The sequence below is a fragment of the Diadema antillarum genome, unplaced genomic scaffold, assembly GCF_040938485.1.
Source record: "Diadema antillarum isolate AM-2024a unplaced genomic scaffold, OU_Dant_1.0 seq00001441_RagTag, whole genome shotgun sequence".
Classification (NCBI taxonomy): Eukaryota; Metazoa; Echinodermata; class Echinoidea; order Diadematoida; family Diadematidae; genus Diadema; species Diadema antillarum.
Window position 1 is genome coordinate 237531 of NW_027272190.1, and position 72089 is coordinate 309619.

General features: G+C 36.6%; 1 protein-coding gene across 1 annotated transcript; it reads right to left on the reverse strand.

Annotated features, from left to right (window-relative positions):
- Positions 1 to 576: 576 nt before the first annotated feature.
- Positions 577 to 43830, reverse strand: LOC139709514 (uncharacterized). The gene is made up of 8 exons (XM_071621473.1): positions 43477 to 43830; positions 42649 to 42949; positions 6768 to 6940; positions 5152 to 5257; positions 4487 to 4696; positions 2429 to 2529; positions 1515 to 1685; positions 577 to 630 (listed from the first exon to the last, which is right to left on the reverse strand). Exons 1-8 carry the CDS (start codon positions 43828 to 43830, stop codon positions 577 to 579), a joined length of 1470 nt encoding a protein of 489 aa, XP_071477574.1.
- Positions 43831 to 72089: the final 28259 nt, after the last annotated feature.

Genomic DNA, 72089 nt, shown 5'->3' on the forward strand with positions numbered 1-72089 from the left:
TTTCAATAGAGAATTGTGGGGATTTAAAAAATATATCCCGAAAATTCACTTCATTTAGTGCAAAACACGGTAATTTTTTCGTTAGGGTACTTTCATGGCAGAAAAAAAATATACAGGTGGGAGAGTTATTTTTGGCATATTCGAGTGCAATTTTAGACTCTTTAATAAGAGTAATATATCATTTTAAGAATTTCTTGTACTTTTGCTTTGTGAATTATGACATTCTAAAATTTTGTGAACTTAGCCGCAGTTATATACCTGTCGCACAGGAGAAATAAAACTATATCTTTATCAGACATAAAATATAGAGAGAACGAAACAATAATGTTTTCATATTTTTCATGAGAAAAAAAAAAGATAAGACAAGTTTACCACATTGCGACATAAATGGATGGGCACTTTTCAAAACAAAACATCTGGCGAGTGGGAAAGGAACTGCACCTTGCTGTACATTGTAATATCTGCTTTTGCGCAACGGTTGAGTGAAGTTGACATTCTGTTACCAAGAATCCAGATAATGCTCCCATTCTTCGCGTTTTTACAAGTACAGCACACGAGATGTCTCATTCCTTCTCTTCATTCATTGACTCGGCGGATGATTGTCACACCGTCCCTTATAGGTAGCAGAACCTGTTCAAACGACCAGGAAATATTATTAATTAGTTTCTTCATTTTTTCACAAAAAAAGCCACAGATCTGCTTTGAAAATATAAGAGTGTTTTAGCTGCTGTGATTCAGTGCGATGCATTTCTGCCTGGTCATGATGGCGATGGAGGAGATCCTATATTTACTAATTTTTTATTCATTCATTTTAAAAAAGAAGAAATACTGAAATAATATCAAGTTTGAATAATTCAGGGGGAAATGTTTGCCTTCCAGTTCAACCGTCTTTTAAACTATACTCACCGGTGAAGAGACGTTTTAATCAATGGGGTATTTTTTGTGTAAAGAGTTTTCACTATGAACAGCGTTTCATGCTCTGTATACCACTGTATACTTTTTGTTTCAGCGTTATTTATGTTTAATTCTGGCACATCTACTTCTGTCATCCAGCCTCTTTAATTTTCCTCCAGATACTATATCTATATCCCCTGACTTCTTTCCATTGACTTCCCCAGACATTCTTGCCTGCTACATTTCCACCATTTACATTTTGTTTTTCCACTGACAATTCCCCCTCCCCCCCCCCCTCCCCCCCCCCCCTCCCCCGACAGTCAGCGCAGATATTTTAGCCTCTGGCTATTTTACCAGATATGTTTGTACTTGATATTTTCTCAACAAATTTTTCCTCCGGACGTTATAGTTACCCCAAGACATACTTCAACACTGACATATACCACCCTATACATTTTACCGTTCATATTTTATACCTTTGCATTTTTACCTTTTATATATCATGAACTCCTGACATTTTTTACCCGTTATATTTCAACTCTTGACATTTTACCGTTACATCTTCTTCCCCGGTGACATTTTTACTTGACACCGGAAGAGAAACCACAATGAAGACTTACTTGATCAATGCGGGAATCGTCCATAACGGCTTGATTGAACGCGTGGACCACTGGCCCTCCCCGGGCGAAGAGTTCGTTCGGGAATTTCTTCATGTATGCCGTGCCCTTGTAGATGGTGTTGTCGAAAACCAAGGTACCCTTTGGCGCCAGAATATTGTTGTCGAGAATAAGCTGAGAAAGACAGCAATAATTTAGTTAAGTTTTAGTTTAGTTTATTTTCCTAGTTCGCAAGGATTTAAGCCATTGTGGGACCAAAATATATGACATGCACAAGGTGGCAACAAATACATTCAGATCTCTCAAGATAAATACGCAATGAATGCTACACAAGGGTAATTTCTGCAGATACTGTAGATACCTGCGAAAATCTAGATTTCGAAGGACTTGTAGGTTGATCAACTCATATAGCTACGTGTACTTCATCCGGGACTACTAACAGAGTAAAAAAAACACAACACAAAACAAATACAGACACACACACACATAAAACAAACAACCATATGTGTATACATACGCCAAGGCTCGATACTATTACATTTTTCTTTTCGGTGGCCCGTTTTGTTGTTTATTTTTCCCCGGTGCCCACAGATAAAGGCCTACTTTGAAGAGACTCTGGTATCTGTAAAAGTGGATATTTTCCAGCAAGTATTTCGCGCTCGGCCGGGTAAGATGAATTTTTAGTGTTTTCAATTCCGCGGAAGCAGGACGTTTACTGGGACTAGGGCATGCAAAAAATATTCAGGTGCTTTCATTTTCGTGCTAGCTTCTCTGGTTGCGCGAAATGCGTGAAAATTTCCACACCGCAAAAAAATTCCACTTTTACTGTAATCGTTGATCTTGCGTGAGTACAAACGCCTATTTGTAATAATTGTTATCGGAGATTTCTTTGTCATTATTATTGTCATTCCACTTACCGCAAGGTAGTCTTTGTACTGCGTCTTGATGGCATCGACGAAAATGAAGTCGAACTGTTCCCCTTTCTGAGCACAAGCGTTCAATTCGTCGATGGCGCAGCCTGTTGGTAATTTCAGAGAACAAAATAATTATGTCACATTTTTGAGACACATAGGCCCATCACAATTATTGAGGTATCGTCAATGTTCTGAAACATCACACAGTACTAGATAACTTCAACAGCGAGAGTAAAATCTATCGAAAAGGAAGGTGGCGTTGTGACATATAAGGAAACATGAAATGAGGATCTAAGAGAATTCTAAAGAAGTTTCCCTCCTTAAAAGTGACATCACAATCACTGTAATCACATGTTATACGGGGTGAGAGCGGCATCATGGCACACCCTTTCCTAAACCTTGCCACAAAGCTTCACTAAACTTTCATGTTTCAAATCAGAGCATAATTAAGAAGAGAAAAGTACATCCGTTTTATCCTTCCAATAGGATATCATTTTACGGTACTGTAAGTACGCAAACCAATAGAAGAGTTTTTAGCTGATGACGTCATTGCCCTATGTTACGTCACACAGGCATATGGTTAGCACTGAAGATAAAAAATTCTATAGCTTGTTCTTCATGTCCGTTGTAATTTTTCTTCCCGAACACGAGAGTTTCATCGAGTACACCAAATAATCCATGTTCTTCATCTTTGCACACACACCAAAACCATTAACAAAACTTCCCCAACACAGGTTGTCATATTGCTCATGGCAATCTGAAAGACTTTGTGTGAAAGGTCGTAAATCCGAAACTAAAGCAAGGTTCGCTACAAACGGACTGAGCTCCTATACAATATGTATGGTGTCTACTTTAGACATGATTATATTGATAAGAAATCATTTATGCAATGACACACTTTTATAATTAACGATTTATTTTCTGTTTGCATATTGTTCTTATCTACATTCAAACCGACAGTTTATCAAAACTATATTTTCTATCATAAATTTAAGAGAATGTATACGGCTAATTTATTTGATTTGATCTGATTTGAGATATTTATTTTCTGTATGGCGTCATTTGCAATTCTTTTTTATTGATAAAATCAAGCATATAATGTTATACATATATGATACCCACTGTAACTATTTCAACAATTTTCATTCCACATACGTGCATCTGTGACATAATTACAGCACATGTGTTATGAATGACCATACAGAACGGTCGCCAATAATAAGCTATAAGCTTGACCCTTTGGGCAATCGATGATACGAAACTTTAATGAAATGGGAAGGGGGGGGGGGTGGAGACAAAGAAACAGTAAGAAAGACATGAATAGATAATGAATATAAAACAATTTTTGATATACAAACGCCAACACCTCATCTGTGAGATAGCTAACAGAAGTGACAAATTAAGTTTTTTTTTCTCTTAACTTACCTACCGAATAGAAATTCAAAGTATCTATCTACCTATCAAAGTGATATCTACTCATTTTAGTTAAATTGATGCTGTTTGAACAAATTGGCATAAAGTAGTCAAATCATTAAATTGGGTGAGAAAATCTCCCTATATGTTTATTTCATTACATCAAATTAATAAAGTAATTATGCCACAAGGAAAACAAAAAAGAACCATATTATTTTCATTTTAAAATTATGAATGAAATTTAGTTTTGAGGTGTATAGCTCGTTTCAAAGTGTCTTTAATTTGTGATAGCAAGTTTTGTAAGACACTATATGTATATGACACTCTGAACATGGTTTTCCCCTGAATCCTTTCGAGATCGTATATTACCAAGCCTTGCTCAATTCAGAAACATGAAAAAGATAGATATCATAAGAAAAGAAATACAAACAAACAAAAAAATGACAAAATAGTATTAGAAGAAATAACATCGGATGGAGCAACACAATTGAATATGTTCCAAGTTAAGTAATCATTTGAAGTGTATTACCTGTGTATATTAATTGGAAATGAAAAAAAAAAACATGCATGTGAACATGCATGTGTGACATGTAAATGAATGGGTCAAAACGTATACGAATTCAAGGAAAGGCTACGTAGTGCACTCACTATGCCGGACCTCAATTTTGTCCTTTACGGCCGTGGTATCCAAAAATTCGCGCGAGTATCTGGCGAAGAATCCCATCTTTTCCACTGTCACAACAATTCCGTCTCTTGGCAACGCCTCCGCAATGTTGAGTGCGGCAAATCCAGTGAATGTACCGATCTCCAGTACTCGCTTGGCACCGCACATTCTGACAAGCATCTTGAGGTTACACGCTGAAACATGCACAAAACAGAAACTTTGAGTTTCGCCATCCCATTATAGCCAGTTACAAATGAGTAGAAATGAAAAATATGGACGTAGGCCTAATCAACTACAAACACTCTTTGTACGAGAACCGTAATTTGTAAGAAATATTTGTTTTCATATCGGTTTGATGGAAATCTACATTGCGTCTACACTTCATTCAAATTAATGAATGAATATTAATGAATGAATACATGTTTGGTATGCATATTCATAATTCTACAAAGTCGTATACAAGTCGTATGCAAGTACTGGACATTTCAAACTTCGTGCAGGCTCTACCAGTGCAAGAAAGTAAGTCTTTGAGTACATAATCCTCTATGTACAGTAACGACTATGCAAAATCAGAATAAGAACTGATTGAAAGAGGATAGCAAATGCAAGAAGTGTATGGTGATGATTATCATAATGAGGCCGAACTCACCTTGTAAGACATCTGAGGACATTTCCTTGAAGAATTTGAAATTGCCAGTCAACCCTTTCTCGTAAAGACCTGCATAATCGATTTCTTCCGTCTTCTTTGCTAAAAGCTGTCATGATGTACAAAAAGAAGAGAGGAAGAAGATAATCTTTTGCACACATATTCACTTTACGCCTACACTTAAAGGGGAAGGCTAGTAACTGATCAGTGGGAATCAGTGGAAATGCTGGGAGATGATTGTTCCAATCCTTATGGGATTCATTCAAGAGTTAATTGTATATCTATTGTTGTGTGAAAATGATTTGCTTCAGAATGGTCTCATATTCAAGTAATGTGCAGTTTAATGCTTCCAGGTTAGTGTCCCTGGTCAGTGACGGAGCATTAATCTGCACATTACTTGAATATGAGACCGTTCTGAAGCAAATCATTTTCACTCAACAATAGATATACAATGAACTGTTGAATGAATCCCATAAGGATTGGAACAATCATCTCCCAGCATTTCCACTGATTCCCACTGATCAGTGTTACTAGCTTTCCCCTTTAAAGAAGTCCACAAAAGCCGTCATTCATGACTGTAATTCGTAGCAATCAAACAATTGAAATACATTGCCCTTCGGTTATAATTAACATGGTTAACGACATTTGGATACAACGAAATACAAAATTAATTCACGACCCAAAATTTCATATACAGGCCTACTTGACTTGGTTCTGATACAGCAAAATTTCGAATACGAAAGAAAACTGCTGGTTCCGAAGTCTTCGTTATAACGCGCATGAGTCGCCTGGATCAAAATCAGTTTCAGACAGAATTGAGATTCATCATTTGCAATTTCTGAACCCCCTATCCTGAACATGAGTCCTTTCCCGCATTGTACACATGCTAGCGTATAAGTGTAAGTCAAAGCTGAAATGCTTTTTCAGCTAACTTTGTATGCTAAAGAAACAGAGAGATAAAAACATTTTGAATCTCAGTGTGCCTTCGTTTGTTACATGATATGGACGTCGAGTAGGACACCATGTTAGTTATCAAAAGTACCAAAAGCACAGATGTCTTGTGTGCCCAGTATATCAAAATGATAAAGACCTACTCTTTCACAATATCTATCAGCATATAACCATGTTGGCCTTTACAATATGATTGATAATGGGATGTGTGTATATCATTTGTAATATGTTATAGTATGTGTAATACTGATGTGTTTTTGGATTGCCATGAGGTTACTTATGTAAGCTTTACAGGCTTTAAAATAATACATTAAAAACCGATTTTGTTTTTAAAGGGGGGGGGGGGAGGGAAAAATTCATAAACTTTCTCGTCAACTTCAATATGATAATCATGAGACCATAAAGCCCTCATCTCTCACTATTCAATTCAATTCAATTCCATTCCATTCGATTCAATTCAATTCAAATAAATTCATTTCATTTCATTTCATTTCAATTCAATTCAATTCAATTCAATTCAGTTCAATTCAATTCAATTCAATTCAATTCAATTCAGTTCAATTCAATAGTTTATTTACTAAACAAGAGATGGAATCCCCAGCAAGCTTATATGCAACATGCGCATAACACCCGCTGGGCTACTGGGGCAAGTTTAAGATGTAACGTACCTTGGCGGCGGGGCTAATGTGGGTACTCATCTGGGAGGGATAATAGTGGAGGCCGCATGTCAGCTCCCGCGACTGGTCAATTAACGTGCGCATGGAGTCGGGCAAATTGTCGAGCATGGCAGCCTCCTTGCTCAGCTGCTTCAAGAATTCCATCAAGAATTCAATTGGTGTTTCTACATAACATAAATAAAAAGCCATGATAAACCACATTACAAGCTGATTCGTTCTTAAACAAAAATTCTTCATCATTTGTTTTCTAAGATTTTAAAGACAAACTGAAACTTGAATAGGAAAGCAATGTTACTATCCAGTATCATTGAAACTGTGCAGAGATTCTTGTTTGGACCCGTGACCATGGAATCAAATGTAAGGAATACATTTCAAAAAGACTACTTAAGGGAAGGTTTTCCAGAGCAGTTATATGTAACCTGATAAGAAAGAGTGAAAGCTTATTAGAAGGCAGTGAAAATTTGATAAAAATCGGACAAGAATTAGGGAAGTTATGAAGCTTTGCTAGTATAGTTGATGTGAATGAGTGAGCTAATGCTCTTATCACCTCACACGTTTTAATCAAAATTATCGGAAATTACATTTTTGCCTGTATTGAAGTTCAAAAAACAAAGTAATTCTTGAATGGCCTACTACCTTCAAAATAATGATCAGTCAGATATATTGGGGTTTGTGACTTGGGTATGCCTGCATGCATTTCAGAGAATAAGCTGAAAGTTTCAAGTGTTTGTGTACAAACCATATGCCAAGTTGTGACGTGATGACATCAACTCACTAATTGGCATATTCGCATTGACAGTTCAAGAACTGTCTCTAGGAAATAAGCGGAACTTCCCATTTCATAACTACCTGAATTTTTATCCGATATTGATCAAATTTTTACTCTTGAGCATGTTGAGCCTAGCTGTAAAACTTATTGTACTTCTTCTTTTGAAACTGTTTCGGAATTCTCTTTTAAAAACTGGAAAAAATATTTGCTTTCCTGTTTGATTCCTTTTGACGGGTTGGAAAAAAGGTAAGCGACCAAAAAAGAAAAAAAATCAAATAACAACAATTACCTTGGACATCTTGGCCTTTAGTTGACATCTTTCTTCTCTTTTCCTTTCCTAACAGCTTAAGCAATTTGGATCACGCCTTATGACATCCACTGAATCGCCTCTGTTGTGCGTTTCTTGTCCCTGACGAACTTTCAATCTCCAGAATTTTACGACGATGATCTGCTCTCCGCGGATGACTTAAATTGGGAAAATTAGTAGAAGGTTGGATATTACGACACATTTGTGTTTTGAGAAATGCGCTCATATTTGGGGAAACGTAGGTCTTTTTTGCAGCATTTTTTTCTATTGGATTAAAAAACGTGAAATATAATTCTTAGTTTACACTTTATCTTTTTTTCTTTTCAACATTTATTATCGTTATTGTGTTATTTTCTTTTCAAAGTATTATAGGGAACCTTTAAAAGCCACCAATTTTACAGCGTAATAAAAGTTATTTGAAGAACTTTCGGTATTAACCTTTCAAATTGTTTTGTCCTTTCAAAAAGATATGTTTGTGAAGGAGGTGGGTATTATGAGTGAGCCAATAAAACAAAGCAAACCAAAACTTTGATTTGAAAATGGGTTGAAGGACCCTCCTGTATACGTCAGAAAATTGAAACGCACTAATTCAAGATTCAGAAGATGGCAGCAACCTTTTCTTTAATATCTGAAATACCAATACCAGCAGCCTTCGGCAATTCTTTGCCATCATACCTTGTATCATGTTTCATATCATATCATATTTCATTATACGATATCATAATGTTTAAATCACGAAAAGCAGTAGTAATGAAATATAATCTGCCATGCATAACAGTAACAAAAAAAAAATAGAACGCACTTAACATTAACTACAAACCAATCTGTAGTTTTGCCATTTCTACAATAATGCCAGTAGGCACCCGTTTTTTCCCCTCTCTCTCTGATCTCGTGCAGTTCATCTACGGTGACTTTGGGAAGTCTTTAAAGACCAAACGGTTCAGGCCATTTCGCAAGGCATAACTGATATTTGACTTTCACTGCAAGACAGAAACGCCACAAACATATCATGTACACGAAGACATAAAAACTTGTGCCATTATAGTCTTTAAATTGTTAATGGAAAAAGAATTATTGTACATGATGAATCCGACTTCCGTATCATGAATCGTCAGGTACCATGTTTGATATATTAAGCCTCAATGAAAATTTCGCTGGTATATACCCGATGGCAGGACGGCATGTTGTAACTTCTGGCAAGAGGTAATACTCTTTAAAGTCGCAGTGTTAAAAGGCTTTAAGACAAGAGGAGGCATGCTCCCCATCAGTTTGCTTATCAAAAATGAATAAGGAGTCAGCTGATTCAGGTTCAAATTAGAGAAAATGGATATCTTTAGCATTTGTTATTTCATAAAATACCATTTTCGTTTCCAACGAAGAATCCAAAATGAAAGTTATTTATCAAGACATCAAAAGAAATTATCAAGACTTGAAAACTTAAATATGCGAGGTTTTTAGAAAGAAAGAAAAACCTGAAGCGAAATTTGTGTGGTTTGGTGCTGAATATTGTATCATAATTGCTGCTATATGTTTTCAGTGTTTCACAAAGGAGAGTAAAGCACTTTTCTCTTTGAGCGCTTTATTTATTAGCAATTTTTATTTACAAAATATGTTATAATTTGTGATTTATCCTTTATGATTTTTAAACTGCCAATGCAAAGTATACCAAATTGAATTCTTGTTTCTTCATTCTATCAAAATGGGAACATTTGGTAAAATTGTACCCTATTCGCATTATTTTGTGTGTGTTAGATTTTATTATCATTGTACAAGATTAATGATGGAAAACAAAATCTGAATTCAAGCAACTACAGAATCTACACACCCCGTTTGCCATAGGCTAAAAAATGGAAATGTCATGAAATGATACATTTGAATAACAAAATTATTAAGGCCTTTGTACATTGTAGGCTATGAAAGCAATGTCGTATCAACCGACATGCATGGGATGTGTAATAAAGGACACCAAGTCAAAATTACGTTATTTGTTTATAAAGCCAGCACAAAAGTTCAGGAATAAAACGATTCTAATACTGTACATTTCATGGTCCAAATTTCCAAATTCTACATGGAAAGAGCAACAATGTAGCTATTAGTTTGTATTTCGGTTGTCAAATTTGCGAAAACCTGGCATCAATCAAACATCAACGCGTCATTCCGTATGCCTGGCCTTCCATTTGAAATCATCAAATCTGTTCGAGTGTTAATACGTTACCAGAACAATACATTTTGACAGGAATTTGATAGTCACGCATTGTAACAACTACATCTTTAAATTGGAAACAGTTCCAGGTTGAACAAAAAAATAAGAATAGCTAGCGTATTTTCAGACAAGCATGTTGTGTGATAAGTTTTTGCTTCCATCGATGCTTTAGTATCAACTCTTGATGTATTGCAATGTGTGATGTACATTAAAATCATGGATGTTCAGTCCTAATTAAGTAAATCAAATGCAGTTGTTCCATGTTAGACCTCTATAAAAATTGTATTTTATATCATGTCTTATATTTGTACACTGTGGTAGAAGTTTTGATTCCTTCTTAGGCAAAGTAATTGAAATATGGCAAAGTCTTAGGCAAATAAACACCACTATAAGACTATTATGATTTGGCAAAATACGCAATCGTAATAACGCATCGAAACAAGAGAGAAATAAAAAAAAATTAAGAGACCATAGGTGATCGAGTTGAGGTAGATGAAACTGAAATGTGAAAGTGATATGAAAGACAGTGCTGAATGTTATGGGTGGGTGGGGGGGGGGGGGGAGGATGGAGGAACGGGAAGGCGAAAGGATTCCTAAGTAGGCGTGTCCATGTGCAAGGAAAAGGAGACAGGAAATAGTAAACCTTGATCGATTATCAAATCTGCATTTACTTTGTCTAGTATACAGAAAAATTATGCATTTACCGTCTAGAAATAAAAAAAATTAACTTTACCAACAGCAAATGTCACTGCAGTTTCATTCACAAAGTCATGCATTTTTATGGTGACAAGATAAGCAGGACTTTATAAGTATGAAAGCCGATGCGGGAAACTCGCAAGGAAAACATGTCTTTCCCTTCTCCCATTTACACGGTGGCGCAATTCTCTTTGGTGGCTCAACTCTCATCATGAGTATGCTTAACTCTCCTTAGTCTCGTGCCGTGCCATTTGGCTTTTTTTATTGGACTTAGTAACATACTTCATATACTTGAAAATGCAATGACCCTGAATATCATAACCTACACACTTTTATAGCATTGTGATTTAGCTTAAGAAAGGTCTCCATTTCTCCAATCAATGATGTAGATTTTAGGAAATATGGCACATTATGTAAAAAGCGGCTTAACTCTCTTGAATATCCCCTAATGAGGCACTGCATATAGTAATAATCTTTTATTTTTATGCCTTGAAAATGCGTGCGAGTGCGTATCCTAAATTTCAGGTCTCGCGGTACGTTGGGAAAGCCTGAAAGTGTTTTCTAACCTTTGTAATGTTTTCGATTGGGTTAATGTCCTTCAAATAGATTAATACAGAGATTGCGGCACTGAAAACATCGACAACAAAAACAAAATCAGCACGACATTAAATAGTTATCCCTCAGTGTCGCGTTGAAACGAAACACGGCTAAAATGCAATAACATGTCTCCAAAAAGCTTCCGCAACAGACAAGTTTTAATAAGAACTTAAAAAGTATTTATTCAACCTTTACTTATCCATATCTTACTTGTCGCTCTGTAATTACTGTTAATTGCTTCTAACTGCTCCTGTATATCATATGTGTTCTTATGCTGCGTTTACACCATGTTCCCGTTTCAGGCCACCGTAGGAAAAAAAAAAAGGATGGACGTGAGACAACGCGGTGTGACGGGAAAGGCAAACGCGTTAGGCCGTGATTGTTGTAGAAGCCGTGTCAGATTCTTAAACTGTCAAAAAAAAAAAAAAATTCCACGGCAGTTCCGGTGCTAATGAGAAACTTTGTATGCCGTGATAAAACGAGGTGAACGCAACAAACACGACGACACGATATAGGCAGTAACAAATCTTGGAGGCGGTCGGTAGCGGGCCACGACGGAAAATCTTGATAATCTAGGAACGAACAAGGCAAGAAGACGAGGAGGGGAAAAACAGGAGAATGTCTCATCTACACACTGCCCGATACGTTTCGGGCAATCGGGGCTGCTGTGGCCGCCCGCCGGGAAACATTGTGTAAACGCGGCACTACTTGTCTGTGCCAAAGCGCCATGGGCGTCGATAGATAAATGATATCAATACTCCACGAAACAATGTCACATGCCGTTTTTCAATAATTTGATGAAGTTATAAAAAGGTAAACTTCACGCAAGAAAAATTGGCACCTCAAATGGCACTTTAGCAGGCACCTTTGTCTCTACTATAATTCGCTAGATTTCAAATAGATAACCAGGCCTTTGTGAAATCTGCTCGTATATTCGTTTCAAGAAGAATCCTAAGTGAAGCAATTAAAAGTGTTTGTATACTTATAAGATGTGTAAGCTAAGAAATGACATCGAATTTTCTTACCTGAATATGACGTTATGGCAGACGATGATGCTGTTTGGAAAGAAACTTCGAAGACAACAAGGTACATCAATGACAGAGGCTACTGTTTTATACCCTTTCTTTTAGCTTGGGCTATACCATTTTCCATCAAAGGGGGCTCAGGCTAGTGTTGTAAAAGGGTCTTTAAATTAACTGCGTTACGACACAAGAAAACATGTTGCACTGTAGGCCGTGAAAAGTTTTATTGCAACTTTGATTGCGACCTGCAAAAAAGCTGCAATACTCTAAACCGCGCTTATATGGGATGTACATTAATACGCCCTGTGTGATGAAGGAGAAACCTTGGCTTAAAGACGGGCCAAGGACACTAATTATGTCCATAGAAATTATACATATATATAGGGCCTATATATTTATTATTATTATTATTTTAATGTGTATACAGGACTGCTCACAGGGGTAGTAGAAGAAAGTATTTCCAAACAAGTACCTTGTTTATTTTGCAACACATCCATGCCCATCGTGTTTTTCTCTTTATCATCTTGCTGTTATATGATCATACATTAGCGAGCACTGTACCTCTCTGGATTTTGGTGATGATAAGAAGGTTGCGGTATAATTTTGATATGTTCAGATAAATTTGACATTGGATACATATTATATTGCTGAAATATCAAAAAGATATAACAGAAAATTGTATATGTTCCAAATGGTGGAACAGTATAATGTTCCAATGGTTGATCTTGTACAAATTTATGTTGGCTGTATTCACCCAATTCTAAAATATTGTCTACAAACTTTTAATGGTAGACTTACTTTAATTCTTGGTACAAACTATGTATAGATTATAGTGAAAACGCTCTCATACAATGTGACATAGAACGGTTAGAAATTACAGAAAAAAAAATGAATACAGCTATCCAAGTTTTTATCATATTGCTCACAATGCACAGATTGATTAACCTAAAAAAGAAGGGAGAAAATATTTATATTATTCTCCAATGCGTGTGCTAAATTCTAATCATTTTCAAATTCAAAACGGGTCGATTCAGAAAGACTGCACTTACCATATTTTATCGATGTACTCCATTCTCAGTGATTTTTATCCAAATTTGAATAATTATTGATTTAGTCTCCATCAGAGTCTATTTCTTATAATCTAAAAGTAACTATGTTTTGTATTTATTTGTGTATATACATAATGTAGATTCTCATTGTAATTTCATAATATATTGTATTATGAAAATGAAGAATTTTTATGTATATTTACCTTGTAAACATGATAATTTCAACCCTTAGGCTGCTGATCATGTATTGCTATTCTTAGAGCAAATATAAACATTACTTGAACTTGAAAATCAGGTCTTCACGTCAGTGAGTTGTGGATGATTGGGTTTATGAACTATGGATGTTCATGAGACTGGAGAGGATTTTTGGGTTTTGCTGTGTGTTACCGCCATAAAGCAACTCTTGGAAGCCACCATCACATCTTAAAGGGAAATTGCGCCATTGGTAAGACGAGAATTGATTCTACATATCTGTTACCTATAAAGCCCAAGCTTATTTTGACCCCTTCCAGGCCCAACTGCCCCCCGCTATAACTTCTTTATTATGTGATGTATCACCGTCATATTTGGCACATGGGTAGAACAACTCATATTCTATATGGCCAATTATTTGAAATTTCTCAAGGTCATCCATTGAGGGCTCTATTTATCAAAATATAAAGAAATACATATGGAATATGCCAAAATCATGGTGTTTGTTGTATTTCTTTATGACCCCAGTATATATGTTTTTATTTCACACCAATCATTTGGTTTGGCTTAGTTTGGTGTGGTTTTATTTCTGCTTTTTTTTTCCAAATCACACATAACAAAAGAATACATTCATTGGAAAATAACATTACACGACGCATAAACTTAGCATACTGTCTTACAAATTAATTCAAAGTACATACATGACAGTATTCGATGTATAACATTGCAAAAAAAAAAAAAGGTTCAGAAGGAAATCGTGAAAATAACAGTTTTAAATCATCTAAATGATGATTGATTGTTCATTCAGAATATGTCATGTCGTTACGATAAACGAAATGTAGAGAAATAAAAAGGATTTAAATGAATTGATTTTAGAATTGTTCATTTCTAGACATTGTAATATAAACAGGAAAGCAGGAGACCAAGATCATAAGCAGCAGCTTGACATGGATCGAGGCTTCGAGGTGAAATTCAAAACTTAAATTCGACTTACATAACTGTATAACGCGCATGACTACAAAATAGAATCAATAATCAACTCTAAAATATCGTAGTAATTTGTGAGGTAAGAAAGATAGGTGGGGAAAACTAAAAAATGTTATCATTTTATTTGTTTCAAATATGCATTTTTTAACTATAATACTGTGCTGAGGTGAGTGCTGTGCTGTGCTGTGCTGTGCATGGGGTGAAATACAATTTCATTAATTTAACGTTTGGGCATATAATGTATGATTGAGTTTGTTTTTAGTGTTGTGTGTCATGTACATATCTATGACATATTTTTGTTTACAGTATTACTTTTAATGTGATCATGTGTATGATTTTAAAAAGGCCCATCCAACAAATTATAGGACTCCTAATACAGTGTATACCTACATAATCTGTTTATGAGCGAACATAAAAAGATAATAATTTCTTTAAGGTTTCACTTATACATTATTATATCTCGATAAAAGATATATGTTTTTTTTTATTAAGTGCCTTAAAAGAATACAATATAGTGGTTCCTTTATTTGCTCAAAGAGATTATTCCAAACATCTGTACTGGTCCATTGTGTCTAATTGGCTTATGAGCTATCATTAACTTTGGATTGTGGAGTTGATAATCTTTGGAATGTCGAGTTGGGCAAGCGTGGACGCTGGAGTTCACAGTGAACAGGTTATGGAATGAGGATGGGAGAGTGTTGGATGTGTATTTGTAGGGTTTTCAATTTAGAGAATAACGGTTCAGAGTTTGATGTGAGTAGGTGCAAATGCGGAGTCCTCTTTTCTGAAGAAGGTGGACTGATTGAATTTTTGTCTTGTTAGAATATGCCCGTACCATATTACAGTATGTGATGTATATAGTGAAATCAGTGCATTACATGAATAGAAAGAGACTTTTCTTTCAAAATTTTTTTACCTTTAAACAATGCGAAGGAGAGGAAAAGCAAGTCAAGCATCACTATTTGTTCTGGTTGAAATTTCTCAAGGTCAACACATGGGGATGCTATTCATTACAATATAAAAAAATATATGCGACCTATCAAAATTTATTGTTTGGGATAGGTATATATATGCCAATTGGCATCACATTTCATATTTTCATACTATTGGAATTTTGAGTTTGCAGATTGATGATATGATAAACAAATGATAATACAGGCGAAACATGTGTGAAAAGGACACAAAACAAAATTGTAGTCATTTGCAATATACTGTATTTTCAGTTATTTCTATCATATCTTTTGTTTGATGCCTGTCATATAGAAATAAAGGAAATAATATGAAGACCATTTCAGGGTAATTCACAACCACATTTATTTCACATTTATGGCTTTCAGCAAATTACAGCCAAGAAAACCCCCATTTCATCTGTTATTATACTGTTAATTGAGACTGGAACAGAAAAAACATGCAAAATCTGACGAACGGGTGGTCAGTTTATGGTTGCCATGGCAATCAGCAATATCGGACATAGCTAGATTATATATCAAAATAACATTTTAGGAAAAGTCACCAAATTTGGTTGACGATGTGCCCCCTTGGACTTTATAGGGTTAAACGAGAACAGGGTGCGTCATGTGAAACTAAAAATTATATAAATACATATGCATATATGTATATATATATGTATATACATTATATAGTGTATATATAATTATATATATCATATATACACACAAACACACTCAGCAAAAAGAAAAAAAAAGGAAAGAAACCAAACATTTTTTCGAGTTCATATTCTTCATAGAAGATTTTGATGAAAATATATGTATTGTATAACATATAATCAAGGTAATTTAATTGGCTATCAACCTAGCAGATTACATCAATGGAACATAATGAGAGACCATGATTGAAATGGCAAAAATTGATTTTCAATTTCGTTACGTCTTTAGAACCTCAAACAAAATAAAATTTGGAAACTAACGGGGAAAATATGAATTTTCTGTCAATTCAAACTTCAAATGATATAGGAAGTAAAGGCACAGAGATGATGAAATGAAGAGAATTTGTTTTAGATTAGTTCATTCTATATTTCGTAATCTATGAGAAAAATTGAAGAGCCAAATAAACTTCACAATTTGTCTAATTTGAAAAAAAAATCTTCCATTTTTGCTAATATTGCTTCTCTTATTTCATTTGAATTCGGATTTGACAGAAGATTCTTCATTTTCCTCCATTATTTTTTTAGCCTCTATTGATCATTTGGGTTCAACTATACGATTAAGATCATAACTTGTTCATTTTTTTTGAAAGTTATATTTTGTGCCTTGGGAAAAGAGAACAAAAGTGTACACTCATGCGTGAAGTTTACCTTTTTATTAACCTACCAGGTTTGATTTGAGTTGATTTGATTTATTTATTCTCTGTATGCCATTTTTTTCCAAATACATCAACTTTCTGCAATTTCATTAACAAAGTACAAAATATCGGTAGTATACTTTATACAATTTTCATCATTTTCATCAATTATGCAATACATCTGTAGTATAATTACATGAGTAACATGTTAATAATTTGCATACAGAACGATTGCCCAATAATAAGCACAACGCTTGACTGTTTGGCAACCGATATCAAATAACATTATAGTGAAGAAAAAACAAGAGGGTCCAACATGATGCTCGTGGAATAAGGGTTAGGGAGAGAGAGAGAGAGAGAGAGAGAGAGAGAGAGAAGAAAGGTCTCGGGGAGGAGATGATAAAAACCTCCGGATACTAGTCTCGCCAGATCAACTCGACATACCTCTATACCTAGACACATACATACATGCACATACTGTATTTATACTAATAAATTACAGTGATGTATTCACATAATAAGTGTTGCTTTTGTCATGTAAAAGTTACATTGAATGAGAAAGAGAGAAAAAGGAGAAGACGAAGACAAAAAGCAATCATCTGTATACACGGCATAAATTTCTATGTGCCCTTTCAGGGCATGACGTTATAGTGAACGATGATTCGCCCGACATAACATGAATAATGAACAACGGAGAAGGAATGAATCCCAGTGGATCAGAGGAGCACAGTGTACTGCAGGTGCATCCGCACGTGCAGAGACTCGGAGAGAAAGAAGCATGATAGATACAACCAATGAACAAAGAATGAGTCATCATGTGTTTCTACAGAAAGTATCACCGGTACTGTGAAATCAACACTTTCTTTACTTGCTTTTTTAAATGAATGAATAGACTTAATGTTACGTAATTCAAGTGGAAGTCTATTCCAAATATCTGGGCCAGTATGTCTTACGGATTTGTGTGCTAGGAGTGTTTTGGGGTTACTCAAGTGTACATCCATTGCTTGCCTTGTTGGATAAGAATGGATTTCTGACTTCAGCTGGATCATATCAATAAATGAAGAGGGTAATAAGTCAGTATTAAAGCGGAACATCAAAAGTGCATTTAGTAAAGTGTGGATGTCGTTCACCTTTAGGATCTTAAAGCAGAAGAAAAGGGGATCTGTGTGATCATTATAACCAGCATTTTGCACATATACGAATATCTTTCTTTTGCAATTTTAATATAGTATTGTTAGCAGACACCGAGTTTGCCCATATCATATTACAATAAGAAATGTATGGTAGGATGAGTGCATTATGAAGCATAATCAAAATATCAAAAGATAAGCAATGTCTGAGTTTACATAATATTCCAACATTACGAGCAATAGAAGATGAAATATATTTCACATGATCATTCCAAGTAAGAGTTTCATTAATTACAATTCCAAGAAATTTAGTGAATGTTGTCCTCTCAAGAGGAATGCCATCTATTTTTAGAATACATTCAGTGTCACTACAAATCAGTTTCCTTGGATGTTTGAAGTGCATATAATTTGTTTTCTGTAGATTCAAAGATAAGATATTACTTTTGAACCACTGAGACAATTTTGGTAATTCATTGAAAGATCTAATAAGACATTGAAAATCTGAATTTGAGAGAAATACATTGGTATCATCAGCAAAAATAACGAACTGTAATAAACTTTATGCATTAGGTAAATCATTAACATATAACAAAAACAATAATGGCCCAAGAATGGACCCTTGTGGTACACCGCATTTGATCAACAATGTATCCGACTTGCAGAAATCAAAACATGTGAATTGCTTTCGATCATTTGAATAACTTGCGATCAGTTTCAGAGCAGTTCCTCTTATACCATAAGAATGTAGCTTTGATAGCAAAATAGAATGGTCAAGAGTATCAAATGCCTTGCTTAAGTCCATGAAGACACCAATAACATGCTTTCGGTCAGCTAAGGCATTTGATACTCGAGTGAATATAACCGTATATATATATATATATATATATATATATATATATAACAGCAATAATTATATTCTGCTCGGAGTCCTAAGAAAGTATAGATTCACAACAGTAGGTCAATATAAACTCCGTTAGAGACATCGAATTTACGTCGAATTTTGTCGAATTTACGTCTGTAACGGAGTTTATATTGACCTACTGTTGTGATATACATACATACAGTGAGCAAGAGGGCAATCGACTGACATTCATCTGACTTTCAAGAGAGAGAGAGAGAGAGAGAGAGAGAGAGAGAGAGAGAGAGAAAGCTGTGTGTATGAGACGCTGAGCCGTCTTAACCCATTGAATACTAATTCTGAGCATGCTTGGTGCAGGTGTCCATGCGGGAAGTACATGTTCATACGACATTGTGCTCATTCTAAATCATATCAACATGTTCATATTCGTCGTAGGGAGATGACACCACCAAAGAAAAAACAACAACATTAAAACGAACCCTTTTTGAATACAGGTGACTGTCGTCATCAAATAACATTACCTTGGAAATATTTCCGAGCTCGAACAGAACGACTTATGTTTCGATAACAAATCTACTCGCAGAGGTAATTCATTGCAGACATGATGGCGGCAGTAACTTTTTATTACCTCGATTCGATTTCATTGCCAGGTTCAAATATTCCTGTTGCTAGTTGTATCAAGTGGTTTTGCTCGGCATTATAAAGGTCGAGATGGAGGTCGTCAGAGCTGGTCGGTTGAAATCTTTACGTTATCATCTCTATCGATACCGTATTATTCGAGAAGCTAAGTAAGAATCCTGGTAATCATCTCTTTTCATTGACTACAATTTCGTATTCCATTTCCCGTGCTTTGTACGGAAACAATTCTTTAAATTAACAATTATTCTTACTTGCACTGACTTGATAGAAATAATACCCCTAAAAGAAAACAACTGCAATATAAATGAGGCAGGAATACAGTGATAAGATTATTTTGAATTGTACATATACACATATTTATGTATGCATATAATGCATACAGGTACACATGACGGAGACCAAACTGATCAAGGTTTGTCTTCAGTGATTTCTAGCAATTGACGTTATTTAACTTCATTTTTTTTTTTTTGGGGGGGGGGGGGGGGTCGGCAGTCGACCTATTGCCAAACAATTGCTGACTGATTATTAGTCAGCAATAAAATGTTTGGAAATTGATCGGCCTGATTTTTCAAGGGAAAATCAAGTCCAAATATACGTAACTATGATAAAAAAGAATAAATCTCACCGGTACAACGGTAAAAATACGACTGAAATCGAATTAAAAAATGAGAAAGTTATGACATTTTGAAGTTTGGCTAATTTCTGCAAAACAGTTCTTGTGAAATCTAAATGAATATGCAAGTGAGTGAGCTAACCATGCCGTACCCTCAAAATTTTCCATTGATTGTGTAAAAAAAAAAAAGAATGACAAAAATTCAGTGTCTCTGTCATTGAATTCTGAAACATGGTGTTATTCCTGGTTAAATAACTTTAGAATAGTGATAAGATATACCGGGCATTTGAGTCTCGGGCATAATTGCGTTTGAATGAAAAACTGGAAATTTCAAAATTTTATGCACAAACTATATGGCAAGTTGTGAGGGGATGACATGCTCACTTTGCCATTTGCATATTCATATTGACCGTTCAAGAACTGTTTCCTAAAAAATTAGCGAAACTTTAAATTGTCATAATTTACTAATTTTCACCCGATTTTTAAATTTTACCGATGAACTCGGAAAATTCTACTCTTTCTTATCAGACTAACTTATATTTGGACTGGAATTTCCCCTATAAAGACTAATAGGCTACCATTTGCAAAATGGTCTCCGGCCAGAGTATAGTTTTTACTAATGTTTTCGTAGAGTCTCAACGTCGACGTGCCTGGACCATGTGGACAGTGTGCTCCATGTAACCTTAAAAGTCGATTCAATTTAATTTACTCATGAAAAAGAAAGAAAAAAAAATCACTGAGATTCCAACTCTCCAACTGGTTAAAAGCACCAGTTGATGCCAGCCATTTCGATTCGAGTCAATTTAAAGTTTATTTTCATTTTTTCAACAGAATGTGAAAAGTAATTCAGCAATATCATTGCTGCAAACACGCAAAATCATACACTTGAATACACACACACTAAATGCACACACACATACCCGCATACATACACATTATACACACACATGTTCAAAGACACATCCCTCAAGCACCTCAAGAGATGTTCGAAATGCACCAAGAGGCATTTTCTTTGTAGCAAAGTATCGGAATTCTATATATATTTGCATGCATTTTACTCTGTATGTACAAAGAATTTTATGATTGCATTTGCAGTACAAGTATTATACAGTGTTGTTTTATTAATATGTATGCATTATGTCTTTTATGTACAATAGTGATCAATTCAGCAATCTTATTGCTGCAAGTCACGATTTTAATAAACCATGAATAATGATGATGACGATGATGATGATGATAACAATGATAATAATAATAATAATAATAATAATAATAATAATAATAATAATAATAATGATAATAATGTGTAAAATTAGACATGCATTTGACCGAATGATACACAGGAAGCAAAGAATAACATTTCTATGTTCATGATCAGTACATGAAGAGGCATAACATACATATTCACATATTCTGCGATAAAAATGGAGATACGCACTCTAAAGAGTTACCTATTTATTCGCTCCACGAGCCTCCAACGTCCATCCACGTGAGCCTGTGCCAACACTATAACCATCGAAATGATGGAAAAGAACCCGTTGTATATAGTTTTGATTGACAGTTTCTGGAATCTTATAGGGCACTTCATGGCGACACATCTATACAGGCACCCATGGCGTGATGAAAATTCCATCTGCTTTCATTTCTTTCTTATTTCTTTTTTTCACTCACTTGCCACCAGTCATCTACTTGGTTAGATAGGATACAATTCGCTTCGATAATTGAATTAAGGTACACATTTATTTTTTTCTCTCCTTTGAATAATGTACATTGTCATTTTTATTATATTGATGTCTTCTAAAATACAACTGAAAATAATTTTGATTCGTGTATGAAATTACGTTGAAGAAAAATCAATCAATCAAACAAACAAAATTATACTCTTCAATCAATTGCTTCGAGACCTTCTCTGACAGACAACAATATAGTATTATGGGGCAATCTGAGTGCAAAGGCTATAGTTTAAAGGGATGGTATAATATTGGTTGCAATGAGGATTGGATTTTGGACTTTTTGCGAGATACCAAGAAACCCCTTATGAAATAGTACAAAGTACACCATTGTAAGAGGATTTCAAAGTTTATTTGATGAAAATCAGTTTTTGGAATGGCTGAGACATCTAAAAACAAAGTAAAACAGAGAGACCGTAATAAAAGGAGGGTCCCACCTTTTATTAGGAGGGCTCTCTTATAGATATCTGAGTTTCCCGAGTATCTGATAGGTTTCCTACGTTTTTGATGATGATTTTTTTTAGATTATTAAAATCCTCTTACGAAATATGGAAGAGCAAATAATTATAAGAGGAATTCAAGGTTTATTTGATGAAAACTTGTTTTGAAATGGCTGAGATATCCAAAACAAGCGATCCTAATAAAAGATGAAATAAACTGGTGTTGTACTTTGAAGTACTTCTAGAATTGTATGCTCTGTAACATTTTATAAGTGGTTTCTTAGTATCTTGCAAAAAGTTAAAACCTCACTCCTCATTCTCAACCAATACTATACCATCCCTTGAAATCACACCGGAAAGAAAACGCATGTGACACATGGTATCATCTTAACATTAAGATACTGATATTAAGATTGATGTACGACGAAGTTATAAATCTTTGATTTTTCACTTTCAGCTGACTTTGCAACATTACCTCTCTATGGCGTCACTTTTCCCCCTACATTTTCTTCTTTTTCAAGTATGAAATGTGTGTGGTGTTTTTTTTTTTTTAAAGAGGAGAATGCAACTCGAACATAAATGTAGATTGCATGAATACAGGAATGTTAGCAGAGCACATTTATGAAAGTTCGAGAAAGATCAGACAATTCACGGACATGTAAATATTATTAATTTTCAAAGTTGTGGTGTCGCCATCGCTTGATGGAAAGATTGCTATACTGATCGTGGCGTTACATACTTGGAAAATGATATAAAGAAGTATAAAGAAAATTCCACGAAATTTCAGTTTTCATTAAAAAAGCACATATCGTCCCTCGAAATGTGTTGTTGGTGACATAATGTTATGGGTAATATCACTCCTGCTTTCTGAAAGCAGTAAGTCAAGTGATCTGACATTATGCTAGAAAAGTGAAAATCTGTTGGATTTTCTTACTTTCTTTACAACGTTTTCCACATATGTCACGAACTGTATAGTAGTCTTTTCATCCAGTCATGGCGGTACCAAAACTTAAAAAAAAAATAATCATAACTTTTGAATGAATTGTCTGGTTCATCTCAAGCTTTCACTGATGTGTTCTACAAAAACATTGCTGTCTTCAGGCCATCCACACGACTGTATATCTGGGTTTCAGTCTCCTTTAATGGCACATGTGGTATAGTAGCAGATGAGCACAATAATATGCCATAGGCATCGACTGTTGTTCATCATGATACTTACTCTGCCAACTTTATGTAGGATATTGTATTTTGTGTTTATGGTCTGGGCTGTAGAGAATTGCACATTTCCCGTATGTATATATACAGAAGGCAATCGCATTATTTCTCAATCGACGAACATGCACAATGCTCTCTTCAATTGAATATGATTCATCGAAGCTTAATCGGTTCAAATCGTGTATCACATTTCACGTGACGCTGGTGTACATGACGTATGAAATATGTAGTAAAAAACGAATGAAATCTAACCTCTGCAGCAGCACATAAGAACAAGGTTTCTCCATTCTGTGACAAACAACAAACATGACGAAATCTCTCCGTATTTCCCTTTATTTCCAGCTTTGCCGTGAGATTCTTATACTACATAAAAACACTATGCTCCTTGAGATTCATGATGGTCTCCTCCACCTCCTCCTCTTCTTCTTCCTCTACTTCCTCCTCCTCTTCTTCTTCCTCTACCTCCTCCTCCTCGTTAAAGGAAGTTTGAGTACTATCCCTTGCTTACTCTTCTATCGATCACACACTTAATACATGATCTGGACATATTATCAGGGTAGAACCATGCCCATCCTGACTCCTCATTGACAGCTTATGGAATACTTATACCTATATGAAGAGTCCTAAATTTTCAATGCTGTATAGCAATCCGTCAGTAGTTGTTTAAAAATCTCTCTTTTTCTAAGGGTCAGTGACCACTGGAAACCTTTCTTTAAAAGGTCAGCGAGTTGACGGCGACCTTTCATTCCATTTCGTTTTCATTTTATTTCAACATAAAAAAGGAACTTACTCAGCCATTGGCTGTTATCCTGCAAATCCGTGCATAAATACAATATAACAGAAAAAAAACCCATAGATTCAGGATAGATTCAGTGTACCAGTGGACAAGTCGACAACCTTTTTTTATGACCAGTAAACGATCGCAAGGATCTCTTGCCTACAATTTGATCGGCAAAAGATTTCCGAAGCGGCGTCAAAAACCCTCTACTTCACTAAAACGGGTCACCAAAACCAAACGCTGATGAATATCGACCAATGGCTTTAGAAGGTTGTTAAAGTTAAATGATACCTAAAATACATACGGATTGAGTGAATGTAGCAAAATTAGTAGAACACATCACTGAAGTTAAGGAAAATCTGATATTCCGTTCGAAAGTTATGCATTTCTTTAAACTTGATGCCGCCACCGCTGGATGAGAAGAGTACAAAGATAGCTGTTCGTAACGGCGGGAAAATGATATAGGAAAATATAAAGAGAATTCAACGTACTATTCTTTTTCTATATCTTTACATTTTCTGAAAATTGTCCTCCTGTCACGTTACGAACTGTTGTGGTATGCTGTAATATCTAGCAATTATCTACATTCGCCTGGTATCAATTCAAAGCCACGACCGTTATCATATTTCAACGATACAAAATAGACATTAAATTTACCACCGCACCAAACAGGAAATGGTAGGCCAATAAAATTTCGTGTAAGCGCGTGATTGCAGGTATATGTTGTGTGGCAAATACTGACCAATCAGGAAGTTCAAGTCGGGCTTAAGAGTAACATGAGTTGGCAGGGATGAAAACACGCAGCTGAGAGAATGTCTGCCAGCAGTGGCTACCTATGTTGCACTACAGACATAGCACATGCACACACACACACACACACACACACACACATGCATGCAAATGTACTATACATGTACATAACTGTGAGTCAAAAAAAAATCGACTCTCGCGAAAGTCGCAGTTATTTTTTCTTTTTCAGTCCCGAGAGCTTCGACTCGTGCGAGGTTTGCTGTATATGCAACATTTGCCATAGCCTGTAGCTTGTCACATATTTTCATACTCATTGTTGCCTCTCTGTACAACTCCCTTTGAGGAATATTTCATTTCAATGTTGTCATGGGAACTATTATCATGTTTTCGTTGCTTTTTTGTGTTTGTGTTTGTGATGTAATGTATTTTGTAAGGCAGCTCACCACAAGCTTTGCTTTTTTGAGGTTCTGCTTTCCTGTACAATAATTTCATGCATGTGATTTCCTACATGAAAAAAGATGGAAAATAAATGATATACAAACTTGAACTTGAACTTGAAATGAGTGTAATGTGTCTTTTTCGTTGTTCCTTTTCGGAAATTATGGTTTCAAATGAATATCCAAAATGTATACACTGTGGGAGCATATATTTATTAAAATGTATCCTTGAGCAAAAAAGAAAAAAAAAAGAGTGCTTGCAATAAAACAGATACAATACTATAACTCATAAATGATATCATTAATAATTATTTATATTATTATATTTCATCATTTGATACTAACAAATTCTTAGCGACTTCACTCAAAAGTACAATATTTAAATTTGGGAAAAATTCCGAAAGGGGCTTTTTTTTGCACGCACACCACAAAAATTACTGATCATTTTAACTCTGCACAAACAAGAAACACTTCTGATTGGCAATTCAGTTGTAATCAGCTGTTGTAAGCCTGCAAAAGGCGATAGAAATATTTGATAAGCAATTTTATGTCTCCACGAGCTAAGAAAAACCTTTGATACGGGGTGTCTGTCAATGCACGTGCAATATAAGTGACATTCACACCAACGCGGAAAGACACGATTTTTTTTTCTTTTTTTCTCCCCATTCCAACTTTTCGTCAGGAGTTGTGCGGGTATGTGGGCCTCAAACCGGAATCAAAAATTACTTTTTATTTTCAATTCGGCAGTTTTTATTATTTTTTGTTGTGCCTGTTGTTGTTTGTTATCAAGGTCAAGACTGTCAAGATCATTGTTATCATTAGTACAATATAAACTACGTAATAGAGTACATAATTATATAATTATATATATTTACTGTTTTTACTGTTTGCGCAAAATAAAGTGTACATCGAAAAAACAAGGTTTTTCAAATTCCAGATTCTTCCACCAAAAATGCCCCTACAGTTTTTTTCATACAATCCTACACTACAACAACAACAACAAAACAAACTAGACTTGGAATTTGTCAACACTGACAAATTAGGTGATCCGATATATTCGGAAATAAAATTAATGTTATGACCTTTAACCCTTATTTACCTACAAAAGACAGTGTCTGATGAAGTGGTTGTTATTTGATGAAAAGATGTACTTGACATGGACTTAACATGTGCAAAACGTGGGGCTGAAAGGGCGTGTTTTTCTTGAGCTATTGCAAAAAGAGTCACCGAAAGATTAGAAAGACAAATCTCCCGACATTAAAGTTGAGCGTCAATTTCAACCAGTTCTTTGGACGTAGTACTGGCTTCCAAGAAGAATATGGATCAGACGAACGATAGCCCAAAGTTTTACCTACAACATATTAAAATCTGGGTGAAATTCATTAAGGATGAATTAGCTAGTGCTCAATAAAGACAGTCATATTATTTTTCATTTCCAGATAAAATGTACTCCCATAGAGATAATAAGTCATGTGCAAAGCCAAAATGGCGTCCAACCAAAGCGTCGTTATTTTACAAAATGATCCATCTATTGAGGTCCATGTGGGTGCAAAATATGACGGAGATACCATATACACTAGTGAGATTACAGAATAAAGTATGTTTGACCTTTGACCCCACTTTACACAGCCAAGATCGCAAGATGGCATCTCAGCAAAATGTTGTTATTTTGTGAAATGATTCTTGCAACATGCTCCTTACGTGTGCAAAATGTGGGAAAGATAAGACGTGTATTTTCCAAGATACAGGATTAAACACTTTTGACCTTTGACCCTAATTTACCTACCCAAGATGGAGTCGGAGGAAGTAGTTGTTATTCTATGAAATGAACTAAACATGTGCTAAACATGTGCAAAATATGGGGTTGATAGCCATTGTTGTTGCTGATCTATTGCACTGAAAGTGGAAGAAAGAAAGAAAAATGAAGAAAAAAATAAGGTATTGTATAGAATTTGAAGGAGAAGCATAAAACAAAATAAGAAAAAGATGAAGTTAGGAAGAGCGAATAAGACTAACTGAAGAGAAAGAAGAAAAAAGTGTTTTAAAAAGCAAAAAAAAAAAAAAAATATTGGCAGGGGGTGAGCCTCGAAGCGGAGACCTTAGGATTACAAGTCGGATGCGCTATGCACTGACCTATTTCATCCTCCATAGGCCCTTTGTATTAAGCAAAATGACACTGCGTCGAAGCCAGGTGCCAATTTTAACCAAGTTTTCCGACGTAATCCCGACGTCGTATGAAAAAAAGGAGGACATGCAATTACGATAGCGCAAAGTCTCAGCTACAACATATTAAAATCTGGGAGAAATTCATCGAAGGATAAGTGAGCTAGTGCTCGAAAAAGAGGGTCATGTCAATTTTCATTTCCCGAAAAACTGCACTCCCCTAGAGATAACACGTAAACTGGTCAAATTTGACAAGGTTACTTTCAATCCATTTTTACGAGGTGATGCCGTCATCTAATCAAAATTTTGATGGCCTAATTGTAAAAGAGCATACAGTAAGCTACAATATACTGAAATCTGGGTGATAATCGGCAAAGAGTAGGTGAGATACGCTCGAGTAAATTTGAAACTCGATGACGTCATTTTGTTTTATTAAGAAATTTGATATCTTTTAATCATTTTTCCAGCATCACCAACCAATGAAATGACATGTACAACTCATCAGCTCTCAGAATAATTATGTAAAGAAAATGGGGGGGGGGGGGGGGGGGGGGGGGGGTCATCGTCCATCCTGACGAGTAAAATCGGATTTGAAACTAGCGGTTTTTTGGCATAGTTGTACTGTATATCGCCATTGACGCGCGCGCGGAATTTCAACTTTGACGGGCCCGTATGACGTCATATTGAGTCGGATTGACTTGAAACTTGGTAAAAATATTCCTTGACATTTCAGAGATCCAATCCGTGTGAAAAAACGGGAAATTTCTTGTACATAATATTATGAGTTCTGCGTGCGTATATGCGCGCGCGTACGCGTCTTTCAATTTTTTCAATTTTTCAAAAAATAGTCCAAATGGTCTGAAACGTGTGTAAAAAAATTGAGCTCGATTAGAGTATGTAAATATTTCAACGCGCGCGTACGCGCACTTTTAAGGCTAGAGATGAAATGTGAGAATATGAGTAGAAAGAACTTGACTTGAACTATATGAGACGTAAATTTCATTGAGAAATTCAATTCCATTAATGAGATATGAACAGGGATGCCAAGTTCAAAAAAAATTCTATGAGTGAGATTTTCATGATTCGGCATCTAAGCGCGTGAATGTGCGCGCAAGCGAGGGTGGGAGGGTTTTTTACCCCTCCCACGGTATTGAGCTTTTTCAATTTTTAGCTCTTATGGTGCGATCAGGTGCATACTTAAATGACTTTTTTTTTTTTACTTATTTTGAAAGACAAAAGGGAAATATACCTTCAATTGCAACTATCACTTTAATCCTTTGGGCTATGTTCATTACAATAGGCTCAAGTTGCAGACTTTGCCCAATGCGTGAGAAAAATGGATGTCATGCGTGAGATCGTGAGATGGCCCCTAAATGCTTGAGTCTCACTCAGAATGCGTGAGACTTGGTAGCTCTGTATGAATGAAAATGTGATTTCATATAATGACGTCATAGTGACGTCACGGTCGACTGTTTACAATGATTTTATCAGATTTGTCGTCTTTAGGACATGGTACACATGTGGTCTAAGATTGAAATTGATAGGCAGAGGACTTTCTGAGCTAACCTCTGCAAAACTTTTGAGGAGAAAGAAGAAGAAAGAATCCGTACAGATACAGAAGGTGATCCGAGAGGATACTCGGATCACCTAATAACAGAGAAATATAAAACAGCTGCCTAAGCTTAGTGATACTTACAAACAGCTACGTTGTCCTCTATTATGTTGACGCATAGTTTTCGGGCGTAGAATATTTTGCTGCATATCGCATTACATGTAGGCCCTATCACATGTCTTTTGCCCGTCTGTGATTCCGCAGTCAGGTTATATATAGATCAACACGTGATACAATTAACGTAACAGACTCTGCATGGTTAAAAATGTTTCTCTTCTTGAAATATTCCAGCGCTTTTAAAAATAAGGGTGCTGACGGATGTGTTAATGCCTACTGCAAACTGACATACCACTTTTTTTTATGTGTGACTGCATTAGCTCAAAGTGACTGCATCATTTCAACGTATGATGCAAAGCTCTTATTTACTGTATATGAGGAGTTTATTTGCAAAAGGGGATAGATCCACCTTTAGTACTTTAGAGAAAAACTGTTTTGTTTGTGAGAATTCGTACACAAGTGTATGGAAAATCAAAATCTAATTTTGCTATAATCTATATTCAAATGTTTGTCTGGATTTGTAATTTTCACTGTAACTAACTCAAATGGAATTCTGTGCAGTGATGCTAATAAACTCAATTTTCATCAAAAATGGATCTAACCCCTTTTGCAAATGAGCTCTTCATATATTTTTGTAAACATTAACACTCTGTGTCGAGATAGAAAAAAGAAGAGAGAGACGGACGGAAATATCCGGACCAAGTAAGACCTATAACGTGTACGGCCTAGAACACACATGCAGAGAAAAGAAATGAAGTGAAGAGTAACTCCTGGAAAAGATACTTGATTTACCTATTTTGATCCCTTGTGAGCCCGCGTAATCTTGCGTTACTCTTGCAGTCAGCATGGATAATAACAAATCTCAATTTTCCTTGAGTATAAACTTTCCTTATTTTCAGGAAAGTTAGTTTTTGAACTCTTTGGACATTGAAAGAAAAAATTTCCAGAGCTGTCGCTGTACCGTTAATTGGATATGATTATCTGAATGGCGCATATCTAATGTAACTGTGACGCTATCAGTTTATGTTTGGAGTTTAAAGCGGCATTAGTTGATGTACTCTGGGTATCAAAGCACTTCGTTTAAAAGTTTCTGTTGTTAATTCAATGATAAAGGGCTCCTTTTACTCGTGCTGATCATGTTTATTGCGACATGAAAGTTTATGACCGGATATATTACCTTCGAACACTCTATGTAGGGTTATGTTTTGTGTGATGATATTGCAGGTATCTTGTTTGTGTTTGGAATGTAAAAGCGGATTGAACGTTTTGCAGGTATATATCGTAGTATATATATAAGAGAACATTATTAGGTCACGTTTATAAGTTGGTGTAACTTGTAAGCCTAATACAATTGAAAAGAAATAATGAGGATCATAGGATGACTAGTCACGCAAGAGACTAATCTTATTTGGGGAGCTTATATCTCGAGGCTCACGTGCCCTGGTCTTGGCTCATCATCTTCCTCTTTCTTCTCCATTTTCTCTGTCCACTCTGAAGGTATACTCTTTTCCTGTCATTCATTCCTGTCATTCATTTACTCACCTTTCCTCATTTCTTCATTACAAGAGAGTTGTCTATTGTTTGTCAATGTGTCTGTATGTGTGTACTTCGTCTCTGTCTTACTTTACCTTCCTTGCCTCGTTTTCAGTTTTGTGACTACAGTTTCTCTATGAGGGGAGTGTAGACTACAAGCCATGCTTTCTGGCAGTCCCCTCCTTTTCCAACTTTTTTTTTGTACTTGCCTTGAAATTATGAAATATATGAAATAATATGATTGTAGTTCATAGTTTATCTTTCATGGTCTTTTTATATCATTAGTATATTATGTGTATTCAAATATTGAAATCATATGGGTTGGAAATGAAATGAAACGAAATGAAAAGGAACGAAACGAGATTGTTTGACATTATAGATGACATTAGTGTTGACAATTGGCCAGAACTTTGTGAAAATTCCAAATACCAGAATATAAATGCAGTCATACGATAAGAAATACGCACGTTTATGATATATCATTCTCATGCTTACAAATTTCATTGGAATTCATACCAAGTCACCTGCTATATTCATATTTGTTCCATAGCATTGCATAATAACAATTTTAACATGGATCACACATGGATCATTCTAAAGATGTCTATCAATGGGAAAAAAACATAACTTTACTAAATAGGACACGGCAAGGCAACAAATCTTTTATTTGATTGAAAAATATGCGACAGTGATAGGCAAAGTTTGGGAGTCTTTGATTTTATGCGATAATCAAGGATCTATATGTAATTCCTTTCTGCATTTTAACCTAGTGGTATATACGCAACATTCTATTTGAGATTTAGGTAATCTTCAGTTTACTACTAATAATCCCTGGAAACTGAGCGTCAGATTCTTCTGAAGATTGTGCACTCAAGTTTGATAACTGGAGGACCTTCACAAAAGCTTGAGATTGGCAACAAAGATAAAGAGAAAAGTGATCCAAAGGTGAGAAGATTGCATGATATTTGAGAGGATGTCTGAAGACCACGGTCGTGATTTGGCAAAAAGGTGTATGTCTGCCGTTTTACAGCGACTACAAAGCCGAGAAAATCGACTTTAAAGTTTTGGCAGTTTCCTTGACCGTAGAAGCCACCTAAACTGTGCAACGCTCAGGGATTCAATTCCATGATTTAGTATACACTTCAAATTTCATTTCCTGATAATTTTCTTGCATCTAACTTTAAAGAATACTTCAGAATTAGTACTTTTAGCATGTTTAGAGACATACACCTTTTTGCCAAATCACGTTTACAGGGACTGCGACCCACGCTATTTTGGCAAAAAGGTGTATCTTCACATACACCGTAAGGCATCATGCATTTAACTTGGCAAAAAGGTGTATGTATAGAGATACACCTTTTTGCCAAATCACGTTTACAGGGACTGCGACCCACGCTATTTTGGCAAAAAGGTGTATCTTCACATACACCGTAAGAAATCATGCATTTAACTTGGCAAAAAGGTGTATGCATAGATATACACCTTTTTGCCAAATCACGTTTACAGGGACTGCAACCCACGCTATTTTGGCAAAAAGGTGTATCTTCTCATTGCATGCACCGTGAGAAATCGTGCATTTAAGTTGGCAAAAAGGTGTATGTATAGAGATACACCTTTTTGCCAAATTAAACGATAACAAAATATACCAGAGATTTTGTAGGGAGAAGGGTGTATGTGAGACCATTTCTAATCAAATGTTAACTCTTGACAATCTTTACTTCATTATTACAAAAAGATTTAAAAAATAACAATAAAGAAAAATATCAGGATGCACAACTTGTTCATCAAACATAGAAAAATGTGCGCAAATTACAACTCACCCTAGAGTCTGAATATTAACAAAGCATGGTCTCATGGAGATGCATGGTTGAGGATTACAGCTGAAGAATTTTTCTTCTTCCTTCTCCTCCCTTTTTTCAAAAACTTCTACTTCCAATGAGATGATTCATTATATTTTTAGCTTTGTGCCCCTTTTTTCGACAAAAGGTTCGTTTGTTTTCTCTACTGAATGCTTTAGCAAACAAAAAGGCAGTTGTTTGCACATCATGTATCTGTTCTTAAAAACGCATATGCTGCTCCCAATTTTTGCAATAAATTCAATAAATGTGAAAATTCAGGTAGGATCATTTAACTGTTTGCATCCACTGAGCACTTTGAGCAGTACATCCAAGTATCATTTCCAAAGACAGGGACACATCTTTCTCTAGACCTTTGTGTGTAACTGCCACTAAATGTCTGTTAGGTAACAGCCCCATACGCATAGCGTAATGGGTAGCCGATCTTACAGTCACACAGCACACCATTACACTATGTACAGGCTTCTGCATGCACTGCACAGCACGGACAGTGCAGGGATCACTGTCATTTTGAAGCGTAGAGAACTCTCATCCCACAGCCACACTTGCCGGAAAAGCTGTCATTTCAACAGAAATGCTAGATTTTACGAATCTGCGCATCTAATGGCATAGAAGTGGCCATAGAAGTCTAGGACAAACGTTAGATCTGAACTTCTAGATATTAGGTTCTATCTACTCACCGACTAGCAACAAGGAGAAACTTCTGCAGTGCAACGGGCTGCCAGTTTGAGTCAGGAGCATGGCCCGCCACCGCACCGACCGGTGAAACGGTACACATACATGCCAGCAGCACGTATAACAGAGTATATGATATACACAGAGTATAAAAGATACACCTTTCTGCCTTATCATACTTCGCAACTATAATTCATGATTCATTCGGCAGATGGATGTATCTAAAGATACACCTATCTGCCAAATCTTTAAGCTCTCCCCAGCGTGCACGGTTAGAGGTGTATCTAGAGATACACCCTTTTGCCAAATCATGTAGTTCTCTATCCTGGTACGTCCTTGTACGTCAAGTGTGTATGTAAAGATACACCCTTTTGCCTAATCAAAAGCAGGAAAATTGATAAAATAATACAGAGATAGCCCCAAATATCTCGGAAACAAAGGATCGATGACTTACGAAAGTTGGTCACATGAAAATTTCGGCATCGAAAACCCCCCAAATGGTAAAAACCAAAAACATGATATTTTTCAGACATACACCTTTTTGCCAAATCACGACCGACCACTCCCGCACAACTAAACTGTTTGCACGGATTCCTACTGCTCGGGTATCATAGCCGGTACACAGTTTCTACGGTTCCTCCGACAGACTCTGAAGAATTTTCGGAAATGAAACCCTTTAATAATAAGAATTTTTCATTTGCTCCTGCAGAGAGAAAAAAACAACCAATTAATCAGAAATTTTCCTTTGTTCATGCAAATAAAACGGCTGATCAGAGGCTTCACACGCTGAGCGTGCAGATATCACTACTAATGAGAAGTTTGTAGTTGTTCATACAAAGTTAAAACTACTGATAACTTAGTTTTCTGCCGTACGTGCAAAAATGTAACTACTACAATAACATATTGCTCGGAAAGCAAGACCCCTAATCACTTGTTTTCATTTGGGTGCCCAGAGTGAAAATCTAGGATCAGTAGTTGAGTTCAAATCCCCTGATTAGAGGTTTTCCCCACTTAATCTTCGCAAGAAATGATGTCCCAGAGTTGACGTGCCGTAATGATGTATCTATGGATGCAAGGTTTCACAACATTAATTCCTTAGACAATTGCTCCCATGAAATATAAGCATGCAACCATAAGCTAACATAAATTATACCTACAAATACACCCCTAAAAGTATAATTCTAACATCAAAACCTAAAATCCTATCACAGCACTAACCCTAACCCAAAGTCCAGACCAGACCAGTCCAAGACCGGAGCAATAATCGTCCCAGGAGCCGTGTCAAATGCCGTGTCACCCGACGCAAACAGCATGCAACGTAGATCGACATGATTGCTGTCCCCTGTATGGACGTGTGTAATGCGTGATAATATCTCCTCTAGGTGCGCGTTTGCCCCAAGAGTTTAATCACTATACTATTATCTGTAACTGTTGTGCTGCTCAAAATTGCCATGTCTTGCTGAAAGGACGTGACTTCGTTTATACAAATTTATAGATTTCAAGCAGGAAACCAAAACTCAAGCAAAATGCGGATTGAGTGAAGGTAGCAATAAAAAGAAAACTACCAGTATATTTTTACTACTAGAATTCATGCCGTCATTCTAGACAACAATATAAAGAAAATATAAGTGAAATTCCATAAAATGTTATTTTTCATGAAAAGCACATATTCATCGACTTGTTACTGATATTTATACTATGGCAAGGGTAATATTAGTACCTTCATTCCGGAAGAGTTAAGAAAAGTCCTCTTTTATTGTCCTAAAATTGGGAAAATACGTTTTATCTATAATTATTTTCTTCACATTGTTGTCCGGAATGTAGTCACGAACGGTACAAGTCTTATTTCCCAGCGATGACAGCACCGACAATTTAAAATTTCATAACTTTTGAATTTATATTGTCCATCCTCAAGCTTTCATTGATGTGTTTTACATAATTATATTGCTGCGTTCTCTCAATCCACATTCATCTCTTCTCTTTATGTGTGTGAGTGTGTGTGCACGCACGCTTGGCAGGGTGCACTTGCGTGCGTGCAGAGTGTGTGTGCGAGTGTAACTGCCTGTTCTTTTTTTTTTGGGGGGGGGGGGGACCTACTCTCACAAGCATCTGCTTCTATGTAGCTTCCCACCGCACACAATTTTATTCATCCATCATGAATGTGATGAATGTTATGCACTTGAGATTGATTTCAATTGATTTTGTGTCTTGTACATGTTATTATATAGTCTTTACATACTGAACTTATGATTTATGAGTTAATTAACATTGTCATGGATGGATGTTGCAAATACAACACTGTATAATTTGCGTGAAAACTTGACAAATGAAATTAAAAAGAAGCTAAATAATCGGGCTTTTGCTTCCTTTAATTCATCATTTTGACTTTGAACGTTGCTCATCATGGTCCTGTCAAATCATTCCTCAAAATTGTCGCAGATCTGGTGCACACTATTTAGTAAATGTTGTTAATTCTTGCACAGACAAACAGACAAACAGACAAACAGACAGACAGACAAACACACATACACACGCTCGCACACACTCACACTCACATACACACACACACACACAGGCACACACACAAATAAAGATCATGAAGATTTGGGGGAGGGGGGTAATACGCGAGGGGGGTAATTCACGCGTAATACTCTAGCACCCGTTACAGTGAAGAACCCCCCCCTCCCGTCACATATCTCTTCCTTATTATACCACTTTAATTGGGACACCCTAAACAATAGATGGCGCTGTTCAGCAGGACCTGTCGGTCTCGTGAGCTTCTTCTGGGCAGTGTGGGTTGGGCTTTGTTTGTCTAGTGTCGAACACGTAGGCTGTCTTTTCCCAGCGTGTATCGTGGACGTGATTTGCCTGTTGTCGACATTGTGGACCGTACAACTTGTGCGCCTAATTTACTTGATTTCGAGCTCGTGGACCTTGTTCACTTAGTGTCTATCTAGTGTATAACTGGTGTATAACCCCATCCAACACACCTTCTCCACCTGAAAGAAAAAATAGGTAGCTGCAACTTCTATCTAAACACTCGTGGTGGCTCACGCAGAAGAGGACTAGGCTATAATAATATTATTCAATCAACATGGGGGACAGGGAAGATAGGGAAAACCACAATGGGCGACTGAGGTAAAAACGTAATGTTTGGTTTATCAGGCCCGTAACTAGGATTTTTTTAGGGGGAGTCAGAATAAAGTGGCCCACTTGCAGTTGACAAGCACAAAAAGAAAAGAAAAAAAAGAAAAAAAAAAGAAAAGAAAAAGGAAAATGCTCGCCGTGCATTTTTTTTTTGTAGGGGGGGGGGGGGGTTCTCGTGCCACTTCCGGGTTTCATCGGCTGACAAGAAAAAGCAAACAAACAAAACAAACAAACGAGTGAAACCAAAAAAAAAAAAAAAACACCCCCAAAACAAAAACAAAAAAAACAACAAAACAAAACAAAAAACAACCCCCTAAAATACCCAAACAGGCTTTACCGCAATTTTCTGGTGCAACTACAAGCCCCCTTCATTTTTTTTTTCACACGGGGGGGGGGGGGGGGGGGTCCGTGGAACCCCCTGAACCCCCCCCCCCCTTTTACGGGCCTGCTTTGTTATGCTATCATAGCGATATATGATTTCGTTTTTTTTAATCTATTCTCTTAGTTCAGTTCAAATTTATTTCATATTTCCATTTTCTCAATGATGACATTACAAAATTATTGACAACAAAACAAGAGTACAAAATATAATTATACAATCATGTCTATTGATTGAAGAAGAAAAAGAAAAAGAAAATATACTTGACACAAATGTACATGGTCACATCGTATGAAAATATCACTAGTAAGTATAAGAAATATGATGGGGCCTACATAAAAGCTTTAAAGCTTGTAAAACTGTAGGTTCCCGAGTTCATAGGCATATAATTTTACATGGAGAACGGATATGTTTGTCTTGACCAACTAAAATTACACCAGTACAAAAAATCGACGAGTAATAAACTAATGAACCACATAGATATCGCACAAACCAGACTGCATACAAATCTCGCAGTGTTTGAATAACAAAAATGCTATATTATCAAAAGATGTATCGGTACCATGAAATCACTTGAATAACTTGGTGCTGCGGACAAGGACAAAAGACTGGGAGCATAAAAAGGTTGCTAAAAGCTTGGTAGTGTGTATCCACTAAGTAATAACTGTTTTAATTTGCGTTTGAAGGTGAATAGAGATAAGGAAGAAGTGATATTTAGAGGGAGATCATTCCAATATCTGGGTCCATGCAGTAAATATAATTGTCTTCTTTGCAAAAATAGTGCGAGTACGGGGAAGGTGATAGGCGTCACTCTGGCGAGTGGGATAACAGTGGATAGAACGATTCCTTTTGAACATGTGGATAAAAACAGATGGTAATTCATTAGTTGTTAGTTTATACATGAAAATTCCGAGATTATAATAAAATAAGTCTGAAATTTTCAGAATTCTGTTTTGATGGAAAAAACAATTGGTATGGGCAAAATATCCGGCGTGGTTTATGATTCTTATTGCACGCTTTTGAATACGGAGAAGGGAATCTAGTAATGAGTGAATTGCATTTCCCCACGCCAAAATTCCATAATTGAAGTGTGGAGATATTAAACAAAAATATATACTCTGCAAAATATGAACAGGAAAGAAATGTTTGAGCTTATTCAAAATCCCAATATTTCTAGACAATATTTTACTTACAAAATCAGAGTTTTCCAGGATAATTCTTGGTCAATCCAAAGCCCTAAAAACTTTGTGTTATTAACCTGCTTTAAACATAAATCATTTATTTTGATATCATATGGAACAACATTCAAAGAATTACTAAATAGTTTTTTCTATGTTCAAGGATAATTTGTTCGCATAAATCCAGGATTGCACGGACCTGAGCTCAGTATTCATCATATTTATTAATGCATTAGGGTCTCGATGTGAAAAAAACAAGCTTGTGTCATCGGCGAAACAAATGAATGACAAAATTTGCGATGATTTTGGAAGATCGTTTATGTATACGATAAATAAAAGTGGGCCCAAGAGGGAGCCCTGCGGGACTCCACATGAAATAGGCTTTAATTGCGAATCATGGCTATTGATATTAACAAATTGCTTTCTTTCTCTTAAATAACTCTTAAACCATTCTAAGGGGGTACCGCGGATTCCATAGTGACACAATTTATAAAACAAGATTTCATGATCTATCGTGTCGAAAGCTTTAGAAAAATCAAGAAAAACTCCAATTATATGTTCAAAACTATCTATAGCATGAGCTACCTTGTCTATAAGAGTAAGTAAAGCATGGGTTGTGTTGTAATGTTTTCTAAAACCAAACTGAGAATCCGACAGAATGTTATGATTTGTGAGAAATTTTAATAATCGTGTGTAAACCACCCTTTCAAGAATTTTAGAGATTGAAGTCAACAAAGAAATTGGTCGGTAATTATTCACCAAATCTTTCTGTCCCTTCTTAAAGATAGGGACAACTTTTGCGACCTTCATCTTATTGGGGACTTTGCCATTGAATAAGGATTGACTGAAAATATATGTAGCACCTTCCACGACTCTGCTCATCAGATTTAGATTTAACATAACTGTCGGTATAAATAATTTCGCTTGGCGATACGTATTATGGATGTCAATATATTCCGATAACGAACATATCTTAATTTGTTTAAAGGGAGGATCTTTACGATACTTATGAAAAAATTTATTCTTGCGGTTAATGGACCTGAGAAGAGATTTTGTAACCCATGGTTGTCGTGGTACTTTTTGATAATTAGAAATGTGAGGTCTTCGGAGAGGAACACAAGAATCATAATTAGCAATTAAAATATTCATAACATTTTCAAAGGCTAAATCAATGTCGCTTTGACTGTATACGGTGGACCAATCCTCTGAACTTAATTTCTCCCTAAGTTTATTAAGGTTGGATTCAGACATTACACGAATACCTGGGTTGTGGGTGTGAGAAACATTAGCAGTCATAAAACTGGACACAAGGGCGTAAATTGGGAAGTGATCAGTGACGTCAGAAACTATTATGCCAGATGTAATGTCAGAAAATGAATCATTTACAAAAATGTTGTCAATAAGAGTAGATACATCATCAGTTATTCGAGTCGGTTTCCTTATAAGGGGAATAAAAGATTTCGACAACATAAGATTAAGAAAATCTGCGCATAAGGGATTATCACTGTAATTAAGGAGATTGAGATTAAAATCACCCATGACAAAACATGTCTTACTGTCAAAATAAGTGTTCGAGATAAGGCCGCAGAATAACTCTAAAAATTCAGAGCAGGGTTTGAGCTTGGGGGTCGATAAATCTCCCCAATTATAATATTACCTTTGTTTGGAGTTTTGTCCTCGATAAATACACTCTCAAATGTATCTGACATCACGCTGTATTTTTCTAAGAAGACACAGTCTAAATTCTGTGACACATAAAATCCGACTCCCCCACCTTTCTTCCATGTTCTATTATTTGTTATGAGTTTAAAACCGTCTATAGCAAGTAGCGAAGAGGGGGATGTCTCCTTCAACCAAGTTCCACTGAGCCCGATAATATTATATTTGTATTTTAATATACTCACAAAAGAAAGAAATTGATCAAAGTTTTTATTTAAGCTTCTGATATTAAAATGTGAAATAAAAAGTTGATTTGCGTCGGTATGAGTGAGTGAAGTAAGCTCATCCTCTGTGTGGTAGTGAGTGAATACATTTTGGACTGCTGTATCGCTACAGTCAAAATCCAGTCTTAATTCAGGAGTTTGCATACTTAAGAAAGTGACGATGTCGGAATCCTCACCCTCTTCGCTGTCTACTGAAATTACTGGTGTCATATCAGCAAATGACTGAGGATAAAGGGTGGCAACTGACGCGGCATTCGAGTTTACAGTAGTATTTGGATTCATCATTGTGACTGATACAAGGCAGGTGAATATGAAGACAGGCTGTAAACAGGAAATAACTGCTTAAGAACACATCTGCTGCTTGGTTTTATAGGGAGACAAGTGGGAGAACATTCACCCTGAAGATATATGGGAAAAGAATGTCCAATGGCCATACATAAAACAATGCATGCCAAAAAATTCAAAGGTAACTGCACCAGTATAGTAAGTAGGGAATGAGGTTGTTGCTAGGCTGTATGAGGCCAGAATTGCACTGAAGAGTTCAAAGAAGCGAATGCCAGAGCAAACAGACAACAAATAATTGGGGGTGAACAAAAACACCATAGCAACACATTTATGCATACACAATGATAACAGTTTGCAGAGGGTAGGCGGCAAATTACGTAGAGGAGTCAGAAGCACCGGGATGACACATTTTTGCATAAACATTGATAACAAATCACTGAGAGGAGTCGGAAGTACCGTGGTAACACGTCTTTGCATGTACATAACAAATAGCTGAGAACAGGTAGTGAATTGGTTTGCGAGGTCAAAAACACCGGAATAATGCATTTTTGGATACACAAGGATGACAGATTGCTGAAAGCTGATGACAAATTAATAGCGGTCGAGAGCACCGGCATAACACATTTTTGCATACACAATAGGAAGTTCATTAACACTGTTATGTAAATTTTTGTGAATTTCGCCAGGAGAGAAAGCACAGTGAGCGTGCATAGAACAATGTAAAAAGGTATACCGAGTACTGGTTCTTTACATAGTGGATATGGTAATACAGTTCTCTGTTCAAATCTAAACATACAAGTGGTTATACGTACGTTCAAAAGTATGCACATGGCACAATTGTGAAAAATCAAATTAATATATCCAGGTAAGACAGATTTTGATGTTGCGCACATGGAATGTATGTCAAGGCAAAATGCAAACACTGCTGAGCACATAACAAAATCTAAGTTCAAATGAAAATCAATCGCTGTGTCGTGTGCGTACTTAAAGCGCACAGAAAGATACATAATCAATAACAAATTACTTACATACATGTCTTCTTTAGACCGTTTTCTCCAGATGTTACCCGCAGCCACCCCTCCCTCCCTTACCCTTGAAAAATCTCTTTGCAATCAAAGTACAGACCTCATTGCAATTTACTTCTTTTCTCATTACGTATAAATTATAATTTTGTTATCATTTTCATTGAATTGGGAAGAAAAAAGACAAAAGGTTATGATAGTTTCAGTCATAACACAGTACAGACTATTTCATGTCGGATATACTATAATCACAGATTGCGATAAAAAGCATATCACATTTTACATGTTTTTTCTTCAATAGCCGAGTATTGGGACATAGGCCTAATGGGAAAAAAGAGAGGAATTAAGAAACATTCTTCCTACCAGTAAACAGACCAAATCTGTTGAACAGTAAATTGGATCATTACTTTTCGATCACATAATTTAAACGTGTTATGAAGTCAGAGGTTAAGTTTCAGTCGTAGCATAGTACAAGCTATCTCGTGCTGGATATGGTAGTCTAAGATTACGAGAAAAACAATTTTCTATTCGCCGAATATTAGAGCAGATGTAGAAGAAAGACAGAAAATGTAGAGGAAGACGCTTACTTCCAATCAATATATATACCAAATCTGTTCTGCAGTAAACTTCCAAGTTCAATCATTGCCATTCAATCCCATAAACGTATAATGTGCGCACTGTTTATATTTAAAATCAATTCAACCAAAATGAATAATTGACTGTGTGAGCCGCGGCATCGGCCTCATACACTTCGTATAATTGTTGAGTGCTATGTATGAATAACATGACATAATGTTTGAATAACATGACACAAAAAAGAAGGAAAAGGAACGAACACAACTCGTGGTAGCTATTTGAAATTCGCGAGTGGTGCTACATCAGTGAGAATAAATTTACGTAGTTGGCAAAAGGATTCGGAATTGTAACTCAGAGGTGATAACAATAATAATGGGTAATAACGGGTACTTTGGAAGAAAGAAACACTAATGTAACTGATAAGAGCTTTGATGGGTACTAAAGCTTACCAATCAAGACGCAAGAGGTATTTTAACTTAAAGGAGCACATAGGAGCTGAAGATCACATGAGACTCGCGGCTTTCAGGTTCAGTCACGGTACAGATTCCACGTCGCAGAGCCTTTTTTTTTCCATTTAAGGAGTATTTCTGTGCCAGCTAGGTATATCTTGGTAGAAGCGTTTTTTTTTTTTTTGCTTTCTGAGGTCGTAGGCCGTTTTCGCGAGAAAGCTTCTCCTGGCTTTGAGGGCAGGGGGCAGATCCGTGCGGACCGTGATCCGTCGAGATTCCTGACCGGGACCGGTGTTGGCTCGCGGCTGGCTGTTTTGTCGCTGGCGCTGGTCAAACGATTCAAGAACACGATCCCTGTCGCGAATGTAGACGCACTTTGCAATTATGGCTCGTGGAACAGGGTCTCGACATGGGGCTCCGTTGGCCTGACCGGAAGCAGCGTTGGCGTTGTCGCGTCGGGGGAGCCGATGAACATTCACGAGGGCAATATTGGCGGCATCATCTGCGTTTATCCCGAGGTAGCAAAACGTGTCGCGAAGTGTGCGCTCAACATTTTCGTTTGGCGTTTCCTTTACTCCGTTAGGCTGCGTTCACATAGAAGTATTCGGTATTCGGTATTCGGTATTCGGTATTCGGTATTCGGTATTCGGTATTCGGTATTCGGTATTCGGTATTCGCTATTCGGTATTCGGGCACCGAATACACCATCACCCGCACCGTCAACTCACCATCCCATGCAGTGAGGATTTCTTCCTCCTACATCCCAGCAAATCTTATTAACAATTTCTAAACTGCATCAGAATGTCAGTCTACATGCTTATTTTTGCTAAAGGGCAAATCCAGACCAAAAGTGTCATTATTTCATAAACGAGAGACGGTATACGCTGCAAGAAAATCGAACAAGCTCGATTCCCACTTTGCTATACTTTTCGCAGCTATTCGTACTTTCGAATAGTGCCCTCCTATGTGAACCGGTGTGAGGAAATCCTATCGTTCGATTCAAGCTATTCGCGTGCCCTCGAAAAACGAGCCCGAATACCCGAAAAGTATACTTCTATGTGAACGCAGCCTAAAAGAGCAGGTTTGCGCGACGGCAGTAAATCTCCATTGCCGTGAGCTTGTTATGGAGCTTGGTAATTTCGGCAGCCATCTTGCTTTCCATTTCTGGAAGCTTCTTGTTCTCAATCTCTATTATCTTGTCAGAGTTCATGCTTACGGAGTCTTCTAGTTCTGACAGTTTGGTGTTGATTGAAGCAACTTCTCGCGAAAGAACATCAAGTTTTGCGCAAACTGTAGAGGAAGAACGAGTTATACTTTGTTGTATATCCGCCAAGGTCAGGTCATCGCCGTCATCGCCGTCATCGCTCCTTGAGTGAGACTGATCGCCGTCGGCACGGCTGGGTTGCGGGGCGTGGGTGGGAACAGTCCGGTCTTTACTGGTAGCTCGGGTAAGGCGGGTCGCCATCTGCACTGATAATGCGCGTTCAGAAGTTGCAAATAAATTCCAGTTTTGGTGAATTTCAAAGCTTATGTTCAAAACTTCGTCGAAACAGGTGAAACCAAAGTTACTTTTTGGCTTAAGGTGAAAAGTTATGCAGGAAGAGTCAAAAAATAATCCATGAAGTGGTGGTGAGGGAAAAGGGCGGTGGCTGCAGAACCAAGAGAGCTATGGCGGCACGTCCGTCTCCATCGAGCGCTTTTTGCTTATTGAATGAAGACGTAAAGAATGAAAAGGAATAGTGATAATGATAATATGAAACTATGGAAAATAAAGTAAAAGCAGAGTAACAAGCAAAGTGATATATTGAAACGTTCTAATCTATAAGTGATGAAATCTTCTTTTCATTTTTTTCTTCCTTTCCATTTGATTTCCTATCTATTACAGAAAATATTTGTCTTTGGTGTTTCAACTGAGGTTAAAAGTTCGTAATTCAATTTTCATTATTTTGTTTATAGCCTCAAGTTTCATCTTTATGGCGAATTAAATTATATTTGCTGAAGAATAGCTTAGGAGGAAAGTAAATCCCCATATAATAGGCTTTCATGATTCATGTTTTCACAGAAGTGCTGGGTTTTTGTGTCTCGTTGTCGTATTCGTTGACTGACGGGAAATCAGAGGCAATGTATAAATTCGTACAGTTTTGGTTGAGATCTAACTTCAGGTTTTTAACATTTCTTGGTAAGATAACGAGAAAACTCTCATGAAATGTGAAAGAGCTTGTAATTCCAAGAGGAATTCAATGTTCGTTTGATGGAAATTGGTTTTGAAATGGCCGAGATATCCAAATCAGAGCGATCCTAATAACAGGTGGGGCCTACCTTTTATTACAATTGCTTTGTTTTACATTTTTTTTCTGGGATGTCTCAGCCATCCCCAAACCGATTTTTATCAATAAATTTTAAATTCTTCTTAGAATGGTATGTTCTGTACTATTTGAAAAGTGGTTTCTTTGTATCATACAAAAAGTCAAAAGCCAAATCCTAATCCCCACCAATACTTTCAATACTTTAACCTCTCAGATGCAAAACAATTTAGCCTTGGTGTTGATGACCAAGAGGCACACATACATAATACCAACCCTTGTGTAGTTCGTGAAAAATACCCAGTAGAGACCGGCCTGTCACCGGTACGTCTTCGGGACAAGGTCCTTCAGACAGTCAGATGACCTGTGAAGGACGATCACCGGCTAGCCACCATGTGACTTCTTAATCCAAAGCAGTCTCCCCATACGTTTCAGCCACTCTGTTGAACCCACAAATGTATAGAAACGCCCACAAAATGTACGTCATGTTCTTTGCATTTCTTTTCCACCCATGTGGCAGTGCTTCAGATATTTGTTAGTACTCAATTCATGCAAGTAGTTAAGCCCTTTAAAATGTTGTAAAAATTACCTACTGAATATTATTCCCTACCTATATCTATCTTGTTGCAATCAAACTTTTTCTATTAAAACTAAATTTTCCTTCAGTGAGAATAATCATAATCATTTTCCCAAAATACTTCCTCCCTTACTAGATTATAACAACCCCATAATTTCCTTAGTTTTTACCAATGTTTCTAACAAATCCCTATAAAATTTCGGTAAAGATAAAGTCAAACTAATATAGATGAAATGATTGCAAAAAAATATGAATTAACCTTCTGCATTTTTGGATTTTTTTTCAAAATATCGTTATCATTCCATTTCTTGTTTAACATAAATCAAATTGAATTGAATTGAATGAGTTCATTTCTTATCAAACTTGCCAGTCAAACAGCTGAATTTTGTCTGATTTACATGAAACGATTGAAATAACCTTTCATCCCAGATCACTTTTTTAGCATTAATAAAATTTGAAAATGCGTCATTTTTTTTTTACTCCCCCGTGATCATAATCTTACACCGAAACAGTTTTTTTTGCTACATTTTTGGTTTTCCTTACCAAAGAACCACTTCGAATTCATTGTATACCCACTTGGGGAAAATTGTGAAGGGGACCGAATATTCAACTTAGAGTAAATAAAAATCATCAATGACTTAATTTTGTGCAGTAATGTAAAATCTCGTTGCTTCACCATATTAGTTTCTTTTATTTTTTTACAAAGTATTTTTTATAATTCAAAATTTTCTTTCACATGTATAGACCCAGTTATATTCACCCCTAAAATCTTTAACATCTGTAACGTTTTTGTCCAAAGGTAAATTATAAACACAATCTTCACTGCTTTCCAATTGTAACGCTTTTTATTTTTGTCGACGGACAAAAATTAGATAGACCGGCAAAAGTGAGAAAGGTTCTCGGGGAATTGCGGAAGGAACAGAATAAGTCAGGCAGACAAGGATTGTACAATAAGGCAGTCTGGGGAGGGGGGGGGGGGGGGGGGGCTTGCTTTATGTTGCAACGCCTTTTTATGTACGTTCACTGTATTATAATTGTTGTTTTACCCCAGTGTGCATAATGATAAGGACCACAGCAATATCATTTATTTTTTTTTAATTAACAAAAGAGTCTCATCCGAACTTTGATCTCTCACGAGACTGGATTTGTTGTCCGACGCTTGCACTAAACAAACGTGATCGCCGAAACGACGCTCATAATCATTAATAAGAAGCAACCCGTTACTTTATTCCCTAGATAAGATATGGATATATGTTTCTTTTCTTTATCAGGTTGACGCAGACTGAAGATGGCCTCTGCTGGATCACATTCATTTCACATTGCTCCACGAAGAACAGCCTACAGTAGTGTATTTTCGTCTCGTTAAAACGAATTTTAATTCTAACCAATAGAAGGGTTTCAATCACCTTGTAACGCTACTACGGTAAGTAAGATTCGACGCCGGCTTTCCTTGGAATAGAGAAATAGGTAGAGACACTGTTGTACTATGACTCCTTAATGTTTCAATATCAAGGAGGTCTGTTGATTCTGTCACCACACGATACACGAACTACCGTGGGACCTTAAAAGATTATTCATTTTTCATAAAGACCCCTGTGATATACCCGTGTTTATGCTCGTCACTTTGCACTACGAGTATTACATGCTTATCGTAGCAACGTAGGCTACATGGCTCTGCGTCATAACAAAAAAAGAAAGACAATCCAGAAATTCGCCAGCAGCTTCTTCCTTGAAAGCGGGCGAGGACATTATAGTCCTTTAATTTACTCTTGACCTTCGCCCCATAGGTCCCCAAACCCTCAACCCAATTCCAAAGGACAAAACCGTTCTGCGGCCTCTGCCAGAGACATCTTAGCCCGAATTCACGAAGGTGGTACAAATGAAACCATGGTTTAAACCATGGACAAAACCATGGAGCGCCAAGTGTCGCATGGAATGTGTCGTTACGAAATCAGTCATTTCGTCGATGAAATTATTATTTTGTAACGAAAAATAATGACATTTTGTAACTATCAAATGAACATTTCGTCCACGAAATGATAATTTCGATAACGAAACGGGCATTTTGTCGACGAAATGACCAATTTCGTAACGAAATATTCCGTTCGACATTTGGCGCTCTATGGTTTTTGTCCATGGTTTAAACCATGGTTTCATTAATTGTACCACCTTCGTGAATTCTGGCCCTAGAGTCCTACCATGTCGACATCCGCAGTGTTAAGGACACTTGATTACAGACCAATTTCAAACCGTCATGGTATCAATAATCATTACAAACTTACTACTATGGAGGCTTTGCTGACAGAGCTGTCAAATTTCGTGGCTAGTATCACACCTTATGTCGACTGTTTCAATTTCTTTCAGAGTGCGAAAACTTACAACTCGGATTTTAAGAGCCTCACCATGTCGTCGTCATCTAGACAAGGACGTTTGCAGAGAGATCCAGACACTGGCCAGTGGGTTCGGAAGAGGTGGAAGGAAGAGTCCAAGGCACAAGATCTTAAGGACTCTCCTTCAGAAGGGAACCCGGAAGAGGGCGTCCTTCAAACCATCAGTGATGCTGAATCGCGAGAACTGCTTTTAAATGGCAGAGGCGAACTGGTTGTATGGCGGAAATATGTAGATCGTATTGGAAGAGGCCGAGCTTCGATGGAAGAGCAATTGCTGTCCGTCCAGAACGACGTAGAGTCCACTTTTAGAAAAGCCTACATAGCTGGAATTGAAAGTGGTCCTCACCACGAAGAGTTCGACGAATGTGAAAGATCTACCAGCACTGGGGCAGGAAAGGTCAAAGCGGTTCGTAAAGGCACTGGTGGTGGCAAAGTACAGGGAGACAGCTTTGATAAAAGTAGAAGAAAATTAATTGATAAGCTTGCTGAACTTCGAAAGACGTATAGGCGAAGATTTGATGAACTTGAAAAGAACGCTCAAAAGAAAGTACAAGACCTACAAGGAATTTTGCTTGAAATCGGAGCTCTCGAGGATGACAGCGGTAGCTTGTTGCATGACGGTCAGAAGATACTCTCACTATTGAAAGATACCACGGGCAAGGAACCTGATGAGGATGCACTGAATAACGTCTTGTCTTCCGTAGAGGGCGTCACATTTGTTAAGGGGGTCGGTGACGCATTTTGTGAAGGTCGGATTGACTGGGCAGGTGGCGAGTGGGTGATCGCTGGCACAATGTCTGTCCCGCAAAGATGGAGTTACCCCGATATTGTTGGCTGTATCAGCGAGGATGAAGTGGTTATGTACGGTTACCTTTTTAAGGCGTATGTGACAGATGTCAGCAGCAAAAACTTTCGTGCAGTTTCACCGACAAACACTGATTATGCTGTCATCGCATCGTGTGCTGTGCTTGACGATGAGCTGATAGTGTGTGGGGTGTGCTTGATGACAAGTAGCGAAGGTGCAGCAATGGAGAGGGTTGTCCGCTTGGTAAGCAGACAATGGCAGCCGGTCAAGGGCTTTGACCTTCCAGAGATCGGTGTGTCCAGCTATCCCCAGGTTGATGTCCTTGTTTACCAAAACAAAATCATTGCCTCTCAAGCTTATACTTCAAACATATACGTACTAGACCCCTCTGATGGAACGGTTCTCAACAAGCTCACTTTCGAATTCAAGGTGAGAATGCGCGACGTGCTTCCGTCAGGGGAGATCGTTGTCCAGCGTCATCCATTTAACAACACGCTCACGTTGATTAACCTGCAGGGCGCCACCAGGGAGATCTCACATTGTGAACCTATTGCTAACGTCTCTGCAGATCCTCTGACGGGTGACCTCTACATCTCCTGTGTTATTACATCTGTGTACCAAGGTCATAGTTCTCGCACGTGTCTGATATATCACATTCCAATGAAAGGTGGTGAAACGAAGAAGATCCTTTCTGCATATGTCGTGAGTCCAGATGTAGGTTTTATGCAAGTCGAGCAGAGTCGCTTAGTCTTTACGAATGCTGGCAAGATCGTAAGGTGTAATGAACATACCATATACGTATATCGTAAGACACTGCCCAGATTTTAGCTTGCCATGTATGTGCGAAAAGTAAACGCCAGGCACACAGTATTTTGCACTTTGAACACACTTAAAAACGTCACTACAGTCGATGAGTCAAAACCTCTGTTTGACACTTTTGATATCAGAAGTTAGCAAAAACCATAGAAATCTTTTAAAACTATTCACAGGACAGAGACCCAACATTTCGTTACCGTCCACATTTTGTTGTAATATTGTGACACTGAGTGGCCTATAGTGATAACTACGGAGAAGTGCTGGCTATTTGAATGTTCATCAGATCTACTGGCACATTCACTCTTTTCCTTTTCTAATATCATGATAGTAAAACACAAAAGATCCGTGGTAAGTCCTCATGAATAGATGACTCGAAATCAAACAAACTATTAAAAAACATCCAAGCACGAGTCCCTTTATTGTACTGCGCATATTCAAAGTGAATTCATCAGTTAAAGGGATAGGAAAACTTTGAAGGCTACAATTTATATATAATTGAGATGCCCTCATAGGATTCATAGTTGGTGTAACATAGCTGCTTATTCATAATATGTGACAAGACGTCATATGATGAGAAAGGAACATTGCTCTTGCCATAAAACAAACTCGACGATAAGAAAGGAACACGAATATTGAAGAGTTGCTCCTGAGGTCAACAGTGCTGACAAGAAGAAGACATAATTATGAACTAGGAAGGAAAAGGAACAAAAGAAAACGGTAGTAAAAAAATCCCCCCCCCCCCAAAAAAAAAGGAAGAGCATAATATAAGGAAGGAGGAAACTAAAGAGAATGGTTTGATATCGAATAGATGAGGTTCCGTGACGGTTAAAAAAATGCGATTGCCTGAGGGGCGAATAGAAATCACGTGTGTATTAAGTCTTAATATGTGCCATATCCCCACACCCAACTTAGTCGATTGCGTGCTAAGTTCGGAAAATAATTCAATTCAAACTCCCAAATTTGCCTAAACCGACCAATAAATTGCCAAAATCCACAGTATAAGGAAAGCGTTTCTCGTAATTCCAGTCTTGTCACATTAGCTTTCATTTTGTGTGATGATTGACTATCAAACGCTGTTCTCTTCTGGATTTGCGGATAAAATTATTAAGTTTCTATCTATTTTTTTTTCTGTACGCAAAAGTCATGCGTCTACAATAATAAAGCTACTGGTCATTTGACAGAAAAACAATCATAGATTTGCCATACAATATTTACATCAAAGCGAAGGTCGGCATTTTCTCCACAACTTTTGCTTATTACGTATATCAAGACATTCGAGCAACTTTTGCTTATTACGTATATCAAGACATTCGAGCAACACTTGATGCTGAAGTGCTGACTGGGGGAAATCTTACTACAACTCATTCTACTGAGAAAGACCACACGCTCAACAGTTTTGACTTGGCATCAGAGGAAGAAGTGAGAAAGATTATTGCTGGTTCCCCGCCTTCTTCTAGCTCACAAGATCCAGTTCCTACATGGATTTTGAAAAGACACTTACATCTTCTTCTCCCAAGCATTACACTGATGGTGAATAGATCGCTTGAAACAGGCATCTTCCCCAGCTCATTCAAACAAGCTGTCGTTCGACCTCTGCTAAAGAAGCCCAGTTTAGACCCCGACGCTCTCAATAGCTACAGACCAGTGTGCAATCTCAAGTTTATTTCAAAAGTTTTGGAAAGAGTCGTAGCCCAGCGTCTTCAAGAATATTTGGAACTGAATGATTTAAGTGAACCACTTCAATCTGCTTATAAAAGGCATCATAGCACCGAGTCTGCCCTGATTAAAGTCCATAATGATATCCATCAAGCACTTGACAAGAAGTAAGCTGTTTTCTTGGTGCTCCTTGATCTGTCAGCAGCTTTCGACACCATTGACAAGGATATTCTTATCACAAGGTTTCGTTCAATAGGTGTGAAAGGATCTGCTCTTGCATGGATATCTTCCTATTTGTGTAACCGTTCGCAGGCAGTCAGGATCAATGAGTGCATGTCATCCTTCGCTGAACTTCTGTATGGTGTCCCCCAAGGGTCTGTTCTGGGCCCGTCATTCTTCAGCATTTATGCAAGTCCTCTCGCAGAGATCGCAAGGACCCATGGCATCCATATACATCTTTACGCTGATGACACCCAGCTGTACAGCTCATTCGATCCATCTGATCCTTTAAGTGAGGCCTCTACCAGACATAGACTTGAAGCATGTATTGATCATATGAGGGCTTGGATGATACGGAACAAACTCAAACTGAATGATGACAAAAGTGAATTTATGATAATTGCATCAAAACATCTGGCAGCAAAGGTCCGTAGTCAGTCATTACGAATTGGATGTGTCAATGTACAATCTGTGTCAAATTGTAGGAATCTTGGAGTTTATTTTGACCCTGAAATGTCAATGGCGACACACATTACAAACACATGTCGATCTGTATATTTGCAACTACGCAATATTCACAGTATCAGAAAATCCTTATCAAACAAAGTTGCAGCCTCTGTTATTCATTCGTATGTTTTGTCACGTATTGATTATGGAAATGCATTATTGTTCAAGGCTTCATCTTACCAACTGGCCAAACTACAGCGTGCTCAGAACTCTGCTGCTCGGGTCCTCAGTGGAACATCTCGCTTCTCCAGCATTACCCCAGTTCTAAAAAATCTTCACTGGCTACCAGTATCCAAGAAGATAGAGTTTAAAATTCTTCTTCATACATGGAAAGCAGTACATTCTTCAGCTCCAAAATATTTGCAAACCCTTGTTTCAGAATACGTCCCTGGCAGAAATCTCCGTTCATGTAATAGTAAACAATTAACAGTTAAAAGAACAATCTCGACTCTCGGAGAAAAAGCCTTTGTTTCTGCAGCCCCATCTCTCTGGAACGCTCTTCCACTAAGGATCCGATCAGCAGAGACCATTGAAACATTTAAAAAGCTTTTGAAATCACATATGTTCGTATCTTGTTTCGATTGAATTTTCAACGAATTGTTCATTGGTGTGTATATCTCTACCTATCTCTTTCTTCTTTTTCAACCTTCTTATGTGCAATTATGACTACGATGTATGCTATTCTTTTCATAATTACGTCCCTCTGCGCCTCAGAATAGGATACTAGATCGAAGGCGCATTACAAATGCTGTACTTATTATATCCAGGGTAACAAAAATCTCTAAAATTACATAAATTTTGAAAACGGAATGCTTTCCCAAAGCATGACTATATGTTGCTGTCTCAGAATTATAAGGCCCACAGGGGTTACATTATGGCACATACTGTACTCTCACAGCACGCTCTGTACACTGTAGAGCGTGAGGTACGTCCGTGGTCCGCATACCCGGCTGCCTTGCATTGAAATCGCACGCTATGGTTGGACGTGGGATGTAGCCCTTACGCCCTTGCCCCCCCCCCCCCCCCCCGCATAAGCAGTTTTTGCCACTCAATCAAGCCATGGCATGATGACGTCATCGGAACCTTGTCTGTAGATTCATCGTCATGTAAATATATTCTGATAATAGACTTTTAGTGAAGATTGCCTTTGTCGTTCTCTCGTGTTCTTCTATTTTTGTCTATTTTATGGAGGGGTTGTTAAGTGAATGTTACCATGCAGAAAAGGATGCGTATATGCATTACACGATATTCTAACATAGCCATGTCAGTTTGAACCAACAGGAAGCCGAGTGGCTGAGGTTTTTTGGTTGAGTGTTATGATAATGCTCCCATGAATATCATGTGGAAAAGAACACACAAACAGATAAAAAAACAACAACCACCACCCAAGCATGCACACGTTTTGGGAATTTAATATGCTGCTACTGTTTAGAAATCTGAATAGTTGTCAGAAGGATTTACAAAATAAATGGAGATAAGGGTAAGCTGTGATGCTTATGTGACTTTATTCAAACTGCAAATACAAATGCAAACAAACCAGATTTGGATTGTTATTCAAACAGTTTGCAAGTAGGCCCTGCTGTCTGTATACACATGTGACGTACTGCAAAACAGCTGGATGATTTTCATCAAGTTACACAAACGTACCAGCTTCAACCAAACACCAGCTCCTTATGCACTTCAATTCTGTATCTCAAGTGAATATTAACTATGCATTCACCTATGTTGCTCATTTTACTGCAGCTTTAAATCTCTTTTCATATATCCAGGTAACACCATTTGAGCTTATCATTTTGTCCTTCTAGCAATAACTGCTGCATTGTATAGCGTATAAATCACTACCGAGCAACTGCTATTGATGACCGTTTATGACTGAATAAACAAACACCCAAATTAAATCAAATTGTCTCTCACTTGACTGTTCATTCCTTGAACTCACAGGTGTATTAAAATCCTATCCATATTTTCATATGCACTGAAACCATAGACAGCATAACGAATCTGCCATCCATCTTGACCTTTGTGACCTTAACAGTCATTTCATCCAAATATGGTTGCCAGACGTGTTCAGAGATTATTGGCTGTCTTTAATTGAGATTTATTTGCAATATTCATACTTGTTCAATGTATATCGAAAGAGTTCTATAGTTGATACAGTTTTCCATGATGATGAGTTATTTTTGGAGTGTCTTGGGATCAAAATGTTTAAAATACAGACCACTTTTCATGGGTCGCCCTCCCCGTTCAGCAGCGGGCGTAATACATATAGGTGTACGTGATTGAAAATTTAATGTGGAAAATGCAGTTAACAAGCGAGCCACACTCGTGCAATATTCAAGAATGCAATGATGATGAAATATTTTCCGTGTATACTGATTTTTTTCTACTTTTTGATAATATTTCACTTTTTTTCCTGATCCATATATTTTGTGTGTATGTAAAGCCTGCATTTGGACTTAGAATTGACACTTATATCAATATACGATTTACATCGACAATTGTATATTTAGCTGGAAACCATCTTCGTTTTTTTAAATGAAGGTGCAATCTTAAAACACTTTTAAAAAATAGTAACAATGAGTTAAACATATATATATATATATTTCTTTTTTGTGTGTGTGATATTGATTGAGATTATGCATCTAGATAATCGATTATTTGAAAATAATCTTTATTGTTATTGAATTATTGATATGTGAAATATAAATGAATAAAATGCTGGACCAAATATAACGGATGACAGCTTACTTCAACTGTAAGCCCATTCCTTTCATGGAGTTGCCAATAATGATGCATCTTATTTGTACTTCTTGACACCACTTAACATGTTTGACATCAAATCTGTCTCAGTAATTCAACAACATACATTGCATTTCTACATTTTCCATTCTGATAACAATTCACACTGTCCCTATATGGCATTTTAAACCAAATTATGACTGCAGAAATTCACCACTGGATCTTTGTAATCAACCTGTTATATACATCCAAGTTTGATATCGGTGTCCGAACGCCGCCATTTTGGTTGTTCAATAACTCAATGTGTGTACACAAATATGAAGATGAGTTCAACTGAGTTCGTTTTCAGTTCCTTTGGGAACTCATCTATTTCCCTCTCAAATTGCACTCTTTTCTACTCTACATTAACCTTGCTTTGTGTGAGAAACAATTACTTTTGTGGCGGGACAAAAATAAGCATCAATTTGTGAACATAAACGCGTGAAACAGGCGGGTTATTCAAACACTGTTCCGGTGAGAAACGGGGCCGACTTCAAAGTCTCGGATTTACAACGTGTCGACTGACCTTAACCCAATTTTCACACCTTGCGCTAATTGAAATGGTGCTGTCTGCAAACAACAAGAACAACAAAACAAATAAACAACCAAACAAACAAACAAACAAACACCCCAAAAGAAAGAATGTCCCATTCCTATGGTAGTTTCAAATCTAACATTAAAAACGGGGATTTCTGCTAATTTCGCTTCGCGAGACATTATCAATGTACACGAACTATACGTCTGGATCCTAATGAACCACTGAAAGAGTATACTCTGTTCTCACAATTCTCTTAGGGAAAAGCATACACTGAATCTCAAGTCAGATGTTAATAAACTGAAGGAGCATGTGCAATCAAATACTATTCGCTCCTCTTAGGAAAATAATCCCTCCATAGCTACACACTCTCCAACGCTAACAAATCCATTTTGCTTACCCAAATATCATAATTATCATAGTAAAAATGTCAATAATGTCGTAATCAAATCAAAATGTTCAAAACCTGAGATGGTTAGCGAAATTCACAACACTTAAATTACAAAGCTTTCATAAAAAACAGACAAACAACAAATCAGCATTTACAAAAAGATGGCATTTGCACATCTACATTGCATCTTAATTGCATTCGCCAAGTTTCAAATCGAATACTCATAAACGGAGGGAGCTGTCACACCTCTTTTTTTTTTTTTTTTGCTTTTATGCAGTATGTATTACTGGCAAGTCATCAATGATAAATTTGTAGAATACAAATTACTAAATGACTTAATTCAGCATGTCACAAAATTAACACGAAAGCATCACAATTACACACGTACTAAGTGTAAAAATAGTTTTGACAGGTAAGCTTCTATATACACGATAAACACGATTGAACGAATCATAAAGAAGATGGTAATATGAATTTAAACATTCTCATTCATTAAAAAAAGCACATTTTCTGTAATTGCTACTATAACGGGATGGTATGTGAAGTGACTGTTCATTACGCGAGTCAAATTAAAACAATCATTACCTACAATTCTCATTTTTAGTTTCACTGTTTTGTTCTTGTACAGCAAAACCAAAAATTGACAAAGCATTCTCATCCATTAATACCGAATAATCTATATTTTGTGAATGTCTTCTCCTTCTAACGTTTGGTTACTTAAATACTAAGTGCACACAATAATCACACGTGATCTTGCCATTAATTCATTTATTTCATTCTTCAGGTAAAAAAAAAAATTACATCATATACACAAGTATAACATGTAGAGCGGCGACAATAATTTACATTCATATATACAGCAGTGTATGTAGAGCGATGACAATAATTTACATATTATAGTCCCAATGGTTTAATCACCCAAACACCTTTGATTGAATTTATAATAGAAGAAGGTACATGATAAAAAACAATACTCTTTGTATCATCTTATACGTGCTGAGCAACGTCCTGAAACTTTAAATGAGATTTACCCACTTTACACAATGTGGTAAATACCCGCTTCATTAATCAACCAATCAATCTATCAATCAGTCAATAAATCAATCAATCAATCAGTCAATGAAAGATAACGATAAAATACGGCATTTGTTTTTATTGTAAGAGCAAGAACAGAGTGTAGGGAGGAGCCCTACATAAGAGCAGATACGAATTTACAGGTTTTTCACAATTTGTAATTATTTCTTAAGAGTCAAAAAGTAGGTGTTGCAGCTCTTCCTCTCCGTTTCCCATCTCCAGGGGAATATTTTCTACTCCGACTATCTACTTCCCTAATATCAGCTATTGTAACTGGTATCATGGCATTGAATGTAATCATAGCTAACAGGTCATTCTGACTGAGTTACTATGTGCTATATGTTTGTGTAACAGTGATACAAATAAATCTGAATATAGATTAATCGCCCATTATCAAGAGTATGGATTTTTTCGATGGGAAAAATGAGAAAAAAACAAACACACTTTTATCATGACCGGGATTTATCAAAAACGTTTCCGTGACTCTAACATGACGAGAATTCGGGATTACATGTGATCATAGAAAAAGCAATGACCACCCTCGACAAGATAAGGTCTTCAGTACCACCTAGTTCATCCCTTGTTATGGGATACAACACTGAAGTAGGATTGTCCGAAGTGTAGTCTCTGGTGACCACCACACCGTCTTCCTGCAGCCAGTACACTGTGTCGTAGAACAGGCTTACATCTTTCATAATGCGCTTGTCTCCGGCACCGCTCTGTGTGCCATTGAGGGGGAGCGAAGCTTGCCCCGATCTCCCCGGAGGCAGGTCAGTGTAAAAGCCTGTATTGGTCCCATTCTTGTCAATATAGAGCAGTCGACCACCTGTTACACGGAGCATGCATTCGTGAGATATATGAGTATGATACTTTGAAGTTTACAGAAAATGAGGTGATCAACGTGTAACTAAATATTGAGAATGCCGAAGAGTCTTGCAAATTATAAAGCAGTCTTCATAGATAATGCCGGCATTTCACGAAAGTTTGGTATGAAATGTCAATCTATACTGTTCTCCTATTCATTCCAAGTAACAGTGAAGTTTGCAGACTCATGACAATCGATAATTATCTTCAGTAAGTGCTGTTACCATATATTGCATGTTTTCATGTGAACTTAAGTACGAAGTAATGACTGCACTGAACTTGACAGATACAAGTCATTATTTTCATATTACTCACAACTCCTGTCGATTGCCAAGCCAGTGATGAAGGTGTTATTTGGTGTGCTCAGGGGAGTGCATTCAGCCCCGTCTTGAAGGCCGTTACAGCTTATGTTTTCGAACCATCTTCTCGTCCAATAAACATTTCTAAAAAGCAACAGAAAAACAAAATCAAGATAATTTCCATCAGAACTGTGTATACATCAAAGAATAAGTGCGAAATCAGTGGCGAATGTGAAAGTTACGTTATTTACCATGTGCAGATGAAACAAAAACCCAGCTTCAGTGCTCCACAATAGTTCTAAAACGCGAGTAATCGATAGAAACAATCTATGTAGAAATTTCATTGAGTATCATCAATGTTAAGTATTGTTAGAAAAGAAGATTTGAAGAGTAATCATAATTAAGACGTTGCTAGATTAAATCATCTACAGTTATATTTTTGCAAAAAATCGTGATATGTCCTCATAGTTTAGGCTTCATTGCGAAAGTTTCACATGGTAGGATGTTTTGGAATACAACTGATGTACACCTATGCATCAATATCTTAAACATTAAAAAAAAATTCTTATCCCAATGTTAAACAGTTCCCTTTAGGGAGATAAAATAAAAGATGGGTATATAAGATAAGCAATCACTTTTCGTTTCGTTAGTTTGCTTGCTTCATGTGTAAAGCGTTTTATATAAAAAAAAAAACCATGAGAATGAGGCCAGCGCGAGAGGAAGAAATCAGGAAAATATGTTAAAGTAAAAACAAAAATATAGCAGCAATGAATGGTAATATTATAAAGCTTGGTTTAAGACATCCTTTCTGTATAAGCGAATACGCACAGGATAATACATAAGTTCCTACATAATGTTTTTCAAGTACATCATAGATATTAAAATCACTTTCTGACCGCATAAACGTTAAATAGTGAACGTTAAAACGTCAAAGGGGATGGCTAGTAACTGATCAGTGGGGATCAGTGCTGCTGGGGGATGATTGTTCCAATCCTTGTGCGATTCATTTAATAGTACATGATGTATCTATTGTTGTGAGAAAATTGTTTGCTTCAGAATAGGCTCATATTCAAGAAATGTGCAATTTTATGTTTCCAGGTTAGTATGCCTGTACAGTGACGGGGCGATTAAACTGCACATTACTTGAATATGAGACCATTCTGAAGCAAATAATTTTCACACAACAATATATGTATATATATATATAATGCACTCTTAAATGAACCCCACAAGAATTGGAACAATCATCCCACAGAATTCCCACTGATTCCCACTGATCAGTAGCTAGCCATCCCCTTTAAAACGTTAAGACTATTCTTACCCATTGTAAAGTACAAATGTAAGGGTGGGCTGGTCAATCTCGCCTGAGAGGGCTAATACATCCGTCTCCTCACCGTCTGGGTCAATTGACATGTTGGTGAGTTTGCTATTGTACATCACGTAAAGCGTCCTTGGTGAATACGTTATGGCGATAGCGTTTGGGACTAAAACTGAAATGAAGTAATCAAGAAATTACAATATGTTCATTTGACCATAATTCCATCAAGACATGATTTTTGGTAACATTGCTATATTAATGGTTGTCACTTTATTCAACAATTTGTGCACTGTTGCACGTTTGCATAGAATTCAGATTTTTTTGTTCTGCATCGACATCATATTATTTCACATGACAGAATGAAAAAGTATCTTTTTAATCCGTTACATTTTTTATTTTTCAAAAGAAAAAAATACGTCGTACCAGAAGTACATGAAAACGTATGTGGAAATACATATAAAACAGTCTGAGAACAGAAAGGGGAAGATACTATGTGATTTGCGCTATTCAAAATAGAACGTAAAGCGGTAATTTGACTGCTTTATTGTACAACAAACCTTTAGCACGTCCATCTGTCCTTTAACTCAGTCACACCAACAAAGGCCTACCCCGCACGGACCATTTTCTCTGTTTATTTGCAAAACATACATGTAGCTCCCAGCGACAAAGTAACAATGTCTTGAATATGAATAGAGAAAATTAATTTTGATTGTGTGTTGCCCTTTTTGGGGTGACCAAGTTATAGGACAGGAAGACATGTTAAAATTTTCGGACCACAAACTTGAACAGTTTTGATTCGCACTGTACATGAATGAATATGCTTGTGGAGCTGCATTCACAAGGGTGGTTAGAATTATGACCTAAGATTAAATTGAATTCATTAATGGAATATGAAATAGGTGTGTCTTTGACATGTCCGTATTCAATGTGCGATTGTTTTCGACGTCTACCGGCGTATACCGGTCACGTACATTTACGCAGAAAAAATAAGCACAAACCATGGTCTAAATTTAAACCACTTTCGTGAATTCGGGCAGTGCATTACAGTATATAGTCCGTAACACAGAACACTCTGCTTACTGCTAGTATTAGTAACTCGTTCTGGAGCCGTGTTCAGAAGATCGGAGCGCCAAACGCCAGATGTGCTGGCCCAATAAAGTTTCCCACTCTTAACGTCATAGGATATGTCGAACGGAGTTTCCGTCATATTGAAAAGCACGGCGAATTCGAGTGTTTGAAGGTCAGCAACCAGGATCCGCATGTTGCGTTTGTCGCTGACAAATATATTCGGGAGAGCTATTGGGACAATAAAATCATCAGTCTTAATTCTTTTTAAATCTAATCAACGTATACAATGTCAGTATGATATCATCTATTTCCAAAACAGAGTTCTTGTACCTAGTACATATGAACAGGATGACCTGTTTATTCATTATTTATCAATTTTGCATTTTTTACGCAGGGCAGCCCCATCACTGGTTTCTATTACAAATACACTGTTATTATCATTTATTTATTCATTTATTTTTTTTTTTTGGGGGGGGGGGGGGGAGGGGAGGGGGAGGGGAGGGGGCCTACAACAGGAAAACAACACACAACAGTTAATTCAACATACACAAAGTAATATCATTCATTGAGTCCTAAATCATGCATTGAGTCCTTAAAATACATTATCTTCTAACGCGGGCTAATTTGTGACATTAACAATCCTGAAAGACAACTTGGTATCAAGTTTAGACAGAATGTTGAACTAGTGTCATTTTTTGAAATATTCTTCTTCACTTTAAGCCCTTCATAGACCTCAATACAATTTCGATGTCCGAAAATGTTCCTACATCCCGACACGAAATTTGCGTTTTCTCAATACAAATCGTACGTGCAATACACCATTTTGGTGATATTATTTCCTTTACTTTTATTTCCAACACTCTTCCTGATGGTTGAGGCAAATATCAAAGAATCAATTTGACGAGAACAAACAATGATTAAAGACAGTGATTCACGCCTTCTCTTATTTCATGATACACCACATGAAGACTAAGTCTCTAGAAATATCATTGGGATGTGCATGACGTGAGCGAGCTCCAGTTGAACATACTAGAAGCCCATACCCGTCTGGCATTTCAACCCGTTGTATCCCGGTAAACAGAGACATGAGTACATGTTGACTGCATCCTGACATGTTCCTCCGTTCTGACACGGATCGCTGTTGCACTCGTTCCTTTCTGTAGAGCAAAGGAATACCACAACTAATATTAAAATCTATATAGAATATAAGAATGAAGTAACAAAAAGATGTATATGATGACAGAATCATATTCATATCATGATAATATAATGTAAACATACGCAAGATTTAGGCTTAAAAGTTGGTTGAAGACAGTTTGTTTCTACTTTACGTTTTCGTTAACAGATTATAATTTGCTACTTTCCGAATGCAGACCCACCACTCTGACACCTCGACCCAAAATAAGCCGATAAGCACAGGCACGAGTACATGTTGACGCCGTCCCGACACGTTTCTACGTTCTGACACGGGTTGCTTTCGCACTCATCGATATCTGTACAGAAAAGGAAATTGACATGAAGCAAATAAAAAGGTTAATGAAGAGGTCATCAATGTAGAAATAAGAAGCATGGGAAAGCAAAAACAGATATGTCTGTGCTAATCACACATAAAGACACTACTCCTTGAACTATCAGATTCTAAGTTGTTTGAATTCTATTTGTTTCATTGTTGATTAAAACAGAATGGTAAAGAACTATGATATATATATATATATATATATATATATATATATATACATACATATGTCATAGACTTTAGTTAAGATGCAAAAACGAAAGTCGGTTGAACCAGATTTGTTTATTGAAAAATGCTATTGTACTTCCCGAATTTCGACTCACCCGTCTGGCAGTTCAACCCATTATAACCAGGTGAACACTGGCATGAGTACATGTTGACTGCGTCAAGACACGTTCCTCCGTTCTGACACGGATTGCTGTCACACTCGTCGTTTTCTGTAAAACAAAAGTGATAATGAACTGAATTACAGCAAAGAAAGTAAATTGGAATGAGAAAAAAATCATAAAAAAAGAATGTAAAGGAACGCAAAAAACAAACAGACTTGTGAAAAGCAAATAATGTATCATCTTAGTCTTTGACCTTACAGATTCTTATGGTGTAATTTCGAGCCTTCTCTATAAGTATGTATAATACATGGATATATATTCATATAGTTATTATATATATAAATATACGTATGATACAGATCATATACGTATATACGTATATGATATGATACAGATCTAGACATTAGTAAATTGTTCATGAAAAACTAATACATTTTGCGGACAAACGTGAATGATCAAGGGTAACATAACTATGATATTAATCTAATAATCCATCTGGTCCGTTATGATAATTTTGTTTCATTTTAACCAATTGTTCAAAAGCATGATTTTATTGATTGTCATGAGTAATAAAACAATAAAAACATTATTGTGTGTCGGGGCCTCTGTTCATTCCATAATTTTGAGTTGAAGGTATATTGCCCAGATATTTATTTATTTATTTTTTTTTTTGTAGCCATTGTCACTATCCGCCAACGCCGTTTGATTCTGGTTAGGAATATATATATATATATATATATATATATATATATACATACATACATATGTCATAGACTTTAGTTAAGATGCAAAAACGAAAGTCGGTTGAACCAGGTTTGTTTATTGAAAAATGCTATTGAACTTCCCGAATTTCGACTCACCCGTCTGGCAGCTCAGCCCATTATAACCAGGTGAACACTGGCAGGAGTACATGTTGACTGCGTCAAGACACGTTCCTCCGTTCTGACACGGATTGCTGTCACACTCGTCGTTTTCTGTAAAACAAAAGTGATAATGAACTGAATTACAGCAAAGAACGTAAATTGGAATGAGAACAAAATCATTAAAAAAAGAATGTAAAGGAACGCAAAAATTCAAACAGACTTGTGAAAAGCAAATAATGTATCATCTTAGTCTTTGACCTTACAGATTCTTATGGCATAATTTCGACCCTTCTCTATAAGTATGTATAATACATGCATATATATTTATATAGTTATCCTATACGTATATACGTATATGATATGATACAGATCTAGACATTGGTATAAATTGTTCATGAAAAACTAATACATTTTGCGGACAAACGTGAATGATCAAGGGTAACATAACTAAGATATTAATCTAATAATCCATCTGGCTCCGTTATGATATTTTTTTTTTTCATTTTAACCAATCGTTCAAAAGCATGATTTTATTGATTGTCATGAGTAATAAAACAATAAAAACATTATTGTGTGTCGGGGCCTCTGTTCATTCTATAATTTGGAGTTGAAGGTATATTCCCCAGATATATATTTTTTTTTTTTTTTTTTTGTAGCCATTGTCTCTATCCGCCAACGCCGTTTGATTCTGGTTATAGGCCAGACATAATAACTCAGTTTTAACAAGCCAATGAAGTCTTTTCATTTCCTTCTCATACCATATAACACTGCAGGGAAGCATGCAATATGTCGCTGAATGCCGGGAATGTTGTCAGGTGGAAGAATCTTGTATGGAAAGGTTTCAATGATCTCTCCGTTCTTTCCAGTGATATTACGACAAGGGTTCTTCATGCCGAGATCCAGGACGCCTGATATCGGCACTAGGTTTCCTTGTCGAGGACGTGCAGTGGATGACAAGCTTCCCCAAATCATGCCAGCTGCTCAACATAATATTTATAAGATTTCGTAGAAGGTGTTACAAACAAAGAGAGGATTAATGGCTGGGGCTCTGTGGCATAGTGGATAAGACTCCCGACTTCCGATCGGAGGACCTCAGTTCGAATCCCGCCCAGTGCTTACGTCCTTGGACAAGAATGGTGTTCTTACCAATCACCATGTCCATCTCGACCCAGGTGTATAAATGGGTACCTGGTAACACTAGCGTAATAAAAATGGCAGGGCCCAGAGCAGTAGCAACACTAAAGAGACTACCCTGGATAAGACCTTATTATTCTAATCATTATTATTGATGATATGAGGATGAATGGCATCGATCCAAAATAAATTAAAGGCAATTGCTCTGAATCTTTCATTCTCAATTGACCTTTTTTAAAAAAAAAAATTGCGCCATTGGTAACAAAACACCATAGCAATGCTGTTGTAAACACGAACTTTCCACAGTCATGAATTTGTAACCCATACATTGGAAGCTTCTTAGGACGTGTGCAAATCAAGTGTACAACTAGAAATGTCGCTATGGCGACACTGGTATGCCTCCGCCATAATGCATGATTCTCCTAATAGGTCTAGATAGTACATGTGGACAATGTGTGATTACATTTTCACAAAATTGGCAAAATATTGAAATGACAAGTTTGTCACAAATGTGTTGAATGTTCACCTTCCTTCACCTAGGTTTAATTGGATGAATAGGAGAGCATGTATTTGGGATTTAAGGACTTTAACTTGACTTTGACAAATTCATATATTTATGCATTTAGTAATTTTCAAGGTATGGAGAAAAAGTGCAATTTCTGTATTGAATAGTAAATTGTTACCAGTTTCATCTGGCCTTTGACCCTAAAATGCATAAGATAATCACTGTCAGGCAGAACATGCATAAATGCAATAGATGTACGTTTCTAGATAACTTGAGCCACTTCCGAGAATATGGAGGAAAAAATCAGTTCAGCACTTCACTTGATCTTTGACCTTTTGACCTTTGAGGCAGAAACAAAAGAAAAAAAAAACTTTCCAGAGAATCTCTATTACGTTATACATGCATACACCAAGTGTTGCATAAACATGAAGGAAATAATACAATTTCGAAGTGTTGCCCTTGACCTTTGACCCCTGACCTTTGACCCCATGAATCCTAAATTCTCTAGATAATCACTGCCAGTCAGTACATGTATATATACTATGTTCCATGAAGATACATTGAACAATTTCCAAGGTACAGAGAAAAAAAGAGAAGTTTTGATATTTTTACTTGACCTTTTGACCTTTGACCTTTGACCTCATGACCCAAACTTTCACCAGAGAATCTTAATTGGGTAATACACGTATACAATAAGTTTCATGAAAATATCTTCCGGCATTGCATAGATATGGTGGAAATAGTAAAATTGTATGTATTTGACCTTGACCTTTTGACCTTTGACCTTGAGCATGTGCACCAAAAGTTGATAGGCACAACTTCACCCCCTAATACACATACGTGCCAAGTTTCATTAGGATACCTTAAAGTGTTTTGATAGTTACCTTGTCCACAAAATTCATTACGGAAGGACGGACGGACGGAAGGACGGACGGACGGACAGACGGAAGGACGGACGGACGGACGGACAACCCGAAAACATAATGTCTCCGGCACCACTTTGTGTCGGAGGCATAAAAAAGATCCAATGAAACAAATGACATTTTCAAAGATGAGTAATTGGAGATAAAATTTAATGTTTATGGAGACTCCATATAGACACACTAACACCAAAGATAATGGACACGCCAAGTCGTTGGGGGAAAAAAAAAAGCAAAACAAGCCACCAAGAAACAAAAAATGAATACGTGAATATGATAAAAAAGACCCAAGACCATTGGAGAAAATTTTGAAAAGAAAACGGTAAATGACACCATGAAAATCTTCCACTCACAGTTATTGGAATGTTACGTGTACAAATTGAAATGTAACATTTTGAATGACTATCTATATTTACATCATGTCGCAAGGGGTGTCCAAAATGGCTAAATTTAGACTTGGGTCATTCTTACATAAATGTATGAATTACTTCTTGAAAAAGAAAAATAAACTACTCTGTTCAAATCAAGTTTGAAAAATGTCAAGATGTATAACATATTGTATCTAAACATATTTCACCCCAATCACAAACCCATATCTCATCTTGTAACATATTACACTCATAGTTGAACACTCACTGCAAATCAGCCCCGCACGTTGTAACGCACCACAACGTGCGGGGTTCATTTGCAGTGAGTGTAATACGATTTTTTTTTATTGTGAAATTGCTATAGTTCATGTACAACTTCGAAAGGACAGGCAAGTACAAATGGTGAAGCGCAGAATTTAGTACTGAACTTAATCACGATAATTGTTGAGGTGATTAGACTCATCATTATCATAACCACATCCTGCACTTATTCTTTTTATAATGATATTGGGGTGAAAAAAGCAACAACTCGTAATTGTTCATTTTGTTCGCTATTTGAATTCTGAATTCAAATGACTTTCAGTAACGACTATGATATATTGACGTGATATTATGCTTGAGTTGAAAAATGAGAAAAAAAAACATGAAAAATAAGCACTAATTTGAAATGTATCAACAGTGAAAGTAGAAGGAGTAATTTCTTGCCTGTCAATATCAATAACATGATGGTCGTCTTCAACGTACAGAGGCAACACGGATGAGGCTGAGGTTTGGCCTGTATGAAATGAAGGTGTTTGAAATGTGCAACACACCTTTATTGGTTTCAAAAGTATGTGGCTGAAAAAAATAGAGCTACTCTAAATGTTGCACAATCTATGCCTTTTGTGTCGTAAGTATAGAAATTAAGCTAGGAGTATCCTGATGAAAACATTGACTAAGATGATGGCGACTCAATTGAAGTAACGATCACTCTTTTGTAGATGAAGATCGAAATAGGACACTCAATATTAAGCGATGTTATAGCGGAAGTGGATGGATAGCAACATGTCGTAATCTTTATTCGTTGGAGGGGTGTTGCTTGGTATTCAAAAGCCTGAATACACAGCAGCTCACACTTTTACAGTGTGCTCCTTTCTATATCTCAATTCTATGATTCTGTTACTGAAATTTATCTCCCTACCTCGCAAAACCTTTTTAGGTAATCAAGAAAAATGAAAGGAAACACATCCTACAAGTTTGGTTTACGTCATTAATATCTCCCTCCTACCTGTGTTTGATTTCGACAAAGATATATCATTCGACAGAGCAGGTAATCTAGAAATACCTGGTGTTTGAAATCAACACTTCACTTCTCAACGAGGTTCTTATCGAGACGGGTCGAACACATTACCTGCTAAAATACATCAATAAATGACAAACAACGAGAACAAACATGCTGTAATGGCTATAAAAGTCGTTTGTAGAAAATATATGAAGCCCGTAACCACATTCAATGCACAAAATATTCTACTACTACAACCAACATGCAGCACATGAGACTGATAAGCACAATCTCCACCATGTCCTTACAAACACGCATATGCAGAAAAATATAAAGTGTTTCATACACTTTGAGGAAAGAAAAAAAATGTGTACATGAAATAAATTTCACTTACGTTTTTGACCTTCAGTCCACTTTTTGCCTTCATTATATAGTTTCTCATGGTTTAGAATAAACAACAGTATTCTTTTTTGTTGTTGTTGAAGTCACCGAGTGGTAAACAACCACTTATGTGGGCACTTGGGCACAAAAAACTTCGAATAATATGGCTGTTCCATACACATGTGGATGGTATCTATAAGGTTTTGCAAAGTGCAGCGTCAGATTGTAAACCGTAAACAATTCACTGAGAAGTACAAGCCACGCCCAATGCCTTAACCGGCGAGGGTAGAGAGGATCCAATGAATAGATAGGGGCAGTGGAATCCCACTGGTGAGAGCTGATTGGATAACTGTAAACAATGCACTGAGAAGTACAAGACACGCCCAATGCCCTTAACTCACGAGGGTAGAGAGTCCAATGATAAGGTCGATGGAATGCCCTTGGTTGATTTTAGTGGCATAATTATGCCCCTGCTTATTACGGGTATCGTGGACTATCGTTGAGCGATATGCCGAAGTGGATATGACATTATGATTGCCTCCGGGATACGAAGTGCTACTGTTTTACATGTTTTATTCATGGACACAGCTACAATGTATTATACTCTAAAAAAGGGATGATCTACTGCAACGACAACAACGAAAAAAATCATCAACGTTCTTAATTAAGATACAAAGCTAATAAAAGGGTAGATGTAAAATGATATGAAAATAAAGCGATGTATCGATATTGATGAAAACAAAATCATATATGCAATTGCATTTTTGTAATGTACGCATTGAAATTAAATAATTGGATGCAGAAAATGACAAAATGCACTTTTTGATACCATTCAAACTGAAAGTCTTGTTAAGTAACTCAAACTCGCTCATTTGAATATTCAAAAGGACTGGTCAAGAAATGTTTTCTAAGAAGAAATGCGATATTTCAATATGTCATATCTTTCTTATTTCTCACCCAGTTTGTGTCATTTTTGTATCATTTACGGTATAGATCTAGGGAATGTATTTTTCTTCCTCTTGAAGTTTGTCCATTTTCCGGTTTTATCTCCTCTTTAAGTGAGATTTGCAATACATTTGTATATCTGCCAGCCCCTAATGAATATACTAATAGGAGGATGTCAGGCACAGGGAATATAGTCAACTGGTAACTTAGGAGTCTGCTATCATCAAAGAAGTTGTAGTATCCTCCATATATTCTGATGAGATATATACTTCTTAAGACTCTTATATTGTTGCAGACTTGCAATCCGTTGCTTAGAGGAGATCTTGCTTTGTCTGTTCTCATAACTGGGCATGATAACGATGCAATGCACTGTTTCATCGAGCAATGACTAATTTCTCAACTACTTTTCCCTGTTCCAAGGCAGCTCAATGGATTTTGCGTAACTAAAGTGAATAAATGAATTTATTTTAATGATTAATGAAAGTTAAAACGCTTATCCAAACAACATTTTCAGCTAATGAAGGTATTTGAACAGTAAAAGAGATTCATGGAGATATGATTTCACAATTTTGTATTACATTAGTAATAGAGTCTTATAAAGTATATATCTCGTCATGAAATATGAATGGATATTATCTTTAATATACACTCTAGATATATTAGCAGACGCTTCAATAAACTGAAAGCCACTGTTTACCAATGGGTGCAGTGATTTAAGAAATATTTGAGTTATCACATTTGATGCATAAAAGTAGGTCAGTTGTGTCACAAGGCATCCTATACAAATAAAAGTTTGACAATAGGACCTAAGATATAACGAGATATCACTATATTTTGCAATAGACCATAACAGCAGACGGTTTATTCAAACAATTTGAATAAAACAATCGTCCAAATTTTGTATATTGAACAATACATATCATTGATTATACTGATTAACATTTTCACATTGGTTGTTCTACCCCTAGCCCACATTTTAGAACTACATTAAAACACTAAAGCTGGGTTTTCGATACCTCTACAAATGGTAAATAGTATATCTTTAAGATATATTGGCAATTATTTCTCAGTATTTGACATCTTCCTACAATTTAAGGTGTTTTTTGTATCATGTTTGAATATTATGAAATATATGTATATTCCTTCTTTCATGACATATATTTCATACACTTATATTCTCCGTTGAAAATAGAATGAAATAGTATAATTATGAAGAGTTTGTTTGCAAAAACCGATAAGTCCATTTTTGAAGATTTCGAAGTACGGTCTCTGTCATAAAGTACAAAATAATACCTTTTGAATGATATATTGGTCACTACATATAAAGGTACATTTTTGAAGTTATGGCCAAAAGAAGCACAAATTTTCTTATTATTCTCTTTGTTTTTCTTGACCTTTAATCGCAAATATCTCCATTTGGCAAAATATGGACTTATCGTTTTTTGCGAACAAACTCTTCATATATACCTGCAAAAAGTAAAAGAAATAAAATAAAACAAAATTCAAAGATACCAATCCTTTACATAAGCATTATATTATCCAACCAAACTTCATTTCATAAAAGTAATTCCACCAAGGTGTACCAAAATTGGCGCATTCAGCCTCTGCTGGGCAGCCAGGGTGATCCCACGAGACCGAAAACCACGAGTCACTCGGTCCAAGAGTTCAACATTGAAAAAAAGGTCCATGAGTCAGACAACCAATCAGTCATACAGAACATGAGTTCGACACTAGGCAATAAGGCCCACGAGTTCGACACAAAACAACAAAAAAAAAAAAAGTCCACGAATTCGCCACTGGGTAAAAACGGCCCTCGAGTTTGACATTACATCTTATCAGTCTCATGGGCCTCATAGGCCTCATTTGCCTATTGTAGGACTCATAAGCCTTATTTGCTGAGAATCGAACTCATGAGCTGTGTATGACTTGTGACCTGTATAACTCATGGGTCGTATCACTCATGGGCTGTATATGGGTTGTAGGATTCGTGGGTGTCGAACTCGTGACGTGAACCCGGACAGCCATGAAGAAAAGGATTAGCTGGAGTGGAATGCTGTGTAATAATTATTGTCAATGCTTTCCAGACATTTGTGTCAATCTGCAAGGAAAGCACTCCAGGGTCCACGCTAATCAGCAAAATACTGAATTTATCTCCATTGATTCAGTTCAATTCTAAACTATAAGAAAGACATAGGGTCCTAGATCAAGGGAACAAATTCAGCCTGAAATTGAATGATAAGAGTTATACAAATATGACTACAATGAATTATACTACAATAATCTTACTCTGAATAATAGTTTATGACAAAAAGGCTGTTCCATATAAGGGATTGTCCGGTAAACGGAAGGCCCCTAAGCCCTATGTTTTAATCTATTTTAGAATGACAAAGGCAAAATAATGACTATTTTTTTTTAAAGAATCTTATCAATTTATACGGAATTCATCCTAAAAACAAAAATAACACCAGAGAGCTTTTACAATAACTGCTTTGTTACATTTAAGACATTTGCATGCGGCAAGTTATATTAGACGTCATGCCAAAGTGTGAAAAAACCCCACACTTTTATGAAAAGTGGCGGTAGGCGCGAAAATGAACTGAAAGAGTGTCCGTCTTTGCCTGAATTAAGCGCTCAATAAAGCTTGCACACTGTAAGCGCTAACTAAATTGAATGAACTTTTCACGGCTGATGCATTATTCCAAGGCCGTGTTGCTTGCAAATATAACGGCAAGCAATTACATAGAATGTCGATAACAAAACTAGTTGTGAGTGCATTGACGAATTAAAGGGTATATTGTACAGAAAAAAATGATTAGTCGCTTTCACCGGTTTTAGGAGAAAGACGATGATACACACGCACACACACACACACACACACACACACACACACACAAGAACAGCAATAAGTGTTGCTACTAATTTATCCACCGATGCCACATAAACATATAATTCAACTTTTTGTTAAATTCTGACATGTATTGTAGGTCCCTTAAGAAAATAAAGAAGTTGCCTTGCCGAGTGGAAGACGAAATCACAAGCGTGTGACTGAATTCCTTTCACCGATTTCAAAGGATGCTAACTATGTTTTTCACAACAAAGGTTATGTTCTCTTTCCGTCTTTCTCTTTATTATTCCAAAAGAATATGTGCATTATTGCAACCTCCACTGAAATTTATCTGCAATCCATTCTGTCTGACGAGATGATTTGAATGACTATATTCTGAAATGTTTCTTCAAGAAAGAAATCAAAATTGGCAGTATCAATAATTGGCCTTTTACGCTTAAAATGATTAAAATTGCCTTATTGCAAGTTTGTTAATTGTGATTTTATCTGATGAGATGATTTTGATACGTGTCATCCTCGTATGTGTCACTGCATGGGAGAGAGAGAGAGAGAGAGGGGGGGGGGACCTCGAAAATGACAGTGTCAATACTGTGGCCTTGTGCATTTAAAATTTGCTAAAAGGAAATAAAGGAATGTCCACTAGTGCTAGCTCAATTCGAACGGGAAAAGACCCACAGTGTCTGACGAAGTGATTTGAATAATTTGTGTCCCTTCATGAGAGAAACGAAAATAACAGCGTCAATACTTTGGGTTTGTAATTTCAAAAAGTCTGAATATTCAAGGGCTTATATATATATATATATATATATATATATATATATATATATATATCAATAGATTACGAGTAATTACTAGCCCATAATAACAATAATGGTGATAACAATAACAATAATACAATAACAATAAAACAACAGCAATTACAACAACAGCAACAACAACAGCAATAATATAATAATGATAACGATAACAATATCAATGATAATAATGGTAATAATAATAACAATAATAATGAAATAGCTACTTCTTATGGCGCATTTCACAATTGTTATCGAGTTTG

What these genes read in the sequence shown, in the direction of transcription:
- LOC139709514 (XM_071621473.1), bottom strand. Translation starts at nt 43,830, where the DNA reads ATGGCGACCCGCCTTACCCGAGCTACCAGTAAAGACCGGACTGTTCCC. An exon ending in CAAAATTGAGGTCCGGCATA is followed by an intron (nt 2,530 to 4,486) that starts GTGAGTGCACTA and finishes AATTACCAACAG; the next exon opens with GCTGCGCCATCGACGAATTG. An exon ending in ACGATTCCCGCATTGATCAA is followed by an intron (nt 631 to 1,514) that starts GTAAGTCTTCAT and finishes TCGTTTGAACAG; the next exon opens with GTTCTGCTACCTATAAGGGA.